Source organism: Rutidosis leptorrhynchoides, chromosome 4, assembly GCF_046630445.1.
Source record: "Rutidosis leptorrhynchoides isolate AG116_Rl617_1_P2 chromosome 4, CSIRO_AGI_Rlap_v1, whole genome shotgun sequence".
Taxonomy (NCBI): domain Eukaryota; kingdom Viridiplantae; phylum Streptophyta; class Magnoliopsida; order Asterales; family Asteraceae; genus Rutidosis; species Rutidosis leptorrhynchoides.
Genome location: NC_092336.1, coordinates 265746023 through 265818111, shown reverse-complemented (window position 1 = coordinate 265818111; position 72089 = coordinate 265746023). Strand labels below are relative to the sequence as shown.

At 34.2% G+C, this 72089-nt stretch overlaps 3 protein-coding genes across 5 annotated transcripts; 2 read left to right on the top strand and 1 right to left on the bottom strand.

The window, feature by feature from the left end:
• The first annotated feature begins 33913 nt into the window (after positions 1–33913).
• On the top strand, positions 33914–35779 carry LOC139844345 (epi-neemfruitin B 7-O-acetyltransferse L7AT-like). Its single transcript, XM_071834563.1, has 3 exons — positions 33914–34040; positions 34129–34591; positions 34695–35779. The coding sequence occupies exons 1-3, from the start codon at positions 33967–33969 to the stop codon at positions 35613–35615; spliced, it is 1458 nt and encodes a 485-aa protein (XP_071690664.1). The 5' UTR covers positions 33914–33966; the 3' UTR covers positions 35616–35779.
• A 517-nt stretch (positions 35780–36296) lies between these two features.
• LOC139843517 (chromatin remodeling protein EBS) lies at positions 36297–41533 on the bottom strand. 3 transcript variants are annotated; one of them, XM_071833618.1, is made up of 5 exons: positions 41321–41533; positions 39079–39421; positions 38376–38444; positions 37942–38086; positions 36297–36595 (listed from the first exon to the last, which is right to left on the bottom strand). In XM_071833618.1, exons 1-5 carry the CDS (start codon positions 41391–41393, stop codon positions 36569–36571), a joined length of 657 nt encoding a protein of 218 aa, XP_071689719.1. In that variant the 5' UTR covers positions 41394–41533; the 3' UTR covers positions 36297–36568. The 3 variants fall into 3 exon arrangements, with proteins under 3 accessions (XP_071689719.1, XP_071689720.1, XP_071689718.1); XM_071833619.1 differs by having other exon boundaries at positions 37951–38086; XM_071833617.1 differs by lacking the exon at positions 36297–36595 and adding an exon at positions 37495–37755 and having other exon boundaries at positions 37951–38086.
• A 21480-nt stretch (positions 41534–63013) lies between these two features.
• Positions 63014–63975, top strand: LOC139841598 (uncharacterized). The gene is made up of 3 exons (XM_071831812.1): positions 63014–63459; positions 63595–63781; positions 63847–63975. The coding sequence occupies exons 1-3, from the start codon at positions 63014–63016 to the stop codon at positions 63973–63975; spliced, it is 762 nt and encodes a 253-aa protein (XP_071687913.1).
• The last annotated feature ends 8114 nt before the right edge of the window (positions 63976–72089 follow it).

Genomic DNA, 72089 nt, shown 5'->3' with positions numbered 1-72089 from the left:
AAGGATAACACTGGTGAAGCTCTAGGCTCCTCTTCCCACAGTATCACACCATTAAATGATGTAATAATAAAATGATATAGTTTTGGAAGTCTGCTATACCAAGTAACCAAAAGTTTGTGATCAGGCACGTGATTCGGTCACAATCACGCTATGCAATCACCGCTCTCTCACGGTTCACACCCGTTTTGGTACAGGTGACCTACTATTGAGTTCCCCGAACTCGTAGGATTTCATGTCCAAAATAATGAACATGTGAAACGATTTTGGCTTCTTTGAAATCATGAAATATAATATAAAATACCAAGCCATATCAAAAACAAGGGTTTTGGTCGAATTTTTAATTATTTTTCTATTTTTTTTTCTTTTTAAACTAACTTTTCTCATTTTTTATATTTTTCCCCTAATTTTTCAAGTTTTTTTTACGACCAAAACCCGTGAAACGTCAAGTCTTTTAATATCAAAACTAGTATGATGATGATTTCATTAACAACCAACCCGAGAGATTTTATATCCCCACCCCACACTTGAGATCAAGCAATGTTCCCATTACTTGAGATCAAAAATAGATGAAAATCGAAAGGGTAAGAAAATTAAAAACTTATCGAGTTAACCACTAATCGTGGAATGACAGTGCCAGATGGTGCTGAACTGACTGCCAGCATAAGAACATCGTCCATTCCCTATCCTCGCACCAATATCATCAATCAAGTAGTTTTGCTGAACTTAATGCCAGACTTGAAAAATCGTTTCACCAACATTCCTAAGAAAAGAAAAACGCAAGAACTACATAAACGGGACAAGGTGGCACCACCCGATGCCGAAACGCCTTGTCCCCCAAATAAGTTTCAAAGTACATCAACAGAATATAAAATTATCCAAGTACAAACCAACGAAACGGAAATAGTTTAAAAAAATTACAACATAATCACGGGCTCGGAGGCCCTCCTCACTGAAAACCATCATACAGCCAGTTGCCGTACGGATACTGCTGCTGAAACCTCTAATGCGCATCCTCCAACCTTTCCTGCTCACTGTAAATCGGGGCCTGCACTCGTGGCTGAACTGGACTGCGATAATACACGGGTGGCTGAGCAGTAGTACCATAATAATGATCCGGATTGTAGTAGAAAATACGAGCATTGTGCCTTTGCCAATCGCTTCCATATGCCATCCATTGCTGGTCATGTACGGACTCGGCCAACATTCCTTCCTGTCGCAATGTACTCGCCTCTACCCGCTGCTGACTTCCCCACATGCGGTCATTATGATCCCGCTGATCACCCCGAAAATTATTAAAATTATCTGAAACACCAATTTGAACGTTATCAACCCTCGAAACCAAGTTATCCCAAGTTTCTTGAGAAATACCCCACGGCTGACCCCCTGCAAGCACATTCGGAACAACTGGCTCCGCCTCATCACCTCCTTGAACATTAGCACCAGCCTCGGGCTCTTGTGGCTCAACATATGCGACCAAGCCGACTCGATTTGCATCCTACATTACAAAACGCACATTAAGATAAAACCTTAAATTGAAAGGTTTCATTACTTGCAATGGGTCGGTCAATTTTGTACACCTGCTAAAATTAATGTTGAAAAATCGTGCAATCTTTAACAAAATGACCACCAAGAAGTGGCCTCGATGAGCGTGTCTCCCTCGACTGATTAGATAAATACATAGCAATTAACATACACAAATCAACATGCGTATTAGCCCGAAATCGATGCATTATCCATAACTCGGTAGAATTAACTTTATCGTTCCCATTTCTTCGTCCACAAAAAGTACACGACTACAGTTTATGGAGTAACCGTAGCTCTCTGCTTTGAATATCGGACCCTTTCGACTCATTAGACACAAATGGAGTCAAACCCAAAATTTCATACCAAAAGTCTCGCTCGTTATAATCGTCCTGATTCCCGATGAACTCAGTTTCTTTTTTCAAATACCGTGTTAAAGTCTTCTCATCCAATTCTTCTTACAAATTTAGTGCTCGAGCCAAATCAATTCGACTCATGGCTCGACTTTCTCCTCCTAAATGAAATGTCAAAAAGGCTTGATCGGTCCTATCCCTTCTTGAACTGAAACTTAAAGAGGAGAAGAATTCAAAAACTAACTCACGGTAAAGATCGTCTCTCAAAGAAAAAGCACGTTCCCAAGTGCCAAGATCGACCCCTTGTCTCGACATCACCAACATATAAGCAATATCCTCCTTTATCTCACTAGATGCACTATTCAACTCATCCCAACTAAAATACCAGGTCGCTTCAATATTTCTAGCTGAAATGTATCCAAAATGTTCCGAGAACTGCTCCTCAACTTTTTGTAACCAAATCTCCGGATTAGTTCTTCGCTCTTCATCCCTTCGAGATTGAGCCGTGGAGGATGATGGAGCATCAAGTCTGCTTCTCTACACACATGAAACAAAAAACCAATCCAAACACAAAACATTGAAAAGTTAGCGTTAGGACATTAATAAAAAGCAAACCAACATGTTCCACATACTTGCATCAACTACCATTAATACTCGTTGCAATTAGGCATTTAGACAAAAGCAAGTATTCAAAACATATGTTTATGTTCCATAGTACCAAATTCAAACCAATTCTCAAAACACTATATCATGTAAGTGCCCCATTAAACAACCCCCTTTTAACTCAATTTCACAAACTCATCTAGTTAATTAACCAATTCCAAGAAGATTAAACCATTCCAACAACCAAATAAACATCTCACAAATCACAAAAATCATCATGCTTTACCAAATTCCAAAATCGCATATGACCCGCCCAAATCACCCCACACTATCTTAAAACATGTATCTATTAGCAAACATCTCCCTCACAAACAAAATCTCTAAACATTCAACATCAAATTCGGATTTATCGCTACCCTAATCTCAAGAATCAATATTATGCATAAACTACACAAGAATTCATGAAGAAAACACAATAATATCATATTCATCAACAATTCATCACATATTAAGGCATAAAAGTGTCAATTAAACAAACCCCTTAAAATTTCAAACATGAACCCTAGAATTAATAAAATTAATTAAGAAACATGAGAGAAAAAGCAAGAGAATAGCAAAATCGGACCTTAACCGGCATGATTGAACAAGGAATTGAAGAAATTAGGCAAGAATTAGTGTTAATTGAAATTAGGGTTTGAGAACTCTAATTTTTTTTGAGAGGTAAGTGTGAGAATGGTGGGTGAAAACAGATCCAAAAACCCCTAAAAAGAGTGATATTCCCGTCGGGTTTCTTAATAGTCGGGTTAACCCATTCGAGTTAAAACATGATCCGTCGGGCAAGAATCAGTACGACAAGACTGTCGCGCCGCGACATAAGTTGTCACGCTGCGGCAACACGCTATATCTGATTCTAATTTTTTAAAGATTACGTGAACCTCAAAACCTTTGATAACTCGCGCCGCGGCCTCATTCCTCGCTACGCGGAGATGAACGTGTTTAAAACCCATTTTTAAATGGCTTTCTGTTACCAAAACCCTTGAAATGTCACGCTGCGGCTATGTTTGTCGCGCCGCGGCAATACGCTTATCCTGATACCTCGACTTTTTAAGCTATGCAGCAAACTCAAATACCTTTAAACACCAAAACAACCAACAAAATAACCGGTAATCTATCATAATAAATCTTTTAGCATTTAAGACGCAGCAAACCCGTGATCACACCTATTAATACAAACTACACAACAATGTGAACCATATTTAACGAGTCATTCACAAAACTCGTTTCCAACTTCAAGTGGAACGTGAACCCCTTCATCAATCTCCATCGGACCATCAAAATATTTCTTCACCCGATGTCCATTAACCTAAAAGGAAGTACCACTAGCATTTTTCAGCTCAATCGCACCGTAAGGGTACACCTTAACAACCTCAAATGGTCCCGTCCACCGGGTCTTAAGTTTTCCAGGTAAAAGCTTTAATCTAGAGTTAAACAAAAGCACTCGATCGCCTTCATTAAACTCTGTTGGACCCTTTAACTTCCTATCATGCCATTGCTTGGTTTTTTCCTTATAAATCAATGAATTTTCATACGCATCAAGGCGTAATTCACCAAGCTCATTCAATTGCCGCGCCCTTAGGCATCCAGCTTCCTTTAAATCCAAATTGCACTTTTTAAGTGCCCACATAGCCTTATGCTCAATCTCCAACGAAAGATGGCACGTTTTTCCATAAACTAACCGATAAGGAGTGGTACCAATTGGCATTTTGAAGGCAGTTCTAAACGCCCACAAAGCTTCATCGAGCTTATTCGCCCACTCCTTCAGATTTGACCCCACAGTTTTCTCAAGAATACTTTTAAGAGCTCGATTGGTATTCTCAACTTGTCCGCTCGTTTGGGGATGGTATGAAGTAGAAACTATATGGAGAACTCCATATAGCTTCAATACCTTCTCCATTTAGGCGTTACAAAAATGAGTACCCCTATCGCTAATTAATGCTTTAGGAGTTCCAAATCGAGAGAATAAATGCTTAAGGAAAGAAATCACAACTCGTGCATCGTTGTGGGTAAAGCTTGCGCTTCAGCCCATTTAGACACGAAGTCAATGGCAACGAGTATGTAACTATAATTCTGAGATTTCGGAAATGGCTCCATAAAGTCAATTCCCCAAACGTCAAATATTTCACAAACTTGGATGCTTTGTTAAGGCATCTCATCCCGTTTGGTGACTTTACCGGCCCTTTGACAAGAGTCGCACGACTTGCAAATCAGGTGGGCATCTTTGAAGATTGACGGCCAATAGAAGCCGGCATCTTAAACCTTTCGCCCCGTAATTTGGGGTCCAAAATGCCCACCGGTAGGCCCACTATGGCACTCGGTTAAAATACGCTTACACTCATCACCGGAAACACACCGGCGGATAACCCCATCGGGACAACAACGAAAAAGATAGGGATCCTCCCAGAAATAGTACTTAAGGTCACTGAAGAATTTCTTCCTCTTTTGATGTGACCACCCCTTTTCCAAGAATCCCCCAACGAGATAATTAGCAATGTCCACGTACCACGGCTCGTCCACCTTGTCCATCGCCATGAGATATTCATCAGGAAAATCATCATGGATACTCGATTCATGAAGGACTTCGAGATATGGGTTCTCGAGTCTAGACAAGTGGTCAGCCGCTAGATTTTCAGCACCCTTCTTATCCCGAATCTCGATGTCAAATTCTTGCAAAAGCAAGATCCATCTAAGCAGTCGAGGTTTTGCATCCGGTTTCGAAAATAGGTACTTCAAAGCAGAATGGTCGGTAAAAACTATAGTCTTAGACAAGACTAAGTAGGATCGGAACTTATCAAACGAAAAAACCACAGCAAGGAGCTCCTTTTTAGTGGTAGTATAATTCAATTGCGCTCCCTGCAAGGTCTTGCTTGCATAGTAAATGGGTCGGAAGTGTTTCTCGACCCTTTGACCCAAAACAGAGCCAACAGCAAAATCAGAAGCATCGCACATAAGCTCGAATGGAAGGGACTAATTCGGAGCAATTATGATTGGTGCATTGATCAGTTTCTCCTTAAGAAGATTGAATGCCTTAAGGCACTCTTCGGAGAAATTCCAAGGCGTGTCCTTTTCGAGGAGTTTGTTCATCGGGTTAGCAATTTTAGAAAAATCTTTAATAAATCGCCGGTAAAAACTGGCGTGCCCGAGAAAACTCCGAACACCCCTAACATCGGTGGGAGGTGGAAGGTTCTTAATAGCCGTTACCTTCGCGGAATCCACCTCGATACCGTCCCTAGAAATCTTGTGCCCGAGAACTATGCCCCCTTGAACCATGAAATGGCACTTCTCCCAATTGAGCACAAGATTAGACTTCTCACACCGTTCCAACATCCATTATAAATTAAGAAGGCATGAATCAAAAGTGTCACCGAAGACCGAAAAGTCATCCATGAACACCTCCATGCAATCCTCTATCATATCGTGGAATATGGCCATCATGCACCTTTGAAAAGTGGCCGGAGCATTGCAAAGGCCAAAGGGCATGCATCGGTATGAAAATGTGCCATACGGGCACGTGAAAGTAGTTTTCTCCTGGTCCTCGGGCGAGATAGGAATCTGGAAATAGCCCGAAAAACCATCAAGAAAACAGTAAAAGCTGTTCCCTGCTAACCTTTCTAGCATTTGATCCATGAAAGGTAACGGGAAGTGGTCTTTACATGTGGCGTCGTTCAACTTTCGATAGTCAATACAAACACGCCACCCCGTGACAGTCCTAGTGGAAATTAACTCATTTTTATCGTTGGTGGTAACAGTCATACCACCTTTCGAGGAGCTTAATGATCTCTTTCTTCACGACTTCTTGCATGTGCGGGTTCAACCTCCTTTGTCGTTGCACCACAGGTTCGGAGTTATCCTCCATTAGGATTTTGTGGGTGCAATAGGAGGGATTAATACCCTTAATGTCGTGAATTTTCCACGCAATGGCCGGTTTATGGGCCTGCAGCATTGTTACAAGCTCAGTTTTCTGACCTGTAGTAAGAGAAGAAGAAATAATTATCGGGAGCTTAGATTCCTCCTGCAAATAAGCGTATTCCAAATGATCAGGAAGTGGCTTCAAATCTTACTCGGGAGGTTCTTCAATTGAAGACTTGCTCCGGTAATCTGTATCACGTTCGAGTTCTTTGAACTCCTCCTCAGTTGGCTCATAGCCGTTTTCCATCAAGGTAGTCAAAATATCCACCTCCTCAACCTGCAACTCTTCATCAATTTCAACCAATGAACATTCTCCTGAACCCTGTAACTCTGGGAATTCCTACAACAACTCAGACTGGACATTCACAGTGTTAAGAAAATAACATGTATCATCAGTGTAGGCAGGGTATTTTAAAGCATGGTCAATTGAGAAAGTTGCATGCAAATCATCTATTCTAAGGGTCAACTGTTGGCCATAGACATCAATGATACACCTAGCAGTATTCAAAAATGGCCGACCCAGAATCAGTGGAATCCTCTCATCCACTTCCATATCCAACACCACAAAATCGGCCGGGAAAACCAACGACCCGGTCTTAACTAGCATATTCTCGATAATTCCATGAGGGAATTTAATAGAGCGGTCCGCTAGCTGAATAGCCATACACGTGGGTTTCAACTCCCCGGGGTCTAGCTTCAAATAAATAGAGTAGGGCATTAAATTTATGCTAGCCCCCAAATCTGCCAACGCCCTCATACAATCCAAATTACCCAGTAAACAAGGAATGATAAAACTCCCAGGATCCTCAAGCTTCTCGGGAAGCTTGTTTGCAACTACCGCTGAGTATGCGGCATTCAACCTGACTGAAGACACGTTCTCCAGCTTCTTCCTGTTAGTTAGCAAGTCCTTAAGAAACCTTGCATACTTGGGCATACCTGCAACCACATCAATAAAAGGAAAATTAATGTTAACTTTTTTAATCAAGTCCATGAACTTGGACTTTTCTGCCTCCAGCTTCTCCAGTCTCTGCTTCCTCGGGAATGGGAGCGGTGGTTGATACTCTTTAACTACCGATTTAGCAGCAACAGTTTTCGGTACCCTCACAACTTTCTCAATCACCTGTTCCTGCTCCTTATCCCCCTCCGGCTCACTAACAACAACCGGCTCACTATCCTTAACCAACGGCACTCGCAAATCATACTCATCGGGCTTCCTCGGTAAATCATATGCCAAACCACTACGGGTAGTGATAGCATTAACGTGCCCATTCTTCGGGTTAGTATCTGTCTTGCTCGGTAACTCCCCCGGTTTCCTCACATTATTCTGACTAGCAAGCTGACCAATTTGTTTCTCCAGATTCGGAATAGCTGCTTGTTGATTTCAAAACATTTGATCATTCTTCTCATTGTTCTGAGTAACGGTAGTAACAAGCTGAGTTTGAGAAATCACAAGCTTTTCTATCATAGCTTCAAGGTTGGACTTTTTCTCTTCGGCTTGAGGTTTTTGAAAATACCCGGGAGCTTGATGTTGATATTGAAATGTCCCGTTCTTATTGATTAAAAACGTTCCATATTAATTGATTTCGTTGCGAGGTTTTGACCTCTATACGAGACGTTTTTCAAAGACTGCATTCATTTTTAAAACAAACCATAACCTTTATTTCATAAATAAAGGTTTAAAAAGCTTTACGTAGATTATCAAATAATGATAATCTAAAATATCCTGTTTACACACGACCATTACATAATGGTTTACAATACAAATATGTTACATCGAAATCAGTTTCTTGAATGCAGTTTTTACACAATATCATACAAACATGGACTCCAAATCTTGTCCTTATTTTAGTATGCAATAGCGGAAGCTCTTAGTATTCACCTGAGAATAAACATGCTTTAAACGTCAACAAAAATGTTGGTGAGTTATAGGTTTAACCTATATATATCAAATCGTAACAATAGACCACAAGATTTCATATTTCAATACACATCCCATACATAGAGATAAAAATCATTCATATGGTGAACACCTGGTAACCGACATTAACAAGATGCATATATATAAGAATATCCCCATCATTCCGGGACACCCTTCGGATATGATATAAATTTCGAAGTACTAAAGCATCCGGTACTTTGGATGGGGTTTGTTAGGCCCAATAGATCTATCTTTAGAGTTCGCGTCAATTAGGGTGTCTGTTCCCTAATTCTTAGATTACCAGACTTAATAAAAAGGGGCATATTCGATTTCGATAATTCAACCATAGAATGTAGTTTCACGTACTTGTGTCTATTTTGTAAATCATTTATAAAACCTGCATGTATTCTCATCCCAAAAATATTAGATTTTAAAAGTGGGACTATAACTCACTTTCACATATTTTTACTTCGTCGGGAAGTAAGACTTGGCCACTGGTTGATTCACGAACCTATAATAATATATACATATATATATCAAAGTATGTTTAAAATATATTTACAACACTTTTAATATATTTTGATGTTTTAAGTTTATTAAGTCAGCTGTCCTCGTTAGTAACCTACAACTAGTTGTCCACAGTTAGATGTACAGAAATAAATCGATAAATATTATCTTGAATCAATCCACGACCCAGTGTATACGTATCTCAGTATTGATCACAACTCAAACTATATATATTTTGGAATCAACCTCAACCCTGTATAGCTAACTCCAACATTCACATATAGAGTGTCTATGGTTGTTCCGAAATATATATAGATGTGTCGACATGATAGGTCGAAACATTGTATATGTGTCTATGGTATCTCAAGATTACATAATATACAATACAAGTTGATCAAGTTATGGTTGGAATAGATTTGTTACCAATTTTCACGTAGCTAAAATGAGAAAAATTATCCAATCTTGTTTTACCCATAACTTCTTCATTTTAAATCCGTTTTGAGTGAATCAAATTGCTATGGTTTCATATTGAACTCTATTTTATGAATCTAAACAGAAAAAGTATAGGTTTATAGTCGGAAAATTAAGTTACAAGTCGTTTTTTTAAAGGTAGTCATTTCAGTCGAAAGAACGACGTCTAGATGACCATTTTAGAAAACATACTTCCACTTTGAGTTTAACCATAATTTTTGGATATAGTTTCATGTTCATAATAAAAATAATTTTCTCAGAATAACAACTTTTAAATCAAAATTTATCATAGTTTTTAATTAACTAACCCAAAACAGCCCGCGGTGTTACTACGACGGCGTAAATCCGGTTTTACGGTGTTTTTCGTGTTTCCAGGTTTTAAATCATTAAGTTAGCATATCATATAGATATAGAACATGTGTGTAGTTAATTTTAAAAGTCAATTTAGAAGGATTAACTTTTGTTTGCGAACAAGTTTAGAATTAACTAAACTATGTTCTAGTGATTACGAGTTTAAACCTTCGAATAAGATAGTTTTATATATATGAATCGAATGATGTTATGAACATCATTACTACCTCAAGTTTAGTAGGTAAACCTACTGGAAGTGACAAGAAATGATCTAGCTTCAAAGGATCTTGGATGGCTTGAAAGTTCTTGAAGTAGGATCATGACACAAAAACAAGTTCAAGTAAGATTTTTACTCGAATTAAGATAGTTTATAGTTATAGAAATTGAATCAAAGTTTGAATATGAATATTACCTTGAATAAGAAAGATAACCTACTGTATATAACAAAGGTTTCTTGATCTTAGATGATTACTTGGAATGGATTAGAAAGCTTGGAAGTAAATTAGTAAACTTGAAAGGATTTTTGAAGTGTTCTTGAAGTGTTCTTCCTATGATGATTATAGTTTGATTCTTGAAGTGATTTTTGATGAAGATGATGATTAACTACTGGAAAAATACGTTCATAATAGTGTGTGTGTGTTGAGAGAGAATTAGAAAGAAAATTGGAAGTGAAATGGAGTGAATGATGAGTGGTAATTGGTGAGTGGTGAGTGGGGTTAAAAGGAGTTCTAGTTAGTTGACTAGCTCATGGTAGAAGTTAAAATTGATTAGTCATACATGACATAATCAAGAGTGGAATCCCATGCTAGTTCCTATTGGTATATACTCATAGTAAGTACGTTTTGAAGCTGTGTATAATACGGGTAAGAATACGACTAGAATCCTTGATGAAAGAAAAGAATGGAAAAGTAACTGTAACCATTTTCGTTAAGTATGAGTGTTTTGATATATGTCTTGAAGTCTTCCAAAAGTATTTTAATACATCTAAATACACTACATGTATATACATTTTAACTGAGTCGTTAAGTCATCGTTAGTCGTTACATGTAAGTGTTGTTTTGAAACCTTTAAGTTAATGATCTCAATTAATGTTGTTAACCCAATGTTTATTATATCTAATGAGATGTTAAATTATTATATTATCATTATATTATGATATATTAATATATCTTAATATGATATATATACATTTAAATGTCGTTACAACGATAATCGTTACATATATGTCTCGTTTCGAAATCCTTAAGTTAGTAGTCTTGTTTATATGTATATAACTTATTGTTAATATACTTATGGAGATACTTACTTATCATAATCTCATGTTAACCATATGTATATCCATATATATATATCGTCATGTCGTTTTTACAAGTTTTAACGTTCGTGAATCGCCGGTCAACTTGGGTGGTCAATTGTCTATATGAAACATATTTCAATTAATCAAGTCTTAACAAGTTTGATTGCTTAACATGTTGGAAACATTTAATCATGTAAATATCAATCTCAATTAATATATATAAACATGGAAAAGTTCGGGTCACTACAGTACCTACCCGTTAAATAAATTTCGTCCCGAAATTTTAAGCTGTTGAAGGTGTTGACGAATCTTCTGGAAATAGATGCGGGTATTTCTTCTTCATCTGATCTTCACGCTTCCAGGTGAACTCGGGTCTTCTACAAGCATTCCATCGAACCTTAACGATCCATTATTTCGACGGGTTCTTCGATGAATTGCAGTTTTTCGTTGATTTGGATTTCATCTAACGGAATAGTGAGATCTTCTTTAGCAAAACATTTCTTCAAATTCGAGATGTGGAAAGTGTTATGTACAGCCGCGAGTTGTTGAGGTAACTCAAGTCGGTAAGCTACTGGTCCGACACGATCAATAATCTTGAATGGTCCAATATACCTTGGATTTAATTTCCCTCGTTTACCAAATCGAACAACGCCTTTCCAAGGTGCAACTTTAAGCATGACTATCTCTCCAATTTCAAATTCTATATCTTTTATTTTAATGTCAGCGTAGCTCTTTTGTCGACTTTGGGCGGTTTTCAACCGTTGTTGAATTTGGATGATCTTCTCGGTAGTTTCTTGTATAATCTTCGGACCCGTAATCTGTCTATCCCCCACTTCACTCCAACAAATTGGAGACCTGCACTTTCTACCATAAAGTGCTTCAAACGGTGCCATCTCAATGCTTGAATGGTAGTTGTTGTTGTAGGAAAATTCTGCTAATGGTAGATGTCGATCCCAACTGTTTCCGAAATCAATAACACATGCTCGTAGCATGTCTTCAAGCGTTTGTATCGTCCTTTCGCTCTGCCCATCAGTTTGTGGATGATAGGCAGTACTCATGTCTAGACGAGTTCCTAATGCTTGCTGTAATGTCTGCCAGAATCTTGAAATAAATCTGCCATCCCTATCAGAGATAATAGAGATTGGTATTCCATGTCTGGAGACGACTTCCTTCAAATACAGTCGTGCTAACTTCTCCATCTTGTCATCTTCTCTTATTGGTAGGAAGTGTGCTGATTTGGTGAGACGATCAACTATTACCCAAATAGTATCAAAACCACTTGCAGTCCTTGGCAATTTAGTGATGAAATCCATGGTAATGTTTTCCCATTTCCATTCTGGGATTTCGGGTTGTTGAAGTAGACCTGATGGTTTCTGATGCTCAGCTTTGACCTTAGAACACGTCAAACATTCTCCTACGTATTTAGCAACATTGGCTTTCATACCCGGCCACCAAAAATGTTTCTTGAGATCCTTGTACATCTTCCCCGTTCCAGGATGTATTGAGTATCTGGTTTTATGAGCTTCTCTAAGTACCATTTCTCTCATATCTCCAAATTTTGGTACCCAAATCCTTTCAGCCCTATACCGGGTTCCGTCTTCCCGAATATTAAGATGCTGCTCCGATCCTTTGGGTATTTCATCCTTTAAATTTCCTTCTTTTAAAACTCCTTGTTGCGCCTCCTTTATTTGAGTAGTAAGGTTATTATGAATCATTATATTCATAGATTTTACTCGAATGGGTTCTCTGTCCTTCCTGCTCAAGGCATCGGCTACCACATTTGCCTTCCCTGGGTGGTAACGAATCTCAAGGTCGTAATCATTCAACAATTCAATCCACCTACGCTGCCTCATATTCAGTTGTTTCTGATTAAATATGTGTTGAAGACTTTTGTGGTCGGTATATATAATACTTTTGACCCCATATAAGTAGTGCCTCCAAGTCTTTAATGCAAAAACAATCGCGCCTAATTCCAAATCATGCGTCGTATAATTTTGCTCGTGAATCTTCAATTGTCTAGACGCATAAGCAATCACCTTCGTTCGTTGCATTAATACACAACCGAGACCTTGCTTTGATGTGTCACAATAAATCACAAAATCATCATTCCCTTCAGGCAATGACAATATAGGTGCCGTAGTTAGCTTTTTCTTCAATAACTGAAACGCTTTCTCTTGTTCATCATTCCATTCAAATTTCTTCCCTTTATGCGTTAATGCAGTCAAAGGTTTTGCTATTCTGGAAAAGTCTTGGATGAACCTTCTGTAGTAACCAGCTAGTCCTAAAAACTGGCGTATATGTTTCGGAGTTTTCGGGGTTTCCCACTTTTCAACAGTTTCTATCTTTGCCGGATCCACCTTAATACCTTCTTTGTTCACTATGTGACCGAGGAATTGAACTTCTTCCAACCAAAATGCACACTTTGAAAACTTAGCGTACAATTCTTCCTTCCTCAATACTTCTAACACCTTTCTCAAATGTTCACCGTGTCCTTGGTCATTCTTTGAGTAAATAAGTATGTCATCAATGAAAATAATGACAAACTTGTCAAGGTATGGTCCACACACTCGGTTCATAAGGTCCATGAACACAGCTGGTGCATTAGTTAAACCAAACGGCATGACCATAAACTCGTAATGACCGTAACGTGTTCTGAAAGCAGTCTTTGGAATATCATCTTCTTTCACTCGCATTTGATGATACCCGGAACGTAAGTCAATCTTTGAATAAACAGACGAGCCTTGTAGTTGATCAAATAAGTCGTCGATTCTTGGTAGTGGGTAGCGGTTCTTGATGGTAAGTTTGTTCAACTCTCGGTAGTCGATACACAACCTGAATGTACCATCTTTCTTCTTGACAAACAAAACAGGAGCTCCCCACGGTGATGTGCTTGGTCAAATGAAACCACACTCTAAAAGTTCTTGTAATTGGCTTTGCAGTTCTTTCATCTCACTGGGTGCGAGTCTGTAAGGAGCACGAGCTATTGGTGCAGCTCCTGGTACAAGATCTATTTGAAATTCAACGGATCGCTGTGGGGGTAATCCCGGTAATTCTTTCGGAAATACATCGGGAAATTCTTTTGCAATGGGAACATCATTGATGCTCTTTTCTTCAGTTTGTACTTTCTCGACGTGTGCTAGAACAGCATAGCAACCTTTTCTTATTAGTTTTTATGCCTTCAAATTACTAATAATATGTAGCTTCGTGTTGCCCTTTTCTCCATACACCATTAAGGGTTTTCCTTTTTCTCGTATAATGCGAATTGCATTTTTGTAACAAACGATCTCTGCTTTCACTTCTTTCAACCAGTCCATACCGATTATCACATCAAAACTCCCTAACTCTACTGGTATCAAATCAATCTTAAATGTTTCGCTAACCAGTTTAATTTCTCGATTCCGACATATATTATCTGCTGAAATTAATTTACCATTTGCTAATTCGAGTAAAAATTTACTATCCAAAGGCGTCAATGGACAACTTAATTTAGCACAAAAATCTCTACTCATATAGCTTCTATCCGCACCCGAATCAAATAAAACGTAAGCAGATTTATTGTCAATAAGAAACGTACCCGTAACAAGCTCCGGGTCTTCCTGTGCCTCTGTCGCATTAATATTGAAAACTCTTCCGCGGCCTTGTCCATTCGTGTTCTCCTGGTTCGGGCAATTTCTAATAATGTGGCCCGGTTTTCCACATTTATAACAAACTACATTGGCATAACTTGCTCCGACACTACTTGTTCCACCATTACTCGTTCCGACACCATTTGTTCCTTTCGTTCTATTAACCCCTGGTCCGTAGACCTCACACTTCGCCGCGCTATGACCATTTATTTTACACTTGTTGCAAAATTTGGTGCAGAACCCTGAGTGATACTTTTCACACCTTTGGCATAGCTGCTTCTGATTGTTGTTGTTGTTGTGGTTATTATTGTTGTTGGGATGATTGTTGTAGTTGCTGTTGTTGTTGTTGTTGTTGTTGTTGTTGTTGTTGTTGTTGGGCCGTTTGTTGTAGTTGCGATTGATGTTGCGATTGTTGGGATAATTGTTGCGATTATTGTTGTAATTGCTGTTGTTGTTGTATTGGTGATTCTTATCACCGTTTTCCTCCCACTTTCTTTTGACTTACTTCACATTGGCCTCTTCAGTAGTCTGTTCTTTAATTCTTTCTTCAATCTGGTTCACTAGTTTGTGAGCCATTCTACATGCCTATTGTATGGAGGCGGGCTCATGTGAACTTATATCTTCTTGGATTCTTTCCGGTAATCCATTCACAAACGCGTCGATCTTCTCTTCCTCATCTTCGATTGCTCCAGGACACAATAGGCACAATTCTGTGAATCATCTTTCGTACGTGGTAATATCAAATCCTTGGGTTCGTAACCCTCTAAGTTCTGTCTTGAGCTTATTGACCTCGGTTCTGGGACGGTACTTCTCGTTCATCAAGTGCTTGAATGCTGACCACGGTAGTGCGTACACATCATCTTGTCCCACTTGCTCTAGATATGTATTCCACCATGTTAACGCAGAACCTGTGAAGGTATGCGTAGCGTACTTCACTTTATCCTCTTCAGTATACTTACTTATGGCAAACACCGATTCGACCTTCTCGGTCCACCGTTTCAATCCGATCGGTCCTTCGGTTCCATCAAATTCCAAAGGTTTGCAGGCAATGAATTCTTTATAGGTGCATCCTACACGATTTCCTGTACTGCCAGATCCAAGGTTATTGTTGGTATGTAGCGCAGCCTGTACTGCGGCTATGTTTGAAGCTAGAAAAGTACGGAATTCCTCTTCATTCATATTCACGGTGTGTCGAGTAGTCGGTGCCATTTCCTTCAAAATAGTCAAATGGAACAAGTTAATCATACAGAATATTAAGAGTAGTTAATAGTATTTCGTAGCATAATATGAACTCATTTATAAAAGCTTTTTCTTCATATTAGCGTTTTATAAGTTTAAATTCGGGTAGTACCTACCCGTTAAGTTCATACTTAGTAGCTAATATACAATTCAACTACTACAATTCTATATGAAAAACTGATTGTAATAATATTTCGCGTTCAAACTTTTATACAATATTTTACAAACTTACAATACCGCTTATTTTACATAAAGCATGAAATATAGCACACAATAACTTTGATACAAGATAGTTGTGAAGATAATTCTAGCTAGTACACAAGTCGTTCAGCAAAGGCAATAAAGACACGTAATTCATACGTCCAGAAACAAGTCATGCATTCTGGTTTTACTAGGACTACTTCCCATCCTTGGTCTTGTGGAACATAACCGTTCTGGCCTTTGATAAGACAGCGTGTTGTAACATCGTCAAAGGGACGAGGGTTACGTAATGACCAACAGTCTCGTAATAACCTAAAAACCTCATTTCTAACCCCAATTACCGACTCCGTCACTTGTGGGAACGTTTTGTTTAATAGTTGTAGCCCGATGTTCTTGTTCTCACTTTGGTGAGAAGTGAACATTACTAACCTGTAAGCATAACATGCTTCTTTATGTTGCATGTTAGCCGCTTTTTCTAAATTACGAAGTCCTATATTCGGATATACTGAGTCAAAATAATTTCTTAACCCGTTGCGTATAATAGCATTTGGGTTCCCCGCAATATATGCGTCAAAGTAAACACATCGTAACTTATGGATTTCCCAATGTGATATCCCCCATCTTTCGAACGAAAGCCTTTTATAAACCAAGGCATTCTTGGAACGTTCTTCGAATGTCTTACAAACTGATCTCGCCTTAAATAGTTGTGCCGAGGAATTCTGACCGACTCTAGACAAGATTTCATCAATCATGTCTCCGGGTAGGTATCTTAAAATATTGGGTTATCTATCCATTTTGTGTTTTTATACTATAAAATAGACAAGAGTTAGATTCATAAAAAAATACTTATTAATACAAGCAATTTTTACATATATCATAAAGCATAAGCACACTATATTACATATATTACACCACACGAATACAACTGTCTTATTACAACTCGCTCGTTTCTTCTTGTTCGGTTTTGGTTCGTTTTGCCAAGTTTCTAGGGATATATGATGTTCCCCTAATACGAGCCATCGTTGTCCACATTGGTTTAGAAAAACCTGGTGGTTTAGAGGTTCCCGGGTCATTGTTACAACTTAAGGACTTCGGGGGTTGACGATACATATAAAGTTCATCGGGGTTGGAATTATATTTCTCTATTTTTATGCCCTTTTCCTTATTATTTTCTTTTGCCTTTTTAAATTCAGTTGGGGTAATTTCTATAACATCATCGGAATTCTCGTCGGAATCCGATTCATCGGAGAATTGGTAATCCTCCCAATATTTTGCTTCCTTGGCGGAAACACCATTGACCATAATTAACCTTGGTCGGTTGGTTGAGGATTCTCTTTTACTTAACCGTTTTATTATTTCCCCCACCGGTTCTATTTCTTCTTCCGGTTCCGATTCTTCTTCCGGTTCCGATTCTTCTTCCGGTTCTGACTCTTCCTCCGGTTCCTCTTCGGAAACTTGTGAATCAGTCCACGAATCATTCCAATTTACATTTGACTCTTCATTATTATTAGGTGAGTCAATGGGACTTGTTCTAGAGGTAGACATCTATCACATAATATCAAACACGTTAAGAGATTAATATATCACATAATATTCATATGTTAAAAATATATAGTTTCCAACAAAAATGTTAAGCAATCATTTTTAAAGAAAACACGGTCGAAGTCCAGACTCACTAATGCATCCTAACAAACTCGATAAGACACACTAATGCAAATTTTCTGGTTCTCTAAAACCAACGCTCTGATACCAACTGAAATGTCCCGTTCTTATTGATTAAAAACGTTCCATATTAATTGATTTCGTTGCGGGGTTTTGACCTCTATATGAGACGTTTTTCAAAGACTGCATTCATTTTTAAAACAAACCATAACCTTTATTTCATAAATAAAGGTTTAAAAAGCTTTACGTAGATTATCAAATAATGATAATCTAAAATATCCTGTTTACACACGATCATTACATAATGGTTTACAATACAAATATGTTACCTCGAAATCAGTTTCTTGAATGCAGTTTTTACACAATATCATAAAAACATGGACTCCAAATCTTGTCCTTATTTTAGTATGCAACAGCGGAAGCTCTTAGTATTCACCTGAGAATAAACATGCTTTAAACGTCAACAAAAATGTTGGTGAGTTATAGGTTTAACCTATATATATCAAATCGTAACAATAGACCACAAGATTTCATATTTCAATACACATCCCATACATAGAGATAAAAATCATTCATATGGTGAACACCTGGTAACCGACATTAACAAGATGCATATATATAAGAATATCCCCATCATTCCGGGACACCCTTCGGATATGATATAAATTTCGAAGTACTAAAGCATCCGGTACTTTGGATGGGGTTTGTTAGGCCCAATAGATCTATCTTTAGAGTTCGCGTCAATTAGGGTGTCTGTTCCCTAATTCTTAGATTACCAGACTTAATAAAAAGGGGCATATTCGATTTTAATAATTCAACCATAGAATGTAGTTTCACGTACTTGTGTCTATTTTGTAAATCATTTATAAAACCTGCATGTATTCTCATCCCAAAAATATTAGATTTTAAAAGTGAGACTATAACTCACTTTCACATATTTTTACTTCGTCGGGAAGTAAGACTTGACCACTGGTTGATTCACGAACCTATAATAATATATACATATATATATCAAAGTATGTTTAAAATATATTTACAACACTTTTAATATATTTTGATGTTTTAAGTTTATTAAGTCAGCTGTCCTCGTTAGTAACCTACAACTAGTTGTCCACAGTTAGATGTACAGAAATAAATCGATAAATATTATCTTGAATCAATCCACGACCCAGTGTATACGTATCTCAGTATTGATCACAACTCAAACTATATATATTTTGGAATCAACCTCAACCCTGTATAGCTAACTCCAACATTCACATATAGAGTGTCTATGGTTGTTCCGAAATATATATAGATGTGTCGACATGATAGGTCGAAACATTGTATACGTGTCTATGGTATCTCAAGATTACATAATATACAATACAAGTTGATTAAGTTATGGTTGGAATAGATTTGTTACCAATTTTCACGTAGCTAAAATGAGAAAAATTATCCAATTTTGTTTTACCCATAACTTTTTAATTTTAAATCCGTTTTGAGTGAATCAAATTGCTATGGTTTCATATTGAACTCTATTTTATGAATCTAAACAGAAAAAGTATAGGTTTATAGTCGGAAAAATAAGTTACAAGTCGTTTTTGTAAAGGTAGTCATTTCAGTCGAAAGAACGACGTCTAGATGACCATTTTAGAAAACATACTTCCACTTTGAGTTTAACCATAATTTTTGGATATAGTTTCATGTTCATAATAAAAATAATTTTCTCAGAATAACAACTTTTAAATCAAAGTTTATCATAGTTTTTAATTAACTAACCCAAAACAGCCCGCGGTGTTACTACGACGGCGTAAATCCGGTTTTACGGTGTTTTTCGTGTTTCCAGGTTTTAAATCATTAAGTTAGAATATCATATAGATATAGAACATGTGTGTAGTTAATTTTAAAAGTCAAGTTAGAAGGATTAACTTTTGTTTGCGAACAAGTTTAGAATTAACTAAACTATGTTCTAGTGATTACGAGTTTAAACCTTCGAATAAGATAGTTTTATATATATGAATCGAATGATGTTATGAACATCATTACTACCTCAAGTTTAGTAGGTAAACCTACTGGAAGTGACAAGAAATGATCTAGCTTCAAAGGATCTTGGATGGCTTGAAAGTTCTTGAAGTAGGATCATGACACAAAAACAAGTTCAAGTAAGATTTTTACTCGAATTAAGATAGTTTATAGTTATAGAAATTGAATCAAAGTTTGAATATGAATATTACCTTGAATAAGAAAGATAACCTACTGTATATAACAAAGGTTTCTTGATCTTAGATGATTACTTGGAATGGATTAGAAAGCTTGGAAGTAAATTAGTAAACTTGAAGGGATTTTTGAAGTGTTCTTGAAGTGTTCTTCCTATGATGATTATAGTTTAATTCTTGAAGTGATTTTTAATGAAGATGATGATTAACTACTGGAAAAATACGCTCATAATAGTGTGTGTGTGTGTGTGTTGAGAGAGAATTAGAAAGAGAATTGGAAGTGAAATGGAGTGAATGATGAGTGGTAATTGGTGAGTGGTGAGTGGGGTTAAAAGGAGTTCTAGTTAGTTGACTAGCTCATGGTAGAAGTTAAAATTGATTAGTCATACATGACATAATCAAGAGTGGAATCCCATGCTAGTTCCTATTGGTATATACTCATAGTAAGTACGTTTTGAAGCTGTGTATAATACGGGTAAGAATACGACTAGAATTCTTGATGAAAGAAAAAAATGGAAAAGTAACTGTAACCATTTTCGTTAAGTATGAGTGTTTTGATATATGTCTTGAAGTCTTCCAAAAGTATTTTAATACATCTAAATACACTACATGTATATACATTTTAACTGAGTCGTTAAGTCATCGTTAGTCGTTACATGTAAGTGTTGTTTTGAAACCTTTAAGTTAACGATCTCAATTAATGTTGTTAACCCAATGTTTATTATATCTAATGAGAAGTTAAATTATTATATTATCATAATATTATGATATATTAATATATCTTAATATGATATATATACATTTAAATGTCGTTACAACGATAATCGTTACATATATGTCTCGTTTCGAAATCCTTAAGTTAGTAGTCTTGTTTATATGTATATAACTTATTGTTAATATACTTATGGAGATAATTACTTATCATAATCTCATGTTAACCATATGTATATCCATATATATATATCATCATGTCGTTTTTACAAGTTTTAACGTTCGTGAATCGCCGGTCAACTTGGGTGGTCAATTGTCTATATGAAACATATTTCAATTAATCAAGTCTTAACAAGTTTGATTGCTTAACATGTTGGAAACATTTAATCATGTAAATATCAATCTCAATTAATATATATAAACATGGAAAAGTTCGGGTCACTACAGATATCCTCCACTAGAACCTGGCTGGAACCTTGAACCTTGATTACCTTGAGGATTATAGGGATTGTTGAAATTCCTATTAAACTGTGCACGTCCCTGAAACTGATTGTTGTTCTGTTGACTAATATAAGCGATCTCTTCCTTCTGATTCATAGTCAAACCTGCATCACAATCTTTTGCCAGATGTAATCCCCCACAATACTCACAACCAACCTTCATACCATGAATATCCTTATTTATCTTCTCCAAATTCCTACCAAAGGAATCCAACTTAGCACTTATAGACCCAAAATCGTCATATGCACCATGGGTTTCGGTTCTCTTAACTGAAGCTGAATGGAATGACTCATGATCCTGATGCCATTCGTGAGAGTAGGCAGCTTGCTTTTCAATTATCTCTAGCGCCTCTTCTTCGGTCTTATCCATTAACGTACCACCTGCTGCTTGATCAATAGTCTGACGAGTTGGGATGTCACAACCCTTGTAGAAAATCTGGACCTTCTGTAAATCATTCAACCCGTGTTGCGGACACGAGCGTAGCATATTAGAATAATGGTCCCAAGCATCAAATAGTGTCTCGCTGCTCTTTTGTCTGAATTGAGAAATTTCTGCTTGAAGTCTAGCAGCTCGAGACGCAGGGAAAAACTTCGATAAAAACTTATCCATCAAAATCTCCCAAGAGGTAATCGTACCCTCTGGTTGCTTATCTAACCATCTCTTTGCTTCTCCCTTAAGAGTCCAAGGAAAAAGCCTTGTCTTGATCGATGTATCGGCAACCTCATGCAACTTAAACAAATTGCAAACATCATTGAAAACACGAAGATGCCCGTTAGCATCCTCACTATCCTTGCCATGAAATTTGCAGTCATAAGAAATCAAACTCAGGATCGGCCCTGTAATTTGAAAAGGCTGAGTGATGTTCGGTTGAGTAATCGAGTTGCCTTGGCCACCCCGGGTGGCCTTCAACTTTTGCGCCATAGTCTGAGGACGAGGTGGTTGTTCTTGGTCAGCCATATCTTCAGTCTCGAAAAGATCTAATGAAATGTAAGATTTTTCTTCTTCTCTGATTTCAGGTGGTGTATCGGGCACCACAGTCTCAGAACTACTTCCCAAATTAATTATATTAGCACTTGAAGAAAAAGATGAATCCACTGTAGACTATTGCTCTTGACTTAAAGCTCTGAATAACTCTCTTTCGGGTTCTGCAAATGGTTGAAGAATCGAAGAATTAGAAGAACGCGTATGTGGCATGCACTACCTGTTATCTGCGAAATCACAACTAGCAACTGATTAAACACACCGATTCAACTGAGAATAACGAAAAGAAATAATAAACTATAACTAACTAAACTAAAAACAATTAATTAACAATCTTAATTTTCGACACAACTGTTCCCCGGCAGCGGTGCCAAAAACTTGATGTGTAAAATCGTATCTATAATTTATAATGAAAAATTCCGGTTAAAAGATTACTACACACTAACGGGCAGTGTACCCGATCATGTAATAGTATAAAATTGGAAATTCCGAAATCGTTCCAAGGACAGTTTAAACGTGAGAATTAAGATTGTAACTAATAAAATAAACTAAGTTAATCTATGAAAATTGAAAGTACGAGAATATTTATTTTGTGGCTATTTAATGATTAGCCAAATCAAAGATAGAACAAAAGTAAAAGACGATATTTTTGTGTTTTTAAGTTTATAAAAATTAAATGCAAACTCAACGAAAAGTAAAGATAGTTTGAATTCAATAGATAAAAGGATGTTCGCCTAGATCTCCTATTCGCAGTGTTGGATGATTTGTTATTAAGCACTAGTTCTATTTATCAATGCACGCAATTACAGAGTCGGTTTACCCAGAGTTCTCTTTTAGCAAACACGTCAAACTAGGATTTATTGGCTTAGGGTTCCCTTTCACCAAAGACCTCTTTCGTTTGTGACTTAGTAATAAGCTAATTATAAGATTAAGATTCAATTGGTTACGCGTTCGCTCCACACAATTCACCCCTGTTTTGTTTAATCCTTATTACCCGATTTACCCCCTTGGTCCAGTAAGCACCCAATCGGTTAAGACAAATTAATTGGAAATTAGATCACTAAATTGAAACAGGGTTCCCTTTGTTCAAACAAGATTCACTAATCAACCTAGTAACAATAATCAACTCCCACAAGAATGGTTCTTAATCAAAACTCATAATTATCATGTATTAATCAATAAAACATTAAAGTATCATCCAAACACTTGCAAATATTCAATCTAGACAAACATTAAAAGCTTAGCCAACAATCATGGCTAAAACCAAAATCACAAATAAAGAAAGGAAAGAATTCATTGTTTATGACAAAGAAATCAACCTAATTAAATAAGCAATCGCGGATGATGAACGGATTGAAGGTTGAATCTGGAATGATTGAAGTGATTGAATGATCTTGGAGTTCTCCAAGAATCACTAAAAATTGCCCAAAAACTGCTACAATTCGTCTGGATGGAAGAATGTTAAATTAGGGTATTTTTCGGGGCCTTTAATACCTGCCAAATTAATCTGAACCGCCCAACCGTCGTGCCGCGGCCCATATTGTCGCGCCGTGACAATACACGCGAACTGGAACCCTTTTTAAACCAACTTATGTTCGTGAAAATAGGTCTATGCCGCGCCGCGGCTAGATTTGTCGCGCCGCGACCAACAACTGAAAATGATTCTCACGTTTATTTTTCTCTTTTTCCTTACTTTAACTAACTCAATGCCTCATTAATCAATAAGTACTTAACATTTTAATCCTTGGTGCACCAATAATAACAACCGATCAACAACATGCCTCAAAAGCTTCAAAAACCGCACCTCTTCTACAAATAGCTCTTCAAACTCGAACATTCTCAATATTATCAAAATAAACACCAAATCGTATCCGAACGGACTAAATTATGATCGATGTCGCTAAGGAAAACGTGAATAAAATATGCGATATCACATATGCCTCCTCAAAGGTGTATGAGCTATTGGTTGAGAAAACCCAATGATTTCTAGCACCTCCCGTCTGAATACATCGTTGGTTGGTGAATCGAAAAACGGTCCATCTGGTAATTGAAGGGTACAGCGGATAGCCTCAACGGTGATGGAGCAAGTTAGGGTTTCGGTTACCATGTCACAAATACATGGAACATTCTGGGGAGTGGTGGCAGTGGTGGAAGTATACCAAAATCGTGCCAAGCAGGCAGCATATAAGTGTGAGGGTACACCGGAGATAGCTCTAGCCAGATGGGATTGCCGGATGTATTCGATTAGCGTTTCATAACCCATAGTGGCTTTTGCTTTGGGAATGGAGAGTGAATGAGCAGCATTGCCTCTCGATAGGCAAATAGTTGTGTGTTCAGGTGCATTAACAGCCCTAACCAGATTTGGGTGGAGATTGAACAGTGGTCCTTGAAAAACCTGTTCCTCTTGTGCCAGTTATGGTTGTTGATCAGGTTGTTGTACCGGTTGTTGTTGCTGTTGTTGTTCCTCTGGCTGGTTTTCAACATGTGGTGATTGTGGTTGGTCTGCCATTGATGATAGGTAAAGATGAAGATATGAAGTTGTGAAAGTTGGAAGATTGGAAGATTTTGAGAGAAAAGAGCGTGTGATTTTGAATAATGAATAACCGAAGGTTATTATGGAAGATAAAACACTCTTTTATCCGTTCTGATTGGGTGAAAAAGTGCAGGAGAGAGAAAATGGCAACTGTCATCTGCAGGCGCGTGGGCAGATGTGACAGACTGGCACATTTTCGAGGGGACACAGACTGTTGACATGACGTATATACGGCTTGAACACTCATACCTCCCATTCAGCATTAAATGCAGCAGGTTTTAATTCAAAATTGATTTAAAGACCACAAAATAAGTTTTGTATTAAATACAAAATACTTTGTTACATTTAATATGTCATGAATTTAATTTAAATCATTGGGAGTAAATGAGTTTCAGTTTTATGGAATCATTTAATTTTGTGAGCTATTTATTATTTCATTTAAAACATTTTGAGTAACCAAAGTATAAAAGACCTTGTTGTGCTGAGTGTTTGACATGTAGGCAGTAAGTTAATAAATGTGACTTACTAGTTTGCCCTACATGTTGTAGAGCCAGCACACCAACAAAATTGTCTTTTATTTAAAGTTCAAGCATACCCAGCTCAGAGATGAGATAGTTAAAACGTTTCTCATCTAAGGGCTTTTTGAATAGATTTGCTAACTGCTGGTCTGTTGAAATAAAATGTAGCTCCACATCTCCTTTTTGAATATGATCCCTTATGAAATGATATCGAACGTCAATGTGCTTCGTCCTTGAATGCATCACAGGATTGTTGGTGATAGCAATTGCACTTGTGTTGTCATAGTAGATTAGAGTCTTTGTAATATGAACACCATAGTCCTTCAGCTGGCTTTGCATCCATAGTATTTGAGCAGTACAACTACCAGCAGAAACGTATTCTGCCTCAGAAATAGATGTGGACACAGTATTTTGCTTTTTGCTCGTCCAGCTGACTAGCCTACCACCCAGTAACTGGCAACCACCAGTAGTACTTTTTTTTGTCTATTTTACACCCTGCGAAGTCAGCATCTGAATACCCAACTAGCTCAAAATCCTGATCTTTAGGATACCAAAGACCATGTTTAGCAGTACCTTTCAGATACCTAAATATCCTTTTTACTGCTAGCAAGTGTGACTCTTTAGGATTAGCTTGATATCTGGCACAGAGACATGTGGCAAACATAATATCTGGTCTGCTGGCTGTAAGATAAAGTAGAGATCCAATCATACCTCTATATTAAGTGATATTGACTGGTTCACCATTGGGATCAGCATCTATTTTAATAGATGCTGCCATTGGGGTCCCTATATCCTTTAAACAGGTCAGACCAAATTTCTTTAACATATCTTTGATATATTTATCCTGAATTATAAAAATTCCATCATCAAGTTTTTTAATTTGCAATCCCAAAAAGTATTGCAAATCTCTTTGTAAGATCATTTCATATGTCTTTGACATAAGTTTTGAAATTTTTTGACAATGTTTCTCATTTTTAGATCCATAAATAATATCATCCACATATATCTGTACCAGCAAGAGATCACCATCTGTCTCTTTTGAGAACAGAGTCGTATCAATTGTTCCAACTTTAAAACCTATACCAGTGAGATACACATGAAGTGTCTTATACCATGCTCTTGGTGCCTGTTTGAGGCCATAAAGAGTTTTGTCTAGCTTGTAGACATGGTCTGGATATTTACTGCTTACAAAACCAGGAGACTGTTTGACATAAACTTCTTCTTGCAGCTTCCCATTTAGAAATGCAGATTTAACATCCATCTGGAATACCCTAAAGTTCATCTTAGCAGCATATGCCAAGAACAATCTGATAGCTTCCATCCTAGCCACTGGAGCATATGTCTCTCCATAATCCAATCCTTTTTCCTGTTTGAATCCTTGAGCTACCAATCTAGCTTTGTTTCTGATCATAATCCCATCTTTATCCATCTTGTTCTTGAAAACCCACTTGGTACCAATGATCTTCTTAGTTTCATCATCAGGTTTAGGTACCAATGTCCAAACCTTATTCCTCTCAAACTGGGAGATCTCTTCTTGCATAGCTCCTACCCAGCTTGGATCTTTGATTGCTTCATCAGGACATGTAGGTTCAATGGTAGACACAAAATTTACATGCATACAAAAGTTGCTGGTTACATGTCTTCTTGTTTTAACACCACTAGCCAGATTACCAATAACTTGCTCAATTGGATGCTCTTTTGTCCATCTTGTGTTATGAACATGTGAGCTTGTCGTGGAACACACAACATCTTGATCATCAGCTGGTTCAAAGGTATGAGCAGCAGTTGGAGACAGCTGTTCATTATTAATGTAACCAGTACCAGCTTGTGATCCTTCAGAACCAGTAGACCTATGCTCAAGTTGTAGGACTTCAGTAGAGCCAGTAGGTCCACTTGGTTTAGACACAGATGGAACAGAGTGTTCCATCTCATCATCAGAGAACCCAGCAACATGGATTGGTGAGGGATTTGCAGCTGGTTCTTCTTCATCATCAAGAGCTTGCTGAGTACGCTCTTCAAACAATAACTCTTCATCTTCTTGACTGGGAGATGAAGCTGGGGTAGTTTCATTAAATGTAACATTAATTGATTCTTCAAAACAACCCTTTCTTTGATTGAAAACCCTATATGCCTTTGACATGTTGGAATATCCCAAGAATATACCTTTATCAGCCTTAGCATCAAACTTGCCTAGCTGATCCCTATTGTTTAGAATGAAACAGGGAGTGCCAAATACATGAAGAAATGAAATTGAGGGTCTTCTTCCTTTGAGAACTTCATAAGCAGTTTTCTGATGTCTTTTCACTATTAAAGATCTATTCTGGGTAAAACATGCAGTGTTCACAGCTTCTGTCCAATATGAATTTTTCAGCCCAGACTCAGCTAACATAGATCTTGCTACTTCAATGAGAGTTTTGTTTCTTCTTTCTGCAACACCATTCTGTTGAGGTGTTCTCACAGCAAAAAAGTTCTGTGAAATACCTTTGTCAGCACAAAATTCTTCTAACGCAGCATTTCTGAATTCTGTACCATGATCACTTCTTAGATGTTTCACCAGTTGCCCATTTAAAAGCTCCATTCTTTTGATAAAATTGATAATTTCATCAGCAGCTTCACTCTTTTGCTTTAAAAAGAATACCCATGTGTATCTGGAATATTCATAAAAAAAAAAACCAGTGTATACTTCTTCCCACTACAGCTGGCCACATTAACAGGACTAAATAGATCCGTATGAAGTAAATGAAATGGTTTCTCAACCGATGAGATTTGCTTTGATTTGAATGAGGCATGGTGATGTTTTCCCTTTTCACAGCCAGGACACAATCTGTCCTTTACATAAGACATAGTGGGTAGCCCAGACACCAAACTTCTACTGGATAATTTGTGAATGTCTTTGAAGTTGAGATGTGAGAGTCTCTTGTGCCATAATCACTTCAGGTTGTCTGCTGCCTTTGAATAGAAACAAGTATCAGTTGTTGTAACTGCAGTGTTCATGTCAATTTAATACATGTTTTCATGACGTTTTGCAGTCAGCAGTGGCTTCCCTGTCTTATCAAAAATAGTGCCAATTTTCCTTCTGAATTGGACTATCCTATTTTTACTTGTCAGTTGGCTTATGCTGAGTAAATTATGTTTAAGCCCAACGACATATGCAACATTTAAGAACGTGACATTCCCATTTGTCAAAGTACCAAAACCCTTTGTGTAACCCAACGAATTATCTCCATACGAAACAACTGGACCATCCTTTTCTTGATAGTCCATCAGCAGGGACTTACATCTGGTCATATGTCTCGAACAACCACTATCGAGATACTAGATTTGCTTGTTTTGAATGCCCTGCATAGTTGCTAAGAGATTAGTTCTTTTTGGGAACCCATCCAAGGATGGTTTCTGGAAGGGTCATCTTTGATGATCTCTTCCTGTCTGCTGGTTTGCTTGAAGAAGCAGCAGTAGATGGGGTTAGGGTTAGAGTACACCGGTTGGCTAAGTGAAACTTGCTGCCACATTTGTAGCATTTTCTCACATTTGGTATCGGTGACTGGTCATACACTGAGTAAATGGGTGTAGTAAGATCGGGTTGACTTTTGGTTACTGCCTCAATTAGCTGGTCAAGCTTGACTGTCATAATCTCAGTGATAGACAGCTCATAATTCGAGTCAACTTTTGCTTTTCCCTTAAGGGCAGCTTTCTTCTTAGAACCAGTACCATAGTTATGGCGTATTGCTTTGCCTTTATCACTTGACGAGCCAGCGTGGGAAGTTACTAGCTTGTCTACTAAAGCTGATGAGCTAGAAGAAGTTTTACCTGCTGCCTTGGACTTGCCAGTATTTTGTTTGACTGGCTTGTCTACAACTACTGGTTGACCAGTAAGTTTGTCATCAGCTGGCTCAGCACAATTGGAACTCGAAGACGAAGGGGAATCAGTTGGTTTAATTTTTCTTAGATTATTTTCAGTGATTTCCCTTTTAATACGTCTTTCTTTTGGAGTCATGTAGTAGATGCTTGAGGGGTCAGTAGTCTCATCAATTGAGGTACTGGCTTCTCTTGCTCTAACTTCATCCTCCTGAATCTCTTTCATGGGAGATGGTGGGGATACAGCAGGTCTAACAAACTTATTTGTCAAGACTTTTTTACCCTTAACTATCTTGGCAAAAGTATTTGGCAAGACAGCTTCATGATCAGTTTGAAGAATTGGGTCCATGAAAGTAACTTCTGCAATAGCAGCAGCAGCAGCATAGTCACCAGCAAAGAAAGCTTCAACTTGGGCAGGCACCTGCTCGTTAACACACTTGGCTGTGCGTTGAGCAGATGTACACCACGAAGCGACAACCTTTTTAAGATTATCCAGCTGGTTCTTGACTTTTGTTGCCTCAATGTGAAGAGACTTTAAAGCAAAGTTTTGTTTTTCAAGTTTGGAAATATCATCTTTCAAGATTTTAATTTCATCATTTTTGCTTTTAAGTTTCTCATTTAAAGATTTGTTGTCAGTTTTCAAAACTTCTTCACGTTTGCTGCCTCTACATAAGTCAACTCTTAGGTAGTCAAACATTTCGGTTTTTTCATCATTAGTATAAGTTCGAAAATTATCAACCTTATACATCATTTCAGTTTTCCATTGAGGTGAATCTCTTTTCTGATCAGCTTCCCTCATATCAGCTAAAAACTTACTACCACTATCATCCTCATCAGACTCCTTGACCTCCGTGGCCATTAAACACAACTTTTTACCAGAAGCATAACCAGCACCATCATCATCAGTATCACTATCAGAGGATGACGACGAGCTGGTTTTATCCCAATCATGATGCTCAGCAATTAGAACCTTTTCTGGCTTTTTACCCTTCTTATCAGTCTTAGCACTTTCCTTCATCTGAGCTTTCATAGCTTTGTACTTGTTCTTGTACTTATCAGCTTTTGAGAAAGAGTTAGCATGTGAAGTTGAAGGTTTCCTGGACATGCATTCAGCAGCAAAATGTCCAACCTTCCCACAATTATAACACTCAGATTTAGGACCCTTGACTGACTTGCTGCTATACCTAGCACTCGGTTTCTTACTCCTTTTGTATGACTTACTGGTTCTATTACGATTGAACCTTTTGAACTGCCTAGCCAGCAAAGCCATACCTTCAGCAAACCCTTCTACATCACTTTCATCGTCACTGCTTTCTTCAGACCCAGTACCACTCTCCACATCACTCTCAGCTATCTCTTCTTCTGCCAACAACTTTTGAACCAGTAAAGCCTTTTGAGCTTTCTTTTTAGCAGCAGCAATAAGAGCAGTATCATCTATCTTAGAAGATTTTGAAGTGGTGGGGGCAGACCTAAAGTTTTCTTTCAAGTTAAGATCAAATTTAGCCTCTGCTTTCTCATGGTTCCATAGTGAACTGTAGAGAGAAGACATGTTAAAGTTCTTTAAGGTCTGAGTGGTTCTTAAAGGGTCAGTAACAGATATCCATTTAGTAGGCAGTGAATCAATGAATTTGTTTACTTATTCAAATTCAGTATAGGTGACATTCAAAGTGATCAGGTCTGCAATCAAGGAGTTAAACCTAATAAAGGTTTGCTTAAGGGTTTCATTCTTGTAGGCAAAGAACATTTCATATTCTCTTTTCAAAGTAATCATTCTGTTCTGCCTTACTTCTCCCATACCCTCATAGGTGACATCTAGATAGTCCAATATAAGCTTGGCATTTGCTTTTCCCCTAATTAGTTTGAACAGTGGGTTAGGAAAAGTTATAGCTAACAGGGTTCTGATTTTAGGGTCAAGTCCAACACGACGTTTATCCTCAGTATCCCATTTAGAAGGAGTGAGAATAACCTCTCTGCCAGGAACATCAGGAGTGTCAGCTGTAGCTGGAGCACTACCAATAGTCTCAGTGGGAACAAATGGACCATCTGTGGCAATACCAGGCATGAGTGGGTCAATAGACTCAAGGTGAAGCATGAATCTTGCCTTCCAAGTTTCATACTCATCTTCATCAAATTTGGGTAGTCTATTGGATGAGCCATTTTCAAGGTAAGCTGTATTTGAATATGCAGCCATGAGAGAATTCAGATCCAAGATATTAATTATCAAGACTGAAGCTCTGATACCAGTTGTTGGTCCCTTGATAACAACAGGATTATTGTAGAGGGGGGGTGTTTATTTTAATTAACTTAACAGTTAAACACGATTAGTATTCAAGCATGTAAATTAAATAGAGTCACAGGTAATTTTCAACGGTTATTCTTTATTGATTGAATCACAAAGAATCACAACTATCCTTGGCGGAATGATAGTTGGTTGATACAGATTACCTAGAATATAGCTAAGAGCTAAACTAAAAGCTATTACACGTTTTTGACTCTAAATAAATAAACCCACACCACTAGTTGTTACAATAGTGGATACAACAATTTATAGTAGTCATATTAACCGTGTAATGGTTCTATTGTCCACTGGTACATAGGATATCTGTACTTGTGGGGACAACTGCATCAGAGAGCATGCTCTCCTCTTTCCTCTTTGGTAGCTATTTACAGGAACACACCAATTCTATTTGGCACCACTATTTGATTAAACAAATAGAATGTTGTGTTCCCTAGGTGTTGACAAAGTATAACCCATGTCTGCACATGCGTTAAACTTCTGCATTCCCACGTGGTCTTGTAAGGTCACTTGTCAGCCGCCGACGCGTGTCCTTTTCTGTTCAACTTTGTCTTTGACTTCTGTTGAATAGTACAATTGATGTAGACCACTCGGGAAACTACTATGCTTATAATGGAGCATAGCTGTCTTGTGTAGTAAGCTGCATTCCAGCTGTGTTGGTTCTTCATTGCTGAGACACTTGATATTCTTGAACTGCTGAGTACACATCCTGTGCTGATTGAAGAACACTGTCTACCTTGTGCTGGTAGACTGAGTAGCAAACTACACTCGACACAGCAATATCTGCTGTCTATACATAAACAAACTTGCGCTGGCTTCACATAACATTTTAGTGCAAATAAATTACAGTTTTGTCATAATTAAATCCTTAATTATTTTGGGGACTCAACACAAAGCATCCTCTGCTTTTTATGAACGACTCGAACGACTAGATCCGATAGAATGTGATGATTTGGCCTTCTTTTTTTACTTTGTCTCGATCCATTGGCCTTAGAAATGGATCGTCCTCAAAAAGTTCATTTTAGGAAAGTGGAACCTCAAATCCCTCATCGTCCGCATCTAAATTAACTCGACCACCTGAGCCCGGAACGTACCACTTTGATTTGTCTTTCAACACATACTAAGCGGCAATGTTGTTAAACTTTTTTCCACCATTATTATTTATATAAATTTGGTGGGCTCGTGTCAAGACCTCGACATCGTTTGCTCCACTTCTCCAATTGCGTTGGACCTCGTTGTAAGCGGCTTGATACTTACTATAAGCCTTGTTGATATTTCGCCACTTTGACGACAACTGGTCGTCACCTCGTACCCATCAGTTGTTGTTGTTGTTGTTGTTGTTGTTAAACTTCTTGAAAATAGTTCCCCACAAAGAACCATACTTTTGAGAATTTCCCTTTCGGTTATCCTTGGACGAATCAACCCAACATTGTGCCAACCACGCTTCTTCCTCGGTCGTCCACGCTTTCACCTTCTTATGAACCGGAGTTTGTTCGGTACCTACAAAAATAAACAAATATATAATATTATAAATATAAACACACACACACACACACACACACACACACACACACACATATATATATATATATATATATATATATATATATATATATATATATATATATATATATATATATATATATATATATATATATATATATATATATATATATATATATATATCAAATATTGTATATAAATATATGTATGCTAGATAAAAATAAATAAAATAACCGAAAATAAATTTGAGTATACCTTCCACGACCGTCTTTTTAAATGTTTTCTTTTAATACATATTTGAGTTTCTGGGACTGTTTGATTTTGTGTATCCGGCACTGTTTCTTCTTGATAAATCGGAGAACTCGGGGTTTGAAAATTGCGATTAAGATTGAATTGTTGGGATTGTTCGAACAATCGTGCTTTTTCCATGTACATTTGATGTTCTTATTCGGGTGTTAAAACACGGAATTGAGGCATGATGAGTGGGATTTGTTGATAATTATTCAGGTTTGATGAACCGCCACCCAAATAACTATTGTATATAGACCAATGGTTTTGATCATTTGGAGTAGGTGGTCTTTGATTAGGGTTTGCCATTTTTTTTTTTTAAGTGATTTTAGATGGAGGATGAAGATGAATGTAAAGATGTATGTGAATATGGGTTGTTTATATAGATAAAAATAATATAATTTTGAATTGAATTCGGAAATAATAAAAATAAATTCCAATGAATTTATATCCGTTTGAATTTAGTCAACACATCAAAACTAATCAGCTCGTGCCACGTTTGTCTGACGGATTCCCTTCTAACCGTCGAATTCTCGACTGACGCCCCCCATCGTCAAAATTTGACGCCCCACTAATGGCATCGGGGGCGTCAAATTCAGCCAACTCAGTTGACAAGGTTACGTTCGACGTTGCGCTCCAAATGATCTTCTAATATAGGGTAATGAAAGTCAAGAACAGTAAGCTTTGAATCCTTCATAAATAGAAGTTGGTTGTGAAGTTGATAAAGCATATCTATTCACAGCAGTTCAAAATAAATAAATAAATAAATAGAGCAAATCTAGCTAGCTATTCACAATGCAGTCCTTCAATTTAGGTTCCGGTTATAGATATTTTCATGCATCACACTCAACCGACTGGTCAAAATCCATGCAGTTACATCAAATGCAGTCCTTCAATTTGAATCACCGATATAGTACTTTATCTAGCAATCCCCCTCACAGGTTAGAACTGGTAACCTTACGTTGTTTTCTTATGACATTTTTCATCGTAATAAGGCTTGTACAAAGAACGATAACTTTTAATTTGCAGTTTTCTGAATGATACAAAGAGTGAAAACTATACTGCGAAGAATGTAAATCTTGAAATAATTTCAAGAGAAACCATCAAACCAGCTTCTCCAACTCCACAACATCTAAGAATCTTCAACTTGTCACTCATAGACCAAATACTATTCGATAGCTACATACCGATAATTATCTTTATTCCTAATAGTAATAACGCTAGTATTACGGATATCATATCCAAAAGATCGAAACATCTCAAGGAAACATTATCTAAGTTACTGTGTCAATTTTATCCCTTTGCGGGACAAGTTAAGGACATGTTGCATATCGAATGTAATGACAAGGGAGTCAATTACATTGAAGCTCGAATTGATCAGACTTTAGAAGAATTTCTATGTCATCCAGATGTTGAAAAGAAGAGTGAGCTTATGCCTGAAAGCCCTTTCGTTGAAGAATCCGCAATAGGAAACTATGTTATAGGTATTCAGGTAAATTTAATTAACATGTATACCATTACCATAGCGTTATATCTTTACTAGTGTACGAACATATATAAGAAAATTTTTTTTTTTTTTTTTTTTTTAATCCCAGATAAACATTTTCAATTGTGGTGGGATTGGACTTAGCATGAACATGGCACACAAGATCATGGACTTTCATACATGTACGATTTTCATGAAAGCATGGGCCGCAACTGCAAAAGGTTCACCAGAAACAATTTCACCAAGTTTTGAGGCTTCTAAGGTTTTTCCAAATGATCCCAGCCAAGAAGATTTGCTTCCTATCGAGCCAATAAGGCCTAGTAATTTTCTTAGCACAAAAAGGTTCGTGTTTGATCCTACTGCTTTGGCTCTGTTAAAGAAACAAGCTGTCGGCACGACATCACCTCTCCCACGAGGACCAAGTCGTATGGAGGCCACAACAGCCGTAATTTGGAAGGCCGTTGCAAAAGCTGCATCCACCGTTAAAAAACTTGATCCACGGTCACCTCATGTACTGGTGATACCGGTAAATATTCGAAAAAGGGCATCACCTGCTTTCACAGAAAATTCTATAGGAAACTTCGCTATGCCCGTTAAGGCAAACTGTTTTCCAGGTAGCAAACCAAATCTGTCAACCCTTATGGGTAAATTGAGAGAATCAATATTAACTATAAACTCGGATTATGTCGAGTCCCTTAAAGGCGAAAAGGGGCATGAAACGGTTAATAAAATGTTAAAGGAGTTAAAGCCTTTGACGAATACGACAAAAGTAGTAGAGCACATCGCTTGTAGCTGCGTGTTAAACAGTGGAATATATGATTTGGATTTTGGGTGGGGAAAACCGATATGGTTCTGTATTCATTTTCAAAAACGCAAGAACATTGTGCTTTTGACTGATACACCCAAAGGTGGTGGTGTCGAAGCCACAGTCACATTGAGTCGCGATGAAATGGAGATAGTTGAAGGTGATAATGAGCTTCTATCTTATGCTACTGTCAACCCTAGTCCACTCCGATTTCTTAACAATTGAGCTACATGGATCTAAATCTTGTTTGTGTGTATGGGTGTTTCTTGTTTTAATTATAGTTTAAAAAGATAAGTTTCTTCTTTTAACATGTGGATGTATATACATATATATAGTTCATACTGAGAAATAATAATTGAATTTACATGTTGTAAGTTTTAACTTTTTAAACTTAACAAGTGGTGGACCGTTATGTGACAAGTTTGTGTATCCGATCACCGATGAAAATTGTGTAGCAATGAAACTAAGTGTGTTACTGCGCATAAAACATTAAGGCCAACCATGCAATTAACTTCATAAGTAAAAGTTCATCTTGAATTTTTAGTTAAATCACACTGCCACGACACTACTCACAATTACAACCTGAAACTAGCGCTGGCGCCACCAACAAGCACTCTAAAACGCAACAATTTTAGTTACTGGTAATTAAAGAATATTATTCATTGATTAGACCCCTATAATGCTTGTTATTCCTATGAGTAGTAAAGCTTTTGTTACAGATGTCACGTCCGAACGATGAAAACATCTCAAGGAAACTTAATTTAACATTTTATGTCAATTTTATCCCATTGCAAATCAGATGTAATGACAAAGGAGTCAATCACATTGAGTCTCGAGTCAACCAGACTCATATTGATGTCAGCAGAATGATGAAAAGTGAAAGAGCTTATGATCGTAAGCCCTCGTTCCCCAAAATCTTCAATAGGAAACTTGACAAAGGTCCAAGACCGTGGTCAATAAAACTTGACAACAGCAGCACCAAATTTGGAACCACATAATTCTCAAGTTACAAAGTAAAAGACTTAAGACAATTAAATGCAGTTTAAATTACGCATTCTTATCACTAATTGCTACCGTCTAAATACTTTTTGAGAAGGGACAATAGTAAAGATTATATGTACTGTACAACCCTCATAAAACGTGTTACAAACCTGTCAACCACGCCAACAAGACTGAAATCACCTCTTTTGGCGCTTGGGTTCCGCCTGGAAAACATCCAAGAAACACAGCAAGATTTTATATCAGCAACAAGATAAGATGATACGACCTCTTTCAATATGTGCCAAAGCATTTAATTACAGGCTTACAGCTCTACCATATAGCAATTTTAGAATTAAGAGATTTTAACACAATGTATAGCAAACTTTCTAAGCAAACTGATACCTCTTGATCCCTAGATACAAGAAACTCATCATATAAGCATCATTCTGAACACACCAATTAGTAGACACTATTTGTGATTTTAGGCAAAAGATAATATTGCTTACGTTTGTACCTCCCAAACTAAGGGTGTGTTTGATAACCTCTTAATTGAATAGTGTTAGCATCCAACATCCAGCGTGTTTGTTTCTAAACTATAAAGTAACTTAATAATCCGCGAGTATATCCAACCGCCCCAGGGGCCACAAACTTTTTAACCATTGAGCACCTAAATCATATGTAATATCCTTTTTAAATTTTATAAAAACAATTATTAGACAACTATATTGTTATTTTTATTCATGCAAAAGGTTAATAAGGTAATTTTATATCATTCAAACGTGTTCATTCAAAATGATTATCAAACAGGTTATTCTCAGATTATGAACCATTCAGCGCTTAATTATTCAGTTTTATAAAACGCACCCTAAAAGCAACATTTGAGGGACGCTTAACTATTGGTCGAAAATCCAAAATACAATCCATAAGGGAATAATATATGGATCCTATTGGGCAAGTCAATGATACAGATATTTGTAACAATATGTGCAGCTTAACGTAAATTTTGGAGTTACCCAGGTAAAAACAAAATTACATTTATTTTTAGATGCAGTAATTCAAAATGGGCAATTTTGAGAAATGGTATGGGATTAGATTTAATTACATCACTTTTCGACATGGCCTAACAAGAACGGGCCCTCACAAACATTTATGAAATTTAAATATTACTAGAAAACAATACTAGTATTATTAAAATAACTGTCCAAATTTGAGAGGGAAAAAAGTTTTCCATTACAGGCAAAGGTTTAAAACTTGTCTATAAACCTACTCTGCCAATTTGACAAGTCACCTCTTTACTTATATTTTTAGCTTAACCAAAACTCGACCTATTTATATATATGCTTCAACGGGAGAATGATAGCTGCATTATCATGCAGCCAACCCCCTGCATTTTCCTATTCGAAATGAGTTATATTTTTTCTTGTCTTTTCATGATACAAAATACTAAGCAAAATTAAGTAAAAAGAAACTATTTAAATTTCATTCAAAAGTAATGCAACATTAATATATTGGATCTCAACGAACTAGAATACGCAATAAACATAAACTAAGTTTCTGGGTATGGTCTCACCAATCTCACCTTGCCATTGGCCGGAGCAGATGCAGATGTTTTATTGTGAGATGTCTTATCATCCATAGGTGAGCAATCTGAACACGTAAAGCTATCTAGTACCTTTGCCTGATCAATAGTCATGTTTAAACATGCAGGATGATACCTGCAAACAACACAGCACAGCAGGGTAACACGAACGGACCGTATTATGTTATCACATTGCAAAATTATCAATTATGAAACCTTCCTAGGATTGAAGTTTTTAAGAGCTCATATTACTATAGTTAACATTCATGCATCAAAATAGGTATACCACATTTTATTATATAAAAATGTTATAATTTTTGTAATGATGTGCTTTATTTCAGAAAAATCTATTCAGCATGAAAGTGTGCATAAAGCTTAAAGCTTAATCAATCAGATATTAATGATTTCGATTATACACGTCATACCAGTCTTTGCAAGCTTCACATTGGACCATCAAGTCATCAGGGTTATACGGCATCTCACATTTACAGTACCTTCAACAGAGAAACAAGAAACAGTAAGGTGATTCTCAAAGCATAAATGATTTAACCAAGGGAAAAACACAATTCAAGGTAACTGACTACGCGTCTTCTTTAAATGAGGTAACATACTTATAAAATCTCTATATGGGTAAACAGACTATTCAATTTGAGTGGCTTAAGATAAGTGCTAACCTGATAACCATTAACGGTGACTAGGATCCGGTGTTTATTATTTAATGATAGTGTGTCAATGACGAGGCAATTAATATAGAGTTTAAAATGTACTTATAACATTCTATACTTTATAATAATTCAAAATTGGTAATTTATATTTTTATATACCATCACAAGACAACCCAGTAGTTAGAGCCCAGACATCCTTGCAAGAGGTCTAGGTTCGAATCATGTGATGGCCAAGGTTGGGTTGAAAAGTGCACAGAGTAATCCGGTTTGGCCCACGCATAGTAGAGTATGTGGTCGGAATACTCGCGCAACCGGGTAACCCAAGCAGGGAAAAACCTTATAACTTATACCTTGTAAGTACAACTCAGTCCAACTAAGGTTTTAATAAGCTCACAAGAAAGAAGTTAACTAATTGCATAGTTCCCTCTACATAATAAGCAAAAATGATGGGTGTAAAGCTTACACAGCAACACGATCAGGAGTGAACCCACCAGTGGCAGCCTTGTACTCAAATCGACAAAAGTAGTCCTCTGGTCCAACATCCTCGAGCTTGGTGTAATTCTTAAAAGTATGAACGATACACTTTTCTTCAATTGTATGGCCACTTTGAGTATCAAAGTGGTCAGACAAGAATAATTCTTTTATTCCATGAAATTGTCGTCTTCCTCCAATTGATTCTTCAGGACGATAGTACCATCGAACTCGAACCTTCACGTTTCCTTTCACATCAGCCTCAATGGTCTCTACACGAGCCACATATGGGGCTTTCTCGTTCTCTGACGATCTCATCAAAACAGAATCCCCAACTTCAAAATAATACGAAAACAACCAGAACAGAATATCATTTCTGTTTTACCACATAGATCATACATGGTGAAAATTGAAGTTCCGTATAAGATAAATAAGATATATGAAAAAGAACAATGATGAACATATAAACTATGATACGCCCTCCTTATGTGCATGAACAATTAATCGATTATAAACGTTTTGCATATACTTGTGGCAGATCCATGATGTTCATCAGAATGTGCATTTGTGGGGAGATGCACAACAATACAAAAAGGAAGATAACATTTTAGGGAGAAGCACAAATATACAAAAAGGAATATTGCATATATATATAGTAGTGAATATAACATAAAATCTAGACCCTCGAGCCCAACTACACACACAAAGTGTTTCTATTCAGTTCTACCTCAAGTATATAAAACATGCAGCTCTATCCACATTCCATTTACTAGATACTACTTTGTATATATGCATGCATCATCACTCGTATTCAACCTTCAAACAATTTAAACTAAACTTTACAGAGACACACACAAGCACATTTCATGTTCTTGGTTTGACTTTAGTTAAGCTAGCAAAAATGAACCACTTAATTGCATAATGATTCCCTATTTTGCACTCCACTAAGACATGCAAACAGATACAGATATATCTATACATCTATACATATCTCTAACAAAATTTCATCCTTTAAACACACCGCACATTTATTCATAAACTAGGCTTTACATATCACTACTATACTAGGGTTTACATATCACTACTAAACTAGGGTATGCACTTATTCTGGGTTGCACTACAACAACAATACGGATAAGAATTTGACATTTTGGATTATTGCATCAAAGGTAACCACCTTCGTTTTCACTCAATTATTATAAACGTGACACCTGTTTTTAGAAGTTTTAGGGTTTCTTCTAAGTGATAATGAAAACGGTTACCATAACATCAAAGTAGATGACCTTTTATGCTACTAACTCCTTCTTCACCCTACAATAACAGTTTTGCATGGTCTGTACATCTGTACATGAACACCTAGCTTCCATTTACACATAATTAAATCTTTTAAAAACAATCAGTTGCACTGACATAACAAGCGCAATAATATAAAATCAGAATACCTAAATTTAATCTGATATACCAAAACTACAGTCACACACACACACACGAAAGTGTTTCCATTCAATTTCAGGTCAAAACTGGCAGCTTTCTCCACATCCTATTTATCTGTACACACGAAATTACTAATTTGTATATATATGCAATAATCAATCTTAATAAACCTTCAAACAGTTTTAACTAAACTTTACTAAAGTTATCCTGTTATAGGTTTAGCTGTAATTCAGCTAACAAAAATGAGCCTCTCAGTTGCATTCATGGTTCCCTGCTTACACTACGTCACTACACTACACTCAGGGGAGGAAGATAGTATTACCGTAAGGGGTATCCGCCCAACCTGGATTTACCCGACCTGGATTTAACAGAAGAAAAAATTTTACACTAAAATTTTTTTTTTACTAAAAAATAAGGTATTTTTAGTGTTTACCCCTGCTGAAAATGAAAAATTTATTAACTTTTTACACCAGCCTCAACTGTATCAGGGTTTAAGTTCCGCCTAACAAATGTAAACACATGCAAATGTATCTACTTTCGTAAGTTCCCTTCTTTAAGCACTGTAATAATTTCACAAACTAGGGTTTACAATATCACCTACTAACATTAATTGCTTCTAAGAACACATCAACAACTCATGCTTCAAAAAAATACAAATTACAGCATTAAAATGTAATTAAATTATCACATTTTATATAAATTGTATGTATGTATGTATGTATGTATGTATGTATGTATGTATGTATGTATGTATGTATGTATGTATGTATGTATGTATGTATGTATGTATGTATCACTACCTCTTACTACTTTATTAGTTCGCTTAATGGTGTAAGTTTCCAAATCACGCTTGCCAGGTCTAGTCTTCGCCATTGATGATAACAAAAATGAGATGTTTGAGCTGCGAAATTGCCGGTTGGAATAATAGATCTGAAGCGTAATATCAAAGACGAAATAGAGAATTTAGGGACGTTGTCGTGTGCTGAGTTGATGATTTATGGTGGGTTTGTGCGAATTTGTTGCGGAGATGTCTGCAAGTGAAATTAGTTATTTAGCCGTATAATGTTTTTTCTTTTTTTTTCTTTTTTTTCCCTTTTTTTTTTTTAAAGGAAATGAAAATGATAAAGGTAGCGGGGCGTTCAAAATATCCGTATCTGAATCTGTAATCTGGAAAATTTGAAAATCCGATATGAAAATATTCGAAAAATCAGATATCCGGATTTTCTGATATCCGAAAGTCGAATATCCGGTTTTTCGGATTCAAGTTTCGGATAGCACTTTACAGAATTTTCGGATATTCGGATATCCGAATATCCGAAAATATATATACTTGTTAAAATTTTTATATTATATTTTAGTGTTGTTTTGGGCTATTGGGCCGCTTTAGTGGCCCAAATCGTTGGGCTGCAATGTTTATATATTAATCGTTGTGATGCGTATATCAATTCTTAGATCTAATGTTCCTGTGTCACAGGCTCTCAGTGACGCGTCCACTTCATGATACGCTACTTTAACCTTCCCCAATCTTCATCTTATCTTCTACCTCCATCAATCGGAAGTTTGTTAGTGAGATGTACTAAATTTGGGCACATGGGGTTTATATACCCATGATCGGTCATTGTTTGACACGATCGTTTGCATTTAAGCATGACAAAACTGATTATATTTAACTGAAAAACAAGATACTTTGATAAGATTTTGTGTTTTGCAGGTGATAAAAGAAGGTGCAAAAAGATGCAGAAAACGGCATTTGAAGTCGAGTTGTGAAAAAAGATTGAAAAAAGCAGAAAAGTACCAACACTATTACACTGGCGTAAATTACGCCAGACAGGGTGTAATTTACGCCCAAGGTACAACCAATTCAGGAATTTAGGGGGCTTTTTAGCGTAAAAATACGCCTGGAATCCACATGTTGGCGTAATTTACGCCAGCCCAGCGTAAATTACGCCAGTAGAAATTTACTGATGCCGGGTTTTTAGAGTTTTTTCCTTTGGGAACAACTTGCCTAACCCCTATTTAAAGGAAGCCTTAGGGTTACGAATTGAACACTTTTTCCAGCAGTTTTTAGTGCAGAGATCAACCCTAATATCCAAATATTCACCATCTTTCAAGAATCAAAGGTGAGAACTTCATGTTTCATCATCAAATCACCATGATCATCATCACCAACATGCGCAGCTAGTCTCCTGAAAGGACCCGTTCATATATATTATAAACGATTCACAATAGTTGATTACATTGCGAGGTATTTGACCTCTATATGATACATTTTACAAACATTGCATTCGTTTTTAAAAGACAATCTTTCTTTACATCAAAAATTGACAGGCATGCATACCATTTCATAATATCCACTATCCAACTATAAATTGATTTAATAATAATCTTTGATGAACTCAATGACTCGAATGCAACGTTCTTCGAAATATGCTATGAAAGACTCCAAGTAATATCTTTAAAATGAGCAAATGCACAGCGGAAGATTTCTTTAACACCTGAGAATAAACATGCTTTAAAGTGTCAACCAAAAGGTTGGTGAGTTCATTAGTTTATCATAATCATTTATTTCCATCATTTTAATAGACCACAAGAATTTCATTTCCAGTTCTCATAAATATACGTCCCATGCATAGAGACAAAAAATAATCATTCATATGGTGAACACCTGGTAACCGACATTAACTAGATACATATAAGAATATCCCCTATCATTCCGGGATCCTCCTTCGGACATGATATAATTTCGAAGTACTAAATCATCTGGTACTTTGGATGGGGTTTGTTAGGCCCAATAGATCTATCTTTAGGATTCGCGTCAATTAGGGTGTCTGTTCCCTAATTCTTAGATTACCAGACTTTAATAAAAAGGGGCATATTCAATTTCGATAATTCAACCATAGAATGTAGTTTCAATTACTTGTGTCTATTTCGTCAAACATTTATAAAAGCGCATGTATTCTCAGTCCCAAAAATATAAAGGGTAAAAAGGCAAATGAAACTCACCATACTGTATTTCGTAGTAAAAATACATATAACGTCATTGAACAAGTGCAAGGTTGGCCTCGGATTCACGAACCTAAATTAATTATATATATTTATGTGTTGGTCAATATTTGTCTAACAAATTAGGTCAAGTCATAGTGTACCACAATCCTAATGCTCGAGACTAATATGCAAAAGTTAACAAAAGTAAATTTGACTCAAAATAATTTCCAAAAATTTATACATGATTAATATATAGTTTAAATATCGTCGTTTTATATTTTTAAATATTTTTAAAAGATTTATTAGAGTAAATAATATAATTTATTTATTAATAAATAAAATTTTATATTATATTTATATAATAAAATATACTTTTATATATTTTAAGTAATAAAATTTATAGGGTTCATTTAATATTATAAAGATAATATGATACGTATTATTAAAGTAAGTTATTACACGTAGTAAAATATGTTTGTATCAAATATTCATTTGATAAAATAATATCTATAATGATAGTAAGTAAAAGTTGTATTATTTTGTAATAATAATAATTATTATAAAAATATCAATATTTATAATTACTAAGATGACATTATGATAAAACGATAATTCTAATTATGATAACTTTAATATTTACGATAATTTTTAATATTATCTTTAAAATAATAATTCTATTTAAAATAATAATAATAATGATATTTTATAGTAACAATGACATTTCTATTAAAATAATAATTTTTGTTAAAATGATAGTTTTAATACTAACGATAATTTTAATAATAATAGTAATGATAAAAATAATAAGAACGATAATTTTATCTAAATCAATATCTTATAATATTTTAATTTCATCATGATACTCTTACCCATTATTTCCTAATCGTTTCGTTTAATAGCTTTTAATCGTCTTTTATATCGTGTTCGTAATAATGATAATAATAGTAATCAAAATAATTAGGTGTTACAAATATTTGTTTTAATTACACTAATATTAATAATGATAGTTACTATAACATTATTAATGATAATACTAATAATTATCTTAATGATAATATAGTAATAATAATAATAACAATAACAATAACCATTTTTAAATAATGATATATATATTAATAATGATAATAATAATAATAATACCAATAATAATAATAATAATAATAATAATAATAATAATAATAATAATAATAATAATATTAATAATAATAATAATAATAATAATAATAATAATAATAATAATAATAATAAAAATAATAATAATAATAATAATAATAATAATAATACTAATTATAACTTTAACGATAATAACGATAGTAATAATAAAAAAAATAACAATTTTTAATGATAAATCCTTTTATTGATAAAGATAATAATAATAATAATAATAAGATAAAACTAGAACGACGATAATAACGACGATAATAATAATCATTTTTAATAATAATACAAAAATTCGATGGATTATAACTTCAAATCCGTTCATCGAAATCATTCGATATCTAAATGAAAAGTTCTTAATTTTTCGCTAGCTTTCCAACGACATGCATATCTTATACCTAATCGCAGTCGCATATATAACTAATTCAGGATTCAACATAACCTAACTAAAGGCAATATCAAAAGTACAAACATGCATAATCCTATATACTCAAGCACTAGTCAGGGATACACTATTAGTATGTAAAAGTTAAATTATGAGTACTCACGTATCAATATTGCAGGAAAGGTACGTAGACGTAACGGAGATGATAAACACTATATTGACCTCACGAGCATACCCATGAACCATACCAATCACCTCCATAGCTATAACCCATAATTTCCTTAATCCAATCCCACTCGAAAAAACAATTTCGAAATCACTCGGACAGCACTCTGACGTAATATTTTATGTATACTAATAATATCTTGAAATAATACGGAGTAAATATATATATGTAAATCGATTGAGAGAGTTTAGAGAAAAATATTTTCAAGTTTCTATAAAATAATGAAACCTATTGAATTCTATTTATAATAGATTTTTGAATTATTAAAGTGAATTATTAAAGTATGAATTATTAAAGTGAATTATTAAAGTATGAATTATTAAAGTGAATTATTAAAGTATGAATTATTAAAGTGAATTATTAAAGTATGAATTATTAAAGTGAATTATTAAAGTTAAAGTAAAGTAAAAATAAAGTAAAGGTAAAGTTTAAGTATAGTAAAAGTATAAAACTATGTACGTATAATACGCGTATAAATATATATAATATTAATTTAAATCGTTATATATATTTAATAAAATAAAATATAAATATCGTTATCTTTATCATACTGGTTAAGTAATGAGTTGTCAAAAGTGGTTCTAGATATTTATAAAAGTTATATACGTTTTAATAATAAAGTTCTTTTTGAACTGAAAACGTTTTTGTACGTTTGAAACTAAATCAAATAAATATAATAATTTTGTTTTCCAAAACCAAATATATTTTTAAGAATCATTTTGTTTAAAGGTTAAAATAATGGAAATCGTTATATCATAAAATGTTTTAAAAAAGTATAATCATATATATTCATAATAGGTTTCAAGTTTTTAAATTACAGTTTGTTGGTGAAGCATGGGATAAAGTTCAAAGGTTAAATAAACGTATGAAATCATCTTAATGAAAAATGTCGAGTTACTTAACTTGTCGATATCCAACATCTAAGTTATTTACACTTCACGTTCTTACTTATAAATCACTTTACCATTTTTCGAATGTTGTCAAAAAGAATAGATTTCTTAAATCACAGTGGACCTCATAACATAGACCCGTAATCATATCATAATGTATCTGATAAATCAACAATTTGATATTATCTTCTAATTCCATCGATAAACATATTGAAACAAATACGATCATGTAAAGTATTATACATTTAATACTTTATTAATATTCTCAAGTTATAATACATATATATACATATTTATTTATATATAACGGTTCGTGAATCGTCTGAATTTGGTCGAGGTTATAATGAATGTATGAACACAATTTAAAATTCTTGAGATTTAACTTAACAAACTTTGCTTATCGTGTCGGAATAATATAAAGATAAATTTTAAATTTGATTGGAAATTTTCGGGTTGTCACAGTACCTACCCGTTAAAGAAATTTCGTCCCGAAATTTGAGTGGAAAGGTCGTGAATGATAATAAGTATGTTTTCATGATGCATACAGGCTGAAAATTAAGAGTTTTATCATCAGCGAATAATTTGGATAAACAATCCATTTATATGAAGAGTACGAATGAAGCTAACATAGAATAGTGAAATGAGTAAGTGTAGATTCATCTTATCATTTGACGTAGATATGATTGATTTCCAGATTTCAAGGTATTTGAAGAAAATCTTTGTAATAAGATTTGATTCTCTAGTAACAAAAGGAATTAGGATCCGCTTTAAATGCGATCGTCCATTTTAATTGTTCTGTCGGAGATTTTCTTATAAATTCACCTCCTTCCTTTTCTTACAACTCACACCTTCTGTTGATGCATTTTATGCAAGTCCCTAGACATCTACCCACGTCCATTGTAGGTACAACAGTTTACAGGCCACCATGATCGTTCGTTATTATCCTATCCGTGTTTGTATGTGGTTACAGCAACTGCAGGAACGAGATGTGGATGTTTGACTATGTTAGACTTAGTCAGACGTCCGAGTGAAGCCTCACTCGTACGGCTGACAGGCTCATACGCACGGTTGATGCTGAGCTAAGTCACAATTACAACCTAAATGAGAAGACACGAGTGAGTGATCACCCGAACGGCTGATGAAGCCAACTCGTATGTGTGATGGATGAATCGTACGGGTGAGTCAATAGCACGGGTATATAAAGTCTTATGTTCTTCATTTTTAGGTTAAGCCTCTCATTTGTTACACACACTCAGATCTAGTGAGCTCCTCCGATTCTCTCTCAACCCAAATCACCCAGGTGGTGAATAATAGCTCTAGGTGTTGATCTAATCACACTTGATTTAGTTGTGGTATGACTAAATTAATCACAAAAAGCTTAACCTATTCACTAGAGGGTTTGATTCACTTATTCTGTCATTTTGTGAGTTAAATCTGTTAATTTCTAAGTTCCTAGTCATGTTTCATCACCTTCTATTCTTTCCCCCTCAAATCATATTTTAAAGTATTCATCAATATGCTCCATCCAGTTCTGATTCTCGATATACTTATAACTTTCATATCGGTCATTCTTCTTTTTCATCTACCGCCGGAAGAATCTATTTACTTCTACTATACTCTTGGGTTTATAGTGTTTCTAGTTCTCCCGTGTCTTTATATTGCTATATGCATCGATATATATGGTTTATAATTTTTGGTTTGTCGTTGGGCTTTATATCTTCCCTTATATTTCAAAGTCTCTGTTTCTATCTTCTATAATCATTGTCATCCACAGTTAATGCTCTCTTTTATTTGCTGCAATTTATACCCCAATTTCTATTTCGGAGTTTTGTCCTTTCGTTTCTTCTTCTTGCGATTAAGCACCGCTTGTAATGGTCCAGAATTCACAAATATGATTTTCGGAATGAACATTGTTAATGTTCTAGGAAGGAAATTGTGATGGCACGATCTTGACTTGTCAAATTACTAGAATACCTTGGAAAAGGCCGAATCATCAAGAAATATTTTCTTGATATTTTAGAGGTTAAATAGAATACAAGAGTCGTATAACATGGCACATGATGATGTTATGATCTGTGAATCATCACGTTCCATTTAGAAACTCAGCATGAATTACTGTAATATAATCACGTTGATCAAGTGTCATTATATTATACTAACTCATGCTTCAGTTTCCAACACTACTTCAAAAACATTCATATTTTAAACTCAAAGGTTTATAGAGTATAGGAACTAAACAGTTTCCTTTTTGATGTAATACAGATAGCGCAAAGAGATAAATGATTCCAGATAAGAATAGTTATGGAAATATCTTCAGAAATATGGAGGATATTTATAATGAAAGATACGATGATATCTTAGAATTTCTAATATCAGAGGATGATGAAGAATATTGTCTGTAAGGGTTTAGTGTCAGGAGCAAGGTATTCGTTAATGACTTCAGCAGACACTGAATCATTTGGATTCTTTGAAGGCGGGTTCAGTCTTTGTGATTTGTCCACAGCCTCCTTCATACTTTGCTCAATCCGTTTTCCAGTTCCAAAACTTCTCTATTTCTGAGCTTTGTTAATACACTAATCTTTATCATCAAACTTTTTACTGCTAAGGTCGTTTACAGTTTTTGTTGCTTCATCAGCATTTCGAGAACTAGTTCGCGGTTCAGAGTGTTTTTCAGAAACTTCACATTCGAAGTATGTAAGCCTTGGAAATAGATGTTATGTATAACTGTTGGTGTCAACATGCTGTGAGATTTCAAAATACTGATTGCTAACTCCCAATGATTCGTATGACAATTCTCGTTACAAGAGGCAGATGAGTAAATGATGAGGTTTCGATAAATATAAAGATTCTTCGGAATGCCCAAGATCAGTGAAGTTGTTGGTAAGTTTATTGCTAATGTGGTGGAATATGAAAGGTTCTCCGGTAACAAAAGGGTAATCACATATATCAAAATTATGATAAGGCTACTCAGAATGAAAAAAATCGAAGTTGTCTTGCTGGAGCTGTGATATAATTTGCTACTTTGCAAAGGAATTGCAAGGTTATTTTTGCTAATAAATGCCAAAAGATCTGACACAGATATGTGTTGAATTATGACTTTGGTTTCGAGAGCTTTTTAAGTACATAACTGTGGGTAATATGTTGTTGGATCATCATCTCGATTGCTCATTATTTGAAGTGTCTTCAGAGATTTTCGAAGGGTTTGAACATAGATTGTAATCGTTTGTATACATTTGATGTTCTAACACACTTTTGAAGTCAAAGTATAGCTTTGAAAGATGTAGGAATCTAAAAGTAATGGTACCGGTTATATCTCGAATTGAATTCTGAGATTTTAAAATCAGAATACGTAATTGGGTTTGAATGAGTATGGTTGTTTTGATTTCTATGAAAGAATGTATATTATTATGAAAGTAGGAAGTATAATTGATAATTTGCTTAATCTGATTTGAAGAATGTAACATATTAATTGTGAATTTATATATATCTCTCGGGTATTACCTACCCGTTAAAAAAATTTTCACAATTAATATTTTGTACATAAGAATTTTATTACAGTCTTTATGAAAATATATATGTATATATTCTCCTCAGATGTAACATAGATTTTAATGAGTTAATACTAAATTAAACTCATTCAATTTACGGTTGGAACTAGAATTGAATAATTCCTTGAAGGTTTAGAGGTTACATAAGTATTTCTTCAATAATATTGAAATTATGAATCAATACTTCGTTATTTGTTGAGATGTGATGTTGGTTTTCGTTAAATTCTTGTGAACTTCGCAAAGTACGAATGATGTTATCTGAAAAGTTTCGGTTACATCAATGATGAAGTGTAAAATCAAATATATACTTGATTTATTAGGAATTGGAATTTGTTGAATTGAGACAGAGATTGTAGTTAACGATGGTTAAGTCGCGGGTGAGGGACGTACATTATTGCATATTTGTAATATGAATTAACTGAGTAGTTAAGATTCACACACAATAGCTTAGCACGGAAAGATTTATTTTTTATTTCAAAAAATATATATATATATATATAAAATATATATATAATTTCTTCAGAGGGAATGAGTTAATTCTTCATAACTTGTTGATTCAATATACACGTTATTGATTCGTAATGATGTCCACAGTGATTCTTGAACTGACGGAGTTTGTGATGTTATAGGTGTTGTTGATTCTGATGTTGACTGTACTGACGATGCTGGTGACGTTGACGGTACTGTTGATGCTGTTGGTAAAACAAGTTTAACTTGTTAATCACACACCATTTTTGTCAGGGTTTCTACTCTTCCTTCTATCATTTTGGTTCGCTTAACTGATTTATGGTTAGGGCTAGATTAGATAATCTCTAAGACTTTAGAGATTATATAATCGCCGCGGAATGTTTCTCCAATGAAGTTATGAATTAATACTTCGTCAGTTATTGTTGTTGGTACTCCTTGGTATCTATGGTGCGTATGACGTTGATGCTCGTGGGACAGATTGTGAAGTTGAGGTTTACAACGCGGTTGTGGTTGGAGGTGGTAATGGTACTGTTGGCGTTGATGATGGTGGTATTGGTTATGCTGCTGGTGCTGATGCTGGTGTTTGTAATCTCTGCACCATATTCTCCAAAGCCACTACCCGAGCGTGAAGTTCGTTGACTTCTTCTATTATTCCAGGATGATTGTCGGTCGAAACGAGCGGATAAATAAAATCTAGAATTTGATGTAGTATATAATCGTGACGAGATACCCTGGAAATGAGAGAGAAAATGGTGTCTCGAACAGGTTCGCCGGTAAGTGCTTCAGGTTCTTCACCAAGAGGGCAATGTGGTGGATGGAAAGGATCGCCTTCTTCTAGTTTCCAATGATTGAGGAGGCTACGAACCCATCCCCAATTCATCCAGAATAGGTGATGACTGATTGGTTGATCCATTCCGGTCACACTGCTTTCGGAGCTTGAGTGAGATTCCATTTCGGAATCCGAGTGACTTGAACTGATGACAAATTCCATTTCGTACGATTGGATAAAGGATTTTCGATATAAAAATGATTTTTCAGCTATCGGGTGGTATTCTATTTACATAGGATATCTATATATAGAGATCAAAAGATTTCATAGATTACGGAGGAATTTGCGGGGTATGTCAGGTAAAGTTTAAAGTAACAGATACGATAAGATATGATTTAGCAGATACGCTAAGATATGAAGTTTGTCTATACACTACTCATGCAATTAATGTAGCAATACGTATCTAGACTAATAATGATAAGCAGGTAATTTTCTATGGATGATAAGCAGATGATTTCCGACTAGAAATGATAAGCAAAACTTTTGACATGCAGACACGATCGAAGTCCAGACTCACTAATGCATCCTAACGACTTATCAGTTAGACACACTAATGCAGATCTGGTTCGCTAAGACCACCGCTCTGATACCAACTGAAAGGACCCGTTCATATATATTATAAACGATTCACAATAGTTGATTACATTGCGAGGTATTTGACCTCTATATGATACATTTTACAAACATTGCATTCGTTTTTAAAAGACAATCTTTCTTTACATCAAAAATTGACAGGCATGCATACCATTTCATAATATCCACTATCCAACTATAAATTGATTTAATAATAATCTTTGATGAACTCAATGACTCGAATGCAATGTTCTTCGAAATATGCTATGAAAGACTCCAAGTAATATCTTTAAAATGAGCAAATGCACAGCGGAAGATTTCTTTAACACCTGAGAATAAACATGCTTTAAAGTGTCAACCAAAAGGTTGGTGAGTTCATTAGTTTATCATAATCATTTATTTCCATCATTTTAATAGACCACAAGAATTTCATTTCCAGTTCTCATAAATATACGTCCCATGCATAGAGACAAAAAATAATCATTCATATGGTGAACACCTGGTAACCGACATTAACTAGATACATATAAGAATATCCCCTATCATTCCGGGATCCTCCTTCGGACATGATATAATTTCGAAGTACTAAAGCATCCGGTACTTTGGATGGGGTTTGTTAGGCCCAATAGATCTATCTTTAGGATTCGCATCAATTAGGGTGTCTGTTCCCTAATTCTTAGATTACCAGACTTTAATAAAAAGGGGCATATTCAATTTCGATAATTCAACCATAGAATGTAGTTTCAATTACTTGTGTCTATTTCGTCAAACATTTATAAAAGCGCATGTATTCTCAGTCCCAAAAATATAAAGGGTAAAAAGGCAAATGAAACTCACCATACTGTATTTCGTAGTAAAAATACATATAACGTCATTGAACAAGTGCAAGGTTGGCCTCGGATTCACGAACCTAAATTAATTATATATATTTATGTGTTGGTCAATATTTGTCTAACAAATTAGGTCAAGTCATAGTGTACCACAATCCTAATGCTCGAGACTAATATGCAAAAGTCAACAAAAGTAAATTTGACTCAAAATAATTTCCAAAAATTTATACATGATTAATATATAGTTTAGATATCGTCATTTTATATTTTTGAATATTTTTAAAAGATTTATTAGAGTAAATAATATAATTTATTTATTAATAAATAAAATTTTATATTATATTTATATAATAAAATATACTTTTATATATTTTAAGTAATTAAATTTATAGGGTTCATTTAATATTATAAAGATAATATGATACGTATTATTAAAGTAAGTTATTACACGTAGTAAAATATGTTTGTATCAAATATTCATTTGATAAAATAATATCTATAATGATAGTAAGTAAAAGTTGTATTATTTTGTAATAATAATAATTATTATAAAAATATCAATATTTATAATTACTAAGATGACATTATGATAAAACGATAATTCTAATTATGATAACTTTAATATTTACGATAATTTTTAATATTATCATTAAAATAATAATTCTATTTAAAATAATAATAATAATGATATTTTATAGTAACAATGACATTTCTATTAAAATGATAATTTTTGTTAAAATGATAGTTTTAATACTAACGATAATTTTAATAATAATAGTAATGATAAAAATAATAAGAACGATAATTTTATCTAAATTAATATCTTATAATATTTTAATTTCATCATGATACTCTTACCCATTATTTCCTAATCGTTTCGTTTAATAGCTTTTAATCGTCTTTTATATCGTGTTCATAATAATGATAATAATAGTAATCAAAATAATTAGGTGTTACAAATATTTGTTTTAATTACACTAATATTAATAATGATAGTTAGTATAACATTATTAACGATAATACTAATAATTATCTTAATGATAATATAGTAATAATAATAATAACAATAACAATAACCATTTTTAAATAATGATATATATATTAATAATGATAATAATAATAATAATACCAATAATAATAATAATAATAATAATAATAATAATAATAATAATAATAATAATTGGATAATAATAATAATACTAATTATAACTTTAACGATAATAACGATAGTAATAATAAAAAAAATAACAATTTTTAATGATAAATCCTTTTATTGATAAAGATAATAATAATAATAATAATAATAATAATAATAATAATAATAATAATAATAATAATAATAATAATAATAATAATAATAATAATAATAATAATAATAAGATAAAACTAGAACGACGATAATAACGACGATAATAATAATCATTTTTAATAATAATACAAAAATTCGATGGACTATAACTTCAAATCCGTTCATCGAAATCATTCGATATCTAAATGAAAAGTTCTTAATTTTTCGCTAGCTTTCCAACGACATGCATATCTTATACCTTATCTCAGTCTCATATATAACTAATTCAGGATTCAACATAACCTAACTAAAGGCAATATCAAAAGTACAAACATGCATAATCCTATATACTCGAGCACTAGTCAGGGATACACTATTAGTATGTAAAAGTTAAATTATGAGTACTCACGTATCAATATTGAGATTCAATATTGCAGGAAAGGTACGTAGACGCAACGGAGATGATAAACACTATATTGACCTCACGAGCATACCCATGAACCATACCAATCACCTCCATAGCTATAACCCATAATTTCCTTAATCCAATCCCACTCGAAAAAACAATTTCGAAATCACTCGGACAGCACTCTGACGTAATATTTTATGTATACTAATAATATCTTGAAATAATACGGAGTAAATATATATATGTAAATCGATTGAGAGAGTTTAGAGAAAAATATTTTCAAGTTTCTATGAAATAATGAAACCTATTGAATTCTATTTATAATAGATTTTTGAATTATTAAAGTGAATTATTAAAGTATGAATTATTAAATTGAATTATTAAAGTATGAATTATTAAAGTGAATTATTAAAGTATGAATTATTAAAGTGAATTATTAAAGTATGAATTATTAAAGTTAAAGTAAAGTAAAGTAAAAATATAGTAAAGGTAAAGTTTAAGTATAGTAAAAGTATAAAACTATGTACGTATAATACGCGTATAAATATATATAATATTAATTTAAATCGTTATATATATTTAATAAAATAAAATATAAATATCGTTATCTTTATCATACTGGTTAAGTAATGAGTTATCAAAAGTAGTTCTAGATATTTATAAAAGTTATATACGTTTTAATAATAAAGTTTTTTTGAACTGAAAACGTTTTTGTACGTTTGAAACTAAATCAAATAAATATAATAATTTTGTTTTCCAAAACCAAATATATTTTTAAGAATCATTTTGTTTAAAGGTTAAAATAATGGAAATCGTTATATCATAAAATGTTTTAAAAAAGTAGAATCATATATATTCATAATAGGTTTCAAGTTTTTAAATTACAGTTTGTTGGTGAAGCATGGGATAAAGTTCAAAGGTTAAATAAACGTATGAAATCATCTTAATGAAAAATGTCGAGTTACTTAACTTGTCGATATCCAACATCTAAGTTATCTTCTAATTCCATCGATAAACATAGTGGACCTCATAACATAGACCCGTAATCATATCATAATGTATCTGAAAAATCAATAATTTGATATTATCTTCTAATTCCATCGATAAACATATTGAAACAAATACGATCATGTAAAGTATTATACGTTTAATACTTTATTAATATTCTCAAGTTATAATACATATATATACATATTTATTCATATATAACGGTTCGTGAATCGTCTGAATTTGGTCGAGGTTATAATGAATGTATGAACACAATTTAAAATTCTTGAGATTTAACTTAACAAACTTTGCTTATCGTGTCGGAATAATATAAAGATAAATTTTAAATTTGATTGGAAATTTCCGGGTTGTCACATCTCCTTCGCTTTATTCCTTGCATGAACAACTATTGTATGCTTAGTTCTTTCATGTCTTTGTGTGATTCTTGTTTTTGTAATCCTTATGTCTTTTAGTTTATGAATTCATTGAATCTTTTGAATTATCAATTAATGCAAGTTTAAGTTTATTGATTGTTGCAAGACAAGTAATTGTTATTTGACATATTGTGCTTAATCCAACCTAGTGATAATTTAGCATAGGGATAAAGACAAAGTGTGTAGATAACATTGTTTGTGCTCAAGATAATCATACATCATAAAACTAAAGAACCCTTGTCTATGAGGTTTAGGTGATAATTTGATAGCATAGAGGCTTGTTTGGACTAGTGCATGCATAATTGGGATTGTAAAGGAATAAAGACTTTAATCCAACTGTTTACAACCTTTTCATTTAGCTTATTGTTTATGTTCCTAGTCTTTAATCATTTAAAGTTTGCGTTTTGCTTAGTAATTGTTAAACTAGTCGTTACTTTAGTTAATCTCAGTTAATCACTACAAACCAACTCTTAAAAATTGCTTGCATTTGACCACGACTTTTCGAGGAACGAATCCTATTTACCCTAGCTAAGTTAGTTTAATTAGATCATTTTTGGTTGACCCTTCAACACCGATCAAATTTTGGCGCTGCTGCCAGGGAGGTGTGCGCTTGATGCAAGATCTAATTATAATTGCTTTCTTTTTAAATTAGAAAAAACCTAAAAATCATAAAATCATAAAAATCCAAAAAGATTGTTTTTCTTTTATTAGGTTTTTTGTCAGTTTTATGCTTGGTGTTCTTGTTTTTGTGAAGTGCAGGTTAGTGTATGCAAACTCGAAAGTCAGGAAAACTGACTCTTAAGCCTTATAGTCCAGAAATCGAGAAATCTGCAAAAGCTAATCGAAAAGCTACTAGAATTTCAAAAAGTTCGAGCCCAAGCGCTCCTTCACATCTAGTCTAACAACTAGCTAGCTTCACAATCACAATACCTGTAAAAAGGTAAACAACGAGAGGGGTAAGCATAAAGCTTAGTGAATGCAATAATTATACCTACTTACTTGCAAACACTAACATAAATACCGCATACGAGCTAGCAATTTAACAACCATCCAATCACAATGCATAAACTAAATATCCGCAATTCACAATAAACTAGCATCGCAAATAGCATATATTCATCACAATATATAATGCTAAATAAACAACACACGCACAATATGGTTAACCATACCCACGCTATGATGCTACCGGCTCTTTGGTTCACACCATAAGTCACATGATATGGTGCTACTGACTCTTTGATTCACGCCACTAGGCATTTGTCATGATGCTACCGGCTAGAAATTATAAGTAATATTAAATAGAAATTAGCTGTAATATTGAATATCACAAAGCCTTTTTATATGTTGGAAAATGTTGTTGACTGCTGCACTACCCATGTTCAATTATGAATTACACACAATGTTCTTACATGTGTTTTACGTATTAAGTTATTACAATCAAAACCTGCAAGTTAAAAATATTAATGGTATAACTTATTCTTTAGTGAGACTGTGATAATCACAATCTATGTAATGTAATCTCTTTTATTTAATTTATTTATATTTATTAAATTAAAAAGAAGAGAAATATCTCTCCTACTTAAAAATGGAGTCCATTTATGACCACATCAACAAAAATAAGAGACCCTAGCCATCCATTTCCAAGATTAGCTAGCAAATAAAAAAGATTAGCTAACCATAACTTGAAATTCCTTAACTACACTTCTATATATTTTTCATACAGAGTATTATTATCTGATGTATATTTGAACTATATTGTGTGCGATACGAAAAGTGTCATCGCACAACCTAAACCATAAAATCGTCTGTTTATCCAGTCGGAAGCTTCACAAATAAATCGTAGAAATTAGGATATAAGATCATTTACGGATAGATTTGTTGGATCAATATTTGCTGTTGAATAATCACGGTTTTGTATCTCTTAATTTTCATTTTGATTTACTCTTTGTTTATCTGATTTTGATGTTGCAGATCTAAAATTATAATTGTTACACGTCTTCTTTTCCACTTATTGTGATTTCTCATCCAATTATCAAATTAATAAAAACTACAGGCACAATTTTGTCTTTAACTTAAATCATTCGCAAACGTCTCTATTTGATTTTCAGGGTTGCTCATTGCGTTAAAAAAATGATTGCCGATTGTATTTGAAGATAAGGATTGCGTTTCTAGGGTTTTTCAGTTTCTATCAAAATCTAATTCATCGACCTTATAAAAAGGTTATATCCAATTTACATGATCTATTACTTTGATAATTAGTACTACGTATTTGTTTTTATTTTAATATTATTTGGTGGTTTAGTGATTTATTGATAGTGATGATTGATAATTGAAAATTTTGTTTTTATATGTATATTGTTTGTGTAAAAATTAATATTTTCATGAATTACAGCAGCAATACTGAATAATTATGTATGTGTGTGTGTGTGTGTGTGTGTTTAGTCTGTTGATAGTTAGCTTGAAATTGAACATTGTTCTTTTATAGTCGGGACAACTGATGGTGAAAATATGACAGAATGATGTATGGATAATGACTGTTGAATCGTTCATAACGGGATGTAGTTGTACGATTTCTAAGCTCGAGTTGAATTATATTCTTTGTATACATTGTAGGGACTGCTAAGTGTAGTGAGTCTCTTCAAAAACTCAAGAAAATAGTATGGTATCGCTGTCAATATTCAAGGTGATCTTGATATTTTTGAACAGTAAAATCATCGATGGTTTATGAATATATATACTGTTTATCATATGATAAAACACGAGTTGGGCAAAATCATATGTATTTTAGTACTAAAATGAATTCTTAACTTTCAATATGTTTTCTTGTGCCCTTTAGGAGATCAAGACTATATGTTAGATAAAAGTGGTTAGAGAGAGTTTTAATGTTGACAATTGTAAGCCCTATAATTCTCTGTTCACATGAATTGCTACATTTACAAATTGACCAACTCAATCATTCATGATAATAGCTACATTTAGGAATTGACCCACTCAATCATTCATAATAATATTGGTAAAAAATATTACATTTATGAATTGAGTCACTCAATCACTCATAATAAATTTGGTAAAATTACTACATTTAGGAAGTGATGTTGAATTGTTGTTGCTGTAGATGTCTTATCGGAAGTGTTTGCTGTTGTATTACTAGTTATGTTTGCAGGCTAGCAAAGCTTTTCTCAAAAAGTCCATTGCACGAGTCAACAGTGATCCTAAGAAAAATGAAGAAATTACAAATGAAGAGTTCCCGGATTATTTATATGTCAAGATGGTACGGATTCAGAAATTGAAGCTCAGATTGTGCGCAACGTTTGATTTATTCTTATTAGTTATTTCAGCTAGATATTACTTGATGCTACTTAATTAATAAATTAGTCTTTAATATCTTAGTGTTTGTGTTTTATATGTTTGTTTTTTGCAATATTAAAAGTACTTTATTAGTAGTACAACTTTACAAGTAAGAGATGTTTGTAGTTTAATAGGTTCATTGTTCCTAATGTAGTGTTTATATTTCTTTACCTATCCTACTAAATATGTTTGATTTAAGTATCTCGAAAAGTCAAAAGCTTTTGTTCTATCGGTTGATTCTTAGTGAAAATTTTACGAATGAACGACATCGTTAATTAGACATGTTGATTTGTTTGTTGGTGTATGTTCCACATTATAAATGTTCTATTTCCGGTTTATTAATATGAGAAGTTAAGATTTAATTTTTGATATTCTGAATATTTCTTCTTTTGGATGAACATGAATAAAATATAAGAGTGATCTTCACAAGCTTTGAAACTGTATGAAAAAGGTTGTGGTGATCTCATATTATACTAAACCTCTACTATAATCATCTCTTTAAATTAATCGTCTTTTTCTCTATATAAATACTAATTTTTTCTATTTCCAAGGAGTAGGTCGTGGTGGAAGCGGTGATTTCAGTTTACCACCAGGGGATGCTTTAACAAAGAGGGTGATGGCGATCAATCAGAAATTGAGTTTGCATCACATGAAATTGCATAGTGAAAGTTAGACGTAAATCTGTAGGTGATCTTATATCAGCTACATTATAAACTTCACATTTTGAGGTAATTCTTATATTCTATTTCAATTAGGTCGTGTCAAATTAGGTCATTTTTTGAAACGTTCATGCGAAATGGGTCATGATGATTCGTGTTGTGTCAAAATGGGGGATTTCTAAAACATGGAATTTTATTATAGTAAGTGCCTACTTAATGTTTTTAACATTATATATATATATATATATATATATATATATATATATATATATATATATATATATATATATATATATATATATATATATATATATATATATATATATATATATTGCTTATCATAATCTTAGTAAGTATCAATATTGATTCTGATTTTAGGCCTAATATATATCAAGCTAATCATTTTTCTCCATGTAATAGTTTATGTGTCCATGTTTTTTCTCTTTCCTTTTTTATTCCCATGTTTAGCGCATTTAGAAAAATAAGTCTTTGGTCTATATAATTTGTTAAGTATAAGTATAGGTTCGATTTTTAATTTTGAAAAACTTTTAATTTCTTTATTTTATTAATCTAAAGGTTTTGCAATTTTCAGATTGTGGCTATCCACACTCACGTTCTCCAAATAGTTTTCTGACGTGTATCAGTTGCACAACCATAAACTCTACTGATATTTTTTTTATCTACAATTTCATTTAGAAAGAAATATTTCATGCCACAAATAACAAAAGTTAAAAATATGTTATTGTCAATGGCTGAAGGCATGTGCTTATGTCAAATACAAGGTAAAGTATCTTTAACTTTTGCTGCAAATACTGATGGATGGTGTGTGTTGTTTATAATACTCGTGTTATTGATACTGATACTTATATGTCATTATGAAAGTTAATTATACATGGATATACTGAATCTTAACTATACTTGGAGTCTCTTATGCACTTGTGGAATAGTTTAGGGTCAAACATATTCATGAGCTGTAACACCCCAATTTTATTTAAGGTATATTTATTATTTAAATTAATTGTTTCTCGAATTTGACTAGCTAGGACCCTTTTTTGTAAATACTTTAAGAGGAGAAGGGTAAAAGGGTAATTTTACCCATTGTAAGCCTCTAGAGATGTCTAAACACTCCTCTTTTCTCCATTTGTGTAGAATTTTTCATGTGTGTGAGTGTGTGTATTGAAGGTGACGATTTTGGGGTCTTAAGCTCAAATTCTTGGGATTTTTCACATGCAACTAGTATTTAGGTTGAATCAAGCTTGTAGATACTTGCTAGCATCACTAGAACTTGTGTCTCTTCACCATCTTCATCTTCTTTGTGAGAAATTGGGGTTTTAAAACCCTAACTTGAGGTATGATAATTTATACCTTAAATTGTATATTTTGTAGTTAGATGATGTTATTGTAGATGGAATCAAGGTATTTGTTTCCATTCATACCCTAATTCGAATTTAGGGTTAGGGTTCATAGAAGTGGGTTTTGAGAAGATGAACTTGTTAAATTAAAAGTTTGTAAATTGTGTTATGCTTAATTTAGGTTAAAATTCGGATTCTAACTTGTTAATTATAAAAGTTGTTTCATTAAATTATGAATTAGTAAGGGACATTGAAAGGCTTATGTTCATAAGTCTTGAAATTTGTCAAATTTGACTAGAGTATTAAAATGGGTTTGGTGGGTTTATGGATGAACCCTAATTTGAAGGGTCTTGTTAGACCTAAGTTAAATGTGTGGTGATGTTTACATGCATACATAATTGATTAAGTGACTTGCTTGGAAGTTGATAATTATTGCTTGGATATTCGCTTACTTGTTGCTTAATTTCTCAACCAAGGTGAGTTCAATAACTATGTATTGTATATGTATGCGTATGCATTTAGGGTGTCCGGGACACCGTATAATATGTTGAATGTGGAGGAGTCCTCGGGAAAATGATTACCTACTTATTGTCTTGAGCGTTAGTTTGAGGTCATGCATTCGGGATGCATGTGGGGCTCTAGATATGTTCGGTATGGGATACACTAGAGTGTCCAAATGGAGCCGGTTGTGCTTTGTTGATTTTACGGCATCCAGGATGCTAAGGGGGTTTAATTGATGACGATATGGTCAAACCTCAGGATGACACTAGTTATCCTTGGTTGTGATGAAAATTTGAAAGAGATGGATGCTATGCATACATGTACATATTTGTTGTTCTCACTAAGCTTTTCGCTTACTTTGTTGTGGTTTAACTTTTTGTAGGATCCGGGCAAGATAAGGGTAAGCAAGTGGAGATGATAGATTGATTGTGGATACTAGTTATGCTTTTAGCTTGGCTTGATAACATATGTAGTCTAAGATGCTAGACTTTTGGTTGCCTTTGGTTTGATGAAGTTTGTGCATAGATGATACCCGAAGCCACGCTCTTGTACTAGTTAAACTTGTCATTTTGGTAAAATTGGGTCAAGATGACCATCTTTTGTTATGTTATGGGTCGTTTAAAACGAATGTTATTTGGATAAGCCTTATGAAGGTTGAAGTTTGTAAATAAATTTTCAGTAATGATGTAGGTTTAAAAAGACTTAACAATATGTTGAAATTGTGATTTGGAAGTTTAAATTTAAAGTGCAGGTCTAGCTCCAGTGTGTTGGAGCGCCGCTCCAAAAGCTGGAGCGCCGCTCCATTTCAAAGGATTTTAACCCCGAATGCAAACTGAGATTTTGGGCATCTGACATAGTGAAGTGGAGCGCCGCTCCAAATTTGGAGCTCCGTTCCATTTGCCTGATATAAAAAGAATAAAAAAAAAATTCGGTTTTCGAAAAATGAGTTATGGTTGTTTCAAGTGGTATCAGAGCGTTGGTTTAAGGGATCTAGGGGCTTATTATAGAATAGGATTCCTAGACTTAAACCATTGGAGAAATTGTTGCATGATTTTGTATGGGACCAATTATGAGATGAAGTATGAATTGATGTGTACTTAACATTTGTAGCTATATATATATATATATATATATATATATATATATATATATATATATATATATATATATATATATATATATGCCTAATATGATTATGTGAGTAAACGTGTATAGGTATGTATGATTTGTGATGATGATTTTCTGTATGTCTTGTTAACCTACGTGAGGTACTTGGTAAATTGTGTAAGGATGACAATGGATATGTTTGTAATAGTGTTTGATCACCACTATTACAACCACGAGTCTTGTCATTAAAGCACAAGGTGTTCAAGTATCAAGCGGGTGAAACATGACATGAGTAGGAAGATTATGTATGTGATTAAGTATATGAGTTAGTATACGGAAAATTTGTTAAATGTTTCAGTATTGCGAATGAAGATAATGTTGATAGTTCCATTCAAAATGAGGATCAAGTTAACCGTCCTAATGAGGATGAGATCCGTGCAAGTAATGATTTAAAGTCTCTCTTAGGACACTTTACAGAATTCCACTCCATTCATTGTCCAACAAATTAGAAAGATGATGGAAGAGGTAGTTAATACAACCATAGCCTCGATGATTAAGGAAACAATGAAAGAAGAACTTCATCAGAAGTTGCCACAAGTTCAAGAAGAAGAGGGAAATCAAAGGAATATTGAGGGTGTTCGGGCTAATCGTGAAATAGCCCCACTAAAACCCTATGGTTTGAAAGACTTTAAGTTAGGTAATCCGCCTACATATGAGGGAAGTCTTGATCCAATTGTGAGTAGTCGTTGGGTTACCGATATAGAAGCATGTTTTCGAACAACCCGATGTCCCGACAATTTGAAAACTACCTTCGGGACGAGTATGTTTAGAGGGGTAGCTCAGCGATGGTGGAATGATCTTTTGGTGGTTAAGGGAGGTGATTATCTTGATAAGATAACTTGGGAAGAATTCAAAGTTGAGTTCTTTAAGAACTTTAGGTCGGAGGCGGAGGTAGAGCGGTTGAAATCTGAGTTATAAAATACTCGACAAGGATCTATGGACTAGATAACCTTTCGAGCCCATTTCATAGATCGCCTTCAGTTTAATCCCGTGTTTGTAAGTAATGAGCTAAGCAAGTGTCAATTGTTTCATAGGTTGTTAAGAGAGGAGATCCGGGGGAGGATCATTATATCACAAATCCATTCCTTCACTGCTTTGTTTGATGCGGCAAGGGATATTGAAGACGAATTGAAGAAGAAGGGGGCAACTACCGCGAGAAAGGAGGGTTTTGCTCCTAAAAGAAAATTTGAGCAAAGTAATTCCCCCAAAAGAAGGGTAAAGGTGTGATTGACGGAAAGAAAGGAGGAAATTCGACATCTGTTCCGATATGTTTTTCTTGTGGCAAGCCTGGTCACTATGCAAGAGATTGCAAGGCTCCTGTTTCGAAGCCTCTCATATGCCACAATTGTCTTAATGAAGGCCACAAAAAGGCCGAGTGTCCTCAATTGTCTGAATCTGAAAGAAAAGAAGAATAAAGAAAAGAAGTTATAAGAAGGTTAGAAAAATTGGCGGGTAACCCAAAGGGGAGGTCCTTTCAAATGACTATTGACGAGGCTCGAAAATTATCGGATGTTGTGGCAGGTACCTTTCTTGTTAATTCCATACCCGCTAAAGTATTATTTGATTCCGGAGCAGATCGTTCATTTGTTGCTATTAGGTTTGCTCCTTGTTTGAATAAATTGTTATTAAAACTAGAACATCCATTAGAGGTAAAAATAGCGGATGATAAACCCAATTTGGTCGTAGGTATATATAAGAATTGTAATATTGATATAAATTCTAAATTGTTCAATGTTGACCTATTCCCCATGACTATGTGTGAGTTTGATGTGATTATAGGAATGGATTGGCTCAGTCAGCACGGGGCTAATATCATTTGTGATGAAAAGATTATTCGGGTGAAAACCCCAAGTGGGGAATAAATGATTATCCAAGGAGAAGGACAAAGACGACCCGTTTCCATATGCACTTATGCTCGTGCACGTCGTCTTGTGTCTAGTGGTTGTGCCGCCTTTCTGGCTCACGTTATTGACTCTAGGAAAGAATCAAAATCCATTAAGGACATCCTTATTGTTAATGAATTTGAAGATGTGTTTCCGGTTGATCTTCCGGGTATTCCTCCTGAGAGACAAGTAGAATTTCGCATCGAATTGGTTTCGGGCGCTACACCCATTGCTAAGACTCCTTATCGCTTGGCACCAACTGAGATGCAAGAATTGATGAGTCAAATACAAAAACTATTAGACAAAGGCTTTATTCGTCCAAGTAGCTCACCATGGGAGCACTGGTTTTATTCGTCAAGAAGAATGATGATAGTATGAGAATGTGTATTGATTATAGGGAGTTGAATAAAGTAAACATAAAAAATCATTATCCTTTGCCAAGGATTAACGATCTATTCGTGTGACGCCCCAAAATTTAAAGTATTATTTTTACGAGTATTATTTATGATATTGAGTGATTTAAGTTTAATATCTTATGTATTTTTTTAAAAAAAAGAGAAGTAAGATAGTTAGTTATAATTAGCTAAGGACTTTAAGTGAAAAGTTGGAATGGGACTTCTTGTGAAATCTAGACTTAATGGGGGATGGTAGAAAGTGTATTTTAGCCAAAGTTAATAAAATGAAAAGCTGGAAATTAGAAGCAAGTTTGCATTTTCCAAGATTTTAAGAAAAGGAAAAGTGTGTGTGTGTGTGTGTGTGTCGTGATGTATGTCGAACCAAGGGAGATCAAGATCAAAAAATTAGAAATTGATTCTTAATGCAAGTGCAAAATTGAACAATTAGAGGCTTATAGTTCAGGCTAGAAGCAAGTATTTCATCATCTTCTTCCTAAATCTAAGCTTAAATCAAGGGTTCATAAACCCTAGAGAAGTAAGGTATGAATCTTGTTGAGATGAGATGAAATTGATGGTTGTTTCAAGTTTAGTTAATGTTTTAATGTTATATGCACTATGGTTAAGCTTAAAAACGAATCTTAAAAGTTAGAACTTTCATGAATGTTATAACACATGATGTGAGATTTTGAATAAGACATGTTTATGATTAGTTATATCACATAATTGTTGAATGATATGTTTATGTAAGATTGTTTCATAAGAATGAAGTTCTATTATGTAATGAGGATGTTTATAAGTGAACATGTTGAAAGAACAAGTATGATGAAAAAGATGATGGTTTTTAATGTTGTTAATGGTAGAAATTTAATAATGCACACAAGGTGTTTGTGTTAATGTCACAAAGAAGGTAAAAGTATGATTTTGAAGCTAGTTAGTGTTTAAAAGGGTTGGTTAACTAGTATTGATGATGAATTTAAATCGTTAAGTGAAAGAATTATAAGAGGTTAACTCTTATGAGTTAAAGTGTATGTATGTTTAATTGTTTATAAATGATTTATGGAATGGCGATATTTTGATAGGTGCTAATTGGGTGCAAGAAATCAAGGTAGCTAGCCCATCGACGCGAGGTGAGTTTTAAGGAAAGTAATATACTAATTTATGTGTCAATAATATAGCTGATAAATTCTTTTGATGGTACTATAATTGTTTTAATACATATAATTAATAATTGAAAGCGCCACATAGTCTATGTGTATTATAAAGAAAAAATGAAGTAAGTATGAAGTTGGTATGCATTATAGTATGTGATGAAGTAGGTTGAAGAGCCTTTGTAAAATACGTTGGTAATTACTTTTAAAATTGTCATGTTTGTTTTATGAAAGAGTATGATAATATTACTTTGTAGTTTAGTATATGATGTAAGTTCAAGTTATCAACGAGTTAGTTAAGTGATTGTTAGACACGATAGATGCCTTATGGATTTGAGTTATTGAGTGATGAGTATTATAGTTGACTTTATTATGTTGACAAGTTTATTATTGCCTCTATAAGATGTTAACGTAGTCTTAAAAGGACTTAGTTAGGAAAGTATTTTGGGTCGAATAATGGGTCGTGGTCCATATTTGACTTAATGGAGGAGAAGTCCCGATGGGACTAGTCGAATTACGAAGACCAAGTGAGGTACGTGAGAACACATTTCATATTGCACTTGAAGCGAGTAAATGAGGTAAGTATTATGTGATTCGTTTCTATACAAATATGGTAATGTTCTATTCATGTATTATAATGTGGCTTTTGTTATTATAATATACTTCATATATGACGATGTGTGTTATGACATGAAGTATGGAGAAAAGAATAATGGGCAATTATATATGCAAACGAGATTAGCTACCAAGGAGACGGGTTACGAATAATATTTGTTTTTAAATATAGTGTGCCAAGTTTATGGTTATTGCTTCTTAATTCTCTATGTCACTCACTAAGCATAACGCTTACCCGTATTAGTTGTTGTCATGTTTATAGGACTTTTGAGAATAATGGAAGGATTTAAATGTGCGCTTGCACAAATGCATTGAGTGAAACGAAGACCTTAACCCAAGTAAGTTCGTTGAAAGTTTGGTAAGCAACGAGAAAGAAAGGAGTTGTAAGGAAATCAAAGAAACAAAACTAGCCCAAGTAAGTGAATGCAACTATGTCTTGCAATTATGATTATTATTATTATCGTAAATGGAATGTGTCACTTTTGATTATGTGACAAGCCATTATGGATTTCTATGTGTGAGCTTAAATATTTAAGTATGTTCAAATGAAGTATGGTAGATAATGGAATGAGTCGAAATGGGTCAGGTTTGACATATAAGTTGATTTGGGTCAAAGTGTTATGTTGAAGATATGTAAATGGGTCGTGCATGACTAAATGATTTTTGTAACACTTAATGATGTTGAAACTGTTTAGTTAAGTTTGTTAATGTATTGCGATGTTAAAAAGGATGTTGTGTGATGTTATAAGTTGTGAAAGTGTGATTTTAAAGCAAGTTAAGTTCAGCACCAGCGACAGCACATGGCCACGCCGCGAGTCCCTTGGCCGCGCCGCGCCTTTAAGCGTATTTTGGTAACAGGAGATATGAGAAACTGACCTGTATTCTTTTGTCTGGCCGCGCCGTGCCCAGACTATCCGTGCCGCGGCTTATCCCTAGGCTGGGTGGTCAACCTATCTTTCACAAAAAAAAAAAAAATCGTTTTCATGTACGAGTTTAGGGCGTTACAAGTTGGTATCAGAGCGGTGGTTTAAGAGAATTAGATAATCCACCTTAGGATTATTTAGACTTAAACAGAGGTATATCTATGCTTAGACATGTATGATTGCATGATTACTATGAGTAACAGCTTTTAACTATTATGAGTTGCTTACGCTAAATGAATGATATGTGACTATATGATTATTAAATGGAATGAATTTTGGACGCATGAAGTTTAATTCGATAATGGTATGCATCATATGGAATAAGTTAACAAGGAGCTAGTTTTGAGAAGACTATGCACTTGTGATGTGATGTATGAGAGTGGTTTGATGCACCCGGATTGCATCCGTGCAAGAGGGTGATGATCAAACCCACTAAGTGATGAAGCTTGGATCCATGTCAATGATGATTAGCTTGGACTTGTGTCCATGTCAATGATGATTAGCTTGAACTTGTGTCCATGTCAATGATGATTAGCTTGGACTTGTATCCATGTCAATGATGATAAGCTTGGACTTGTGTCCATGTCAATGATGATTAGCTTGAACTTGTGTCCATGTCAATGATGATAAGCTTGGACTTGTGTCCATGTCAATGATGATTAGCTTGGACTTGTATCCATGTCAATGATGATAAGCTTGGACTTGTGTCTATGTCGACAATGATAAGCTTGGATCCATGGTAAAGTTAATGAGCTTTGTAACAACCCTCGCTTTTTGACTTCTAAATTACTGAATTAACCCTAGGGTTATATGTCTGACTATATGTATTAAGGGTTGTTATATACAATTAAATATTGACCGAATAGTAATTTTTAGTCAACAATGTACGCTTAAATAAATAATATATTATTAATTTATATAATTTGACATAATTTAACTAAGTATATAAACTTTGTATCACTTTTATTATTTAGTTAATGTATTATATATTTAACTATATAATAAATCCAATTATATATAAATGTAATAATATTTACAAACTTACTAAAACTATAGTTTAATAATTAAAATCATAATTATTATTAAAAATACAAAATACCGAATTATTTATTATTTTTATGCAAAATTTGTATTTATTAATTAAATAAAAAAAATGAAAATAAAAATAAAATAAAATATTATTGACAAATATTCTTGGAAAAACATTAAATAAATTTGTTTATTTACAAAAAAAAAATCCTTAAAATAAATAAAAAATAAATAAATAAATAAATAAATAAATAAATTACTTTTTAATTAAAAATTTTAATGGAAAACTACTTTTATTATTTTATTTTGTGCATTATCCCATGACCTAACATTTAATACTTTTTAATTTTAAAATCCCATTAAGAATTAAATATTTCTTTTACTTTTAATTATTTTATTCTTTTTACCTAATTTTTTCAAGTATAAATACCCCTCATTTCTCATTCAAACTTACACCAAAATTTCTCTCATTCTCTCTTTGAAGAATTACTACTAGTAAGTATTCTTTTCTTACTTTTTATTTTTTTTACTTTTTACTTTTTACTTTTTACTTCGGTTATTATTTTTACCGAAACATGTAAATAATGTTATAAATTATATGCAATTAAAAATAAAATAAATAACATGTATACACTATTACTATTACTAGCACCTATAACCTACTACTTATATTGTAACATAAAAACATTTTGGGATATGTATTAGAGATGTATAGATCTTCGAACTTTCTTGACGAATGGTTTCTATGAGATTCTAGGCAGAGGGTTTGGATTTCCGATTTAAAGGGTCCTATGGCTCAAGCCCCTAGATCTAAATTAGCCATTCGAAGGGTGTAACGACCCGCACTTTTTCGATCATACTATACTTATAAGATTAATATTTACATAAATTAAACCTTGCCAACATGATAAGCAATCCAAATTGTTGAGACTTATATTTCCGAAAAGAGTTTTACACAACGTTTGACCGTCTAGTTTGACCGATGATATCACGAACTATACAATATATGATAATTATACGTTTGTGTATATAAATGTATATATACATATTTAACATGATTAATAAATGTTTTAATATCTCATTTTGTATTAATAACAACAAGTTATATGTGTATTTTGAAACTACTAACTTAAGTTTTCAAAACGATAACAATACGTAACGTTAATTGACATAAATACTTAAGACTTATAATGTTTATACATATATTGTATAAGTAATGTATTTAATCACTTTTAAAGACTTAAATACATAAAATCATATAAGTGTATTCACAAAAGATAGCTATATTTGAATCCTCATTCCATTTTTCACAAAATTTCTATACGTATATCTAGAGTATATGTACTCGTATCATACCCATCTTCTAGATGTATTTACTATTGGTATATACCCATAAAAATACACCAATAATTAGATCCAATCAGTTAAGGATCATGTGAGGATTTAACTTTTGACAATTATCAAAAATATCTAGCAAAATAACAAAAGAAAGTTTTGTTTTTGTCCCCCATGAAAAACGCCATTCATGGCCATAAATACCTTCACTTTGATTCAATTTTCATGATCATCTCTTAGCTAAATACACACACTTCCATAACCCTTAAACACCTTCAACAATTCAGTAAGTTACCTTAAAGATCTAGCCATAAAAACCTTAGTTAAACACCATAAGAAAACCATACAAAAACACTTCAAGAAAACCCTCCAAGAACACCAACTTACTTCCAATCTTTCATCCACTTCTATCACCCTTTTGATTCTAGCTTCTTACTTCTCTTTTACAGCAACTTCATCCAAGGAACTTGAGGTAGAATCTATGTTCATAACCTTATTCGATTCATATATATATAGCTATCATATTTTGTGGTATACAAGTTTAACAACAAGAACATAGTTTGAATGTTTTCAAACTTGTTTGCAAACTAAATAGATCCTTCTAACTTAACTTTTAAAATACTTCAAGACCTGTAATATAACTTATTTATATGTTAATTTAACAAGGTAAAACTTGGTTTTTCAAAGTATAAGTATTTTTGGAAAAATGGTCATTAAATGATTTTGTTGTAACAAAAATGTTTAACTTCATATGTTTCACTAAACTTTCACCTATGCCGTATGATTTTGAATACAAACCAAGGTATTTACAGTTCATAGTCTTAAAGAAGAACTCGATCCAAGAAGATGGCAATTTGAATCAACGAAAACGGACTTGTAACGAAGAAACTATGACCGAAACAAAATTGGTTATCCAAGACTTAAATGACTTCGGGATTCATTGGAAAAATTTACATAAAATCACATACTTCTAAGATAACATGATATTTTATATATATGTACTTACAATTCAATTTCATATGGTTCAGGATCACCCGTAAGCAACACGAGAAGATTAATCATAAGATCCCATGATTGTACGCAACACGTCATTTGACAACACCGGTACCATGGGTCAAGATTAATCTCGACCAATACATTTATGATGGGGTTTTACGGGAGTTTTATTTATTTCGTTGGGGGTTGTATTTATTCATTGCGGGTATATTAAACATCTAAAAATGAACCATTAAAATTGAATTACTAACATCGGAATGCTAACTACGGACTAAGGAATTATTCAAAGTATTAAAAGTATAACAAGTATATATATGAGACGTTTGTTTTAAAATGAAAACATATTGATATATTATATATGGATAGGTTCGTGATATCAACCGGAAGACCGAGTCAAATTATTTATATCATCAAGACAAGAGTGAGTATATAGTCCCACTTTTAAACTCTAAATATTTCGGGATGAGAATACATGTATTTTATGTTTTACGATATGGACACAAGTAACTGAAAAATATATTCTACGTTGAGTTGTACCACTGGCATACTTCCCTGTAGCTTGGTAACTAATATTTACAGCGGTATTGTAAACGCGAATCCTGTTGATAGATCTATCGGGCCTGACAACCCCAACCGGACTGGACGACCAGTATTCAACGGTTGCACAGTACTTCGTTTTTGTGACTACACTTGGTACGGTGTAGTAAGATTTCATATTAAAGGGAATATGCGACGTGAAAATGTTAAGTATGGTTACCGAGTGCTCAACCACTTAGAATACTTTTATTAAACTGATTATATACGAAATCTTGTGGTCTATATATATATTGCAGCCGGCATTAAACCTATATCTCACCAACTTTATGTTGACCTTTTAAAACATGTCTATTCTCAGGTGATTTCTAAAGCTTCCGCTACATCATGTTGGATCTAACCAGGATCTTGCGTACGCATGTTTGTGTCAAAAATAAAACTGCATATCCGAGATGTTGTATTGTAAAATATGCTAGAAACCGTGTTGTTGTCATCATTTGTAAAGTTTGTAAGTCGAAGATTATCGCTAAACGTTAATCTTCTTTTTATTGTCTTAAGCTTGTAACAAAAATAATGGTTATGGTTTGTAATGTATAATATATGCAGTTTTCTTTCAAAAATGTCTCATATAGAGGTCAATACCTCGCAATGAAATCATACGTTATCTAACG

What these genes read in the sequence shown, in the direction of transcription:
- LOC139843517 (XM_071833617.1), bottom strand. Translation starts at nt 41,393, where the DNA reads ATGGCGAAGACTAGACCTGGCAAGCGTGATTTGGAAACTTACACCATT. An exon ending in AACTAATAAAGTAGTAAGAG is followed by an intron (nt 39,422 to 41,320) that starts GTAGTGATACAT and finishes ATTATTTTGAAG; the next exon opens with TTGGGGATTCTGTTTTGATG. An exon ending in ACTCCTGATCGTGTTGCTGT is followed by an intron (nt 38,445 to 39,078) that starts GTAAGCTTTACA and finishes TCTCTGTTGAAG; the next exon opens with GTACTGTAAATGTGAGATGC.
- LOC139844345 (XM_071834563.1), top strand. Translation starts at nt 33,967, where the DNA reads ATGCAGTTACATCAAATGCAGTCCTTCAATTTGAATCACCGATATAGT. An exon ending in TCTAGCAATCCCCCTCACAG is followed by an intron (nt 34,041 to 34,128) that starts GTTAGAACTGGT and finishes TTTAATTTGCAG; the next exon opens with TTTTCTGAATGATACAAAGA. An exon ending in ACTATGTTATAGGTATTCAG is followed by an intron (nt 34,592 to 34,694) that starts GTAAATTTAATT and finishes TTTTAATCCCAG; the next exon opens with ATAAACATTTTCAATTGTGG.
- LOC139841598 (XM_071831812.1), top strand. Translation starts at nt 63,014, where the DNA reads ATGATGGAAGAGGTAGTTAATACAACCATAGCCTCGATGATTAAGGAA. An exon ending in TCGGAGGCGGAGGTAGAGCG is followed by an intron (nt 63,460 to 63,594) that starts GTTGAAATCTGA and finishes ATTGTTTCATAG; the next exon opens with GTTGTTAAGAGAGGAGATCC. An exon ending in CCCCCAAAAGAAGGGTAAAG is followed by an intron (nt 63,782 to 63,846) that starts GTGTGATTGACG and finishes TCTTGTGGCAAG; the next exon opens with CCTGGTCACTATGCAAGAGA.